The 72,089-nt window shown below is 44.8% G+C and overlaps 3 protein-coding genes across 5 annotated transcripts; all 3 read left to right on the forward strand.

Moving 5' to 3' along the window:
• Positions 1–16,450: 16,450 nt before the first annotated feature.
• On the forward strand, positions 16,451–17,618 carry LOC123167735 (uncharacterized). The gene is made up of 2 exons (XM_044585597.1): positions 16,451–16,942; positions 17,060–17,618. The coding sequence occupies exons 1-2, from the start codon at positions 16,690–16,692 to the stop codon at positions 17,251–17,253; spliced, it is 447 nt and encodes a 148-aa protein (XP_044441532.1). The 5' UTR covers positions 16,451–16,689; the 3' UTR covers positions 17,254–17,618.
• Positions 17,619–38,312: 20,694 nt separating this feature from the next.
• LOC123181133 (nijmegen breakage syndrome 1 protein) lies at positions 38,313–42,588 on the forward strand. The gene is made up of 13 exons (XM_044593361.1): positions 38,313–38,565; positions 38,665–38,718; positions 39,177–39,432; positions 39,652–39,740; positions 39,851–39,981; positions 40,212–40,258; positions 40,371–40,479; positions 40,549–40,635; positions 40,909–41,080; positions 41,212–41,726; positions 41,812–41,873; positions 41,963–42,065; positions 42,150–42,588. Exons 1-13 carry the CDS (start codon positions 38,529–38,531, stop codon positions 42,210–42,212), a joined length of 1,725 nt encoding a protein of 574 aa, XP_044449296.1. The 5' UTR covers positions 38,313–38,528; the 3' UTR covers positions 42,213–42,588.
• Positions 42,589–46,903: 4,315 nt separating this feature from the next.
• On the forward strand, positions 46,904–53,791 carry LOC123181134 (pseudouridine kinase). Of its 3 annotated transcripts, none has more exons than XM_044593363.1 (9): positions 46,904–47,127; positions 47,229–47,345; positions 48,092–48,194; positions 48,317–48,364; positions 50,816–50,913; positions 51,017–51,131; positions 51,910–51,992; positions 52,516–53,077; positions 53,494–53,791. In XM_044593363.1, exons 1-9 carry the CDS (start codon positions 47,038–47,040, stop codon positions 53,541–53,543), a joined length of 1,266 nt encoding a protein of 421 aa, XP_044449298.1. In that variant the 5' UTR covers positions 46,904–47,037; the 3' UTR covers positions 53,544–53,791. The 3 variants fall into 3 exon arrangements, with proteins under 3 accessions (XP_044449298.1, XP_044449299.1, XP_044449297.1); XM_044593364.1 differs by having other exon boundaries at positions 51,913–51,992; XM_044593362.1 differs by lacking the exon at positions 53,494–53,791 and having other exon boundaries at positions 52,516–53,145.
• The last annotated feature ends 18,298 nt before the right edge of the window (positions 53,792–72,089 follow it).

The raw sequence follows: 72,089 nt of genomic DNA on the forward strand, positions 1-72,089 counted from the left end.
AAAACTAGAAGAACACGCTTTCACAAAGCAATCCTTTTTAGCACGCATCCTAGCGGTTCTTTCTTTGCACTCATCAATGGAAATTATCATGGCTTTGTGAGACTCATTGATACCATGCTTAGGTGGAATAGATCTAAGTTCAAAGAATCAACATCAAGAGAAATTCTATCCACGTTCCTAGCCAACTCATCAATCTTAAGCAATTTTTCTTCAAGCAAAGCATTGAAATTCTTTTGCGAATTCATAAATTCTTTAACACTAGTCTCAAAATAAGAGGGCATCTTATTAAAATTTCCATAAGATTTGTTGTAGGAATTACCATAATTATTAGAGGAATTATTAGGGAATGGCCTAGAATTAAAGTTTCCTCTATACGAGTTGTTACCAAAATTGTTCCTACCAACAAAATTCACATCCAGAGATTCATTATTATTCTCAATCAAAGTGGACAAAGGCATATCATTAGGATCATAAGAAACACTCTTACTATCAAACAATTTAATAATTTCATCCATCTTTCCACTCAAAACATTAATCTCTTCAATTGCATGAACCTTTTTACTAGTAGATCTTTCTGTGTGCCATTGAGAATAATTAACCATAATATTATCTAGGAGTTTAGTAGCTTCTCCTAAAGTGATTTCCATAAAAGTGCCCCCCGCGGCCGAATCCAAAAGATTTCTAGAAGCAAAATTCAATCCGGCATAAAAATTTTGTATAATCATCCATAAATTCAAACCATGTGTAGGGCAATTACGTATCATTGATTTCATCCTCTCCCAAGCTTGTGCAACATGCTCATGATCAAGTTGCTTAAAATTCATAATATCGTTTCTAAGAGAGATGATCTTAGCGGGAGGAAAATACTTAGAGATAAAAGCATCTTTGCACTTATTCCATGAATCAATACTATTTTTAGGCAAAGAAGAGAACCAAGTTTTAGCACGATCTCTAAGCGAAAACGGAAATAGCTTCAATTTAACAATATCATTATCCACATCTTTCTTCTTTTGCATATCACACAAATCAACGAAGTTGTTTAGATGGCTAGCGGCATCTTCACTAGGAAGGCCAGAAAATTGATCTTTCATGACAAGATTCAACAAAGCAGCATTAATTTCACAAGATTCAGCATCGGTAATAGGAGCAATTGGAGTGCTAATAAAATCATTGTTGTTGGTATTGGAAAAGTCACACGATTTAGTATTGTCTTGGGCCATCGTGACAAACAATCCAACACACAAGCACACAAGAAGCAAGCAAAAAGAGACGAACGGAAAAAGGGCGAAAAAATGGCAAAGGTGAAGTGGGGGAGAGGAAAACGAGGGGCAAATGACAAATAATGTAATGCGAGGGATAAGAGTTTGTGATGAGTACTTGGTATGTCTTGACTTGTGCGTAGATCTCCCCGGCAACGACGCCAGAAATGGCTCGTTGACGGGAGATCAAATCTAGACTTGACTTGGTGCAAATCTCCCCGGCAACGGCGCCAGAAATCCTTCTTGCTACCTCTTGAGCATGCGTTTATTTTCCCTTGAAGAGGAAAGGGTGATGCAGCAAAGTAGCGTAAGTATTTCCCTCAGTTTTTTAGAACCAAGGTATCAATCCAGTAGGAGACTACACGCAAATCCCAAGTACCTGCACAAACAATTAAGAACCTTGCAACCAACGCGATAAAGGGGTTGTCAATCCCTTCACGGCCACTTGCAAAAGTAAGATCTGATAGAGATAATAAGATAATTTTTTTTAGTATTTTTGTTGTATAGATTGAAAAGAAAAGATTGCAAAATAAACGGCGACAGAAATAGCTAGTTGACGGGAAAATAATATGATGGAAAATGTTGGGGAACGTAGTAATTTCAAAAAAAATCCTACGCCCACGCAAGATCATTGTGATGCATAGCAACGAGAGGGGAGAGTGTCGTCCACGTACCCTCGTAGACCGTAAGCGGAAGCATTATGAGAACGCGGTTGATGTAGTCGTACGTCTTCACGATCCGACCGATCCAAGTACCGAACGCATGGCGCCTCCGAGTTCAGCACACGTTTAACTCGATGACGTCCCACGAACTTCGATCCTGCAGAGCTTCGCGGGAGAGTTCCGTCAGCACGACGGCGTGATGACGGTGATGATGTTGCTACCGATGCAGGGCTTTGCCTAAGCACCGCTACGATATGATCGAGGTGGATTATGGTGGAGGAGGGCACCGCACAGGGCTTGGAACAATCAACTTGTGTGTCTTGGGGTGCCCCCCTGCCCCCGTATATAAAGGAGCAAGGGGGGAGGCCGGCCGGCCCTTGCAGGGCACGCTAGGAGGAGGAGTCCTCCTCCTAGTGGGAGTAGGACTCCCCTTTCCTAGTCCCACTAGGAGGGGGAAGGAAGGAGTGGGAGAGGGGAAAGGCAAGGGGGGCGCCGCCCCCCCTTTCCTTGTCCTATTTGGACTCAAGGGGAGGGGGCACATGGCCTGCCCTGGCCGGCCCCTCTCTTTCCACTAGGGCCCAACAAGGCCCATTAACCCCTGGGGGGTTCCGGTAACCCCCCGGCACTTGGGTAAAATCCCGATTTCACCCGAAACTATTCCGATGTCCAAATATAGGCTTCCAATATATCAATCTTTATATCTCGACCATTTCGAGACTCCTCGTCATGTCCGTGATCATATACGGGACTCCGAACTACCTTCGGTACATCAAAACACATAAACTCATATTACCGACCGTCTCCGAACTTTAAGCGTGCGGACCCTACGGGTTCAAGAACTATATAGACATGACCGAGACTCATTTCCGGTCAATAACCAATAGCGGAACTTGGATGCTCATATTGGCTCCTACATATTCTACGAAGATCTTTATCGGTCAAACCGCATAATAACATACGTTGTTCCCTTTGTCATCGGTATGTTACTTGCCCGAGATTCGATCATCGGTATCTCAATACCTAGTTCAATCTCCTTACCGGCAAGTCTCTTTACTCGTTCCATAATACATCATCCTACAACTAACTCATTAGTTTCATTGCTTGCAAGGCTTAAAGTGATGTGCATTACCGAGAGGGCCCAGAGATACCTCTCCGACAATCGGAGTGACAAATCCTAATCTCGATCTATGCCAACCCAACAAGTACCTTCGGAGACACCTGTAGAGCACCTTTATAATCACCCAGTTACGTTGTGACGTTTGGTAGCACACAAAGTGTTCCTCCGGTATTCGGGAGTTGCATAATCTCATAGTCATAGGAACATGTATAAGTCATGAAGAAAGCAATAGCAATATACTGAACGATCAAATGCTAAGCTAACGGAATGGGTCAAGTCAATCACATCATTCTTTAATGATGTGATCCCGTTAATCAAATGACAACTCATGTCTATGGTTAGGAAACTTAACCATCTTTGATTTAACGAGCTAGTCAAGTAGAGGCATACTAGTGACACTCTGTTTGTCTATGTATTCACACATGTACTAAGTTTTCGGTTAATACAATTCTAGCATGAATAATAAAGATTTATCATGATATAAGGAAATATAAATAACAACTTTATTATTGCCTATAGGGCATATTTCCTTCAGTCTCCCACTTGCACTAGAGTCAATAATCTAGTTCACATCGCCATGTGATTTAACACCAATGGTTCACATCACCATGTGATTAACAGCCATAGTTCACATAGCCATGTGGCCAATGCTCAAAGGGTTTACTAGAGTCAGTAATCTAGTTCACATCGCCATGTGATTAACACCCAAAGAGTATTAAGGTGTGATCATGTTTGCTTGTGAGAGAAGTTTAGTCAACGGGTCTGCCAAATTCAGATCCGTATGTATTTCGCAAATTTCTATGTCTACAATGCTCTGTACGGAGCTACTTTAGCTAATTGCTCCCACTTTCAATATGTATCCAGATTGAGACTTAGAGTCATATGGATCAGTGTCAAAACTTGCATCGACCTAACCCTTTACGATGAACCTTTTGTCACCTCCATAATCGAGAAACATATCCTTATTCCACGAAGGATAATTTTGACCGATGTCGAGTGATCTGCTCCTAGATCACTATTGTACTCCCTTGCCAAACTCAGTGTAGAGTATACAATAGATCTGGTACACAGCATGGCATACTTTATAGAACCTATGGCTGAGGCATAGGGAATGACTTTCATTCTCTTACTATCTTCTGCCATGGTCGGGCTTTGAGTCTTACTCAACTTCACACCTTGTAACACAGGCAAGAACTCTTTCTTTGACTGTTCCATTTTGAACTACTTCAAAATCTTGTCAAGGTATGTACTCATTGAAAAAACTTATCAAGCGTCTTGATCTATAGATCTTGATGCTCAATATGTAAGCAGCTTCACCGAGGTCTTTCTTTGAAAAACTCCTTTCAAAAACTCCTTTATGCTCTCCAGAAAATTCTACATTATTTCCAATCAACAATATGTCAATCACATATATTTATCAGAAATGTTGTAGTGCTCCCACTCACTTTCTTGTAAATACAGGCTTCACCGCAAGTCTGTATAAAACTATATGCTTTGATCAACTCATCAAAGCTTATATTCCAACTCCGAGATGCTTGCACCAGTCCATAGATGGATCGCTGGAGCTTGCACATTCTGTTAGCACCTTTAGGATCGACAAAACCTTCTGGTTGCATCATATACAACTCTTCTTTAAGAAATCCATTAAGGAATGTAGTTTTGACATCCATTTGCCAGATTTCTTAAAATGTGGCAATTTGCTAACATGATTCGGACAGACTTAAGCATCGCTACGAGTGAGAAAATCTCATCATAGTCAACACCTTGAACTTTGTCAAAACCTTTTTCGACAAGTCTAGCTTTGTAGATAGTAACACTACTATCAGCGTCCGTCTTCCTCTTGAAGATCCATTTATTTTCTATGGCTTGCCGATCATCGGGCAAGTCAACCAAAGTCCACACTTTGTTCTCATACATGGATTCCATCTCAGATTTCATGGCCTCAAGCCATTTCGCGGAATCTGGGCTCATCATCGCTTCCTCATAGTTCGTAGGTTCGTCATGGTCAAGTAACATGACCTCCAGAACAGGATTACCGTACCACTCTGGTGCGGATCTCACTCTGGTTGACCTACGAGGTTCGGTAGTAACTTGATCTGAAGTTACATGATCATCATCATTAGCTTCCTCACTAATTGGTGTAGGAGTCACAGGAACAGATTTCTGTCATGAACTACTTTCCAATAAGGGAGCAGGTACAGTTACCTCATCAAGTTCTACTTTCCTCCCACTCACTTCTTTCGAGAGAAACTCCTTCTCTAGAAAGTATCCATTCTTAGCAATGAATGTCTTGCCCTCGGATCTGTGATAGAAGGTGTACCCAACTGTCTCCTTTGGGTATCCTATGAAGACACATTTCTCCGATTTGGGTTTGAGCTTATCAGGATGAAACTTTTTCACATAAGCATCGCAACCCCAAACTTTAAGAAACGACAACTTTGGTTTCTTGCCAAACCACAATTCATAAGGTGTCGTCTCAATGGATTTAAATGGTGCCCTATTTAACGTGAATGCAGCCGTCTCTAATGCATAACCCCAAAACGATAGTGGTAAATCGGTAAGAGACATCATAGATTGCACCATATCTAATAAAGTACAGTTACGATGTTCGGACACACCATACGCTGTGGTGTTCCAGGTGGCGTGAGTTGCGAAACTATTCCACATTTTCCAAATGAAGACCAAACTCGTAACTAAAATATTCTCCTCCACGATCAGATCGTAGAAACTTTATTTTCTTGTTACGGTGATTTTCCACTTCACTCTGAAATTATATGAACATTTTCAAATGTTTCAGACTTATGTTTCATCAAGTAGATATACCCATATTTGCTCAAATCATCTGTGAAGATCAGAAAACAACGATACCCTCCGCGAACCTCAACACTCATTGGATCGCATACATCAGTATGTATTATTTCTAATAAGTCAGTTGCTCGCTCCATTGTTCCGGAGAACGGAGTCTTAGTCATCTTGCCCATAAGGCATGGTTTGCAAGCATCAAGTGATTCATAATCGAGTGATTCCAAAATCCCATCAGCATGGAGTTTCTTCATGCGCTTTACACCAATATGATCTAAACGGCAGTGCCACAAATAAGTTGCACTATCATTATTAACTTTGCATCTTTTGGCTTCAATATTATGAATATGTGTATCACTATGATCGAGATCCAACAAACCATTTTCATTGGATGTATGACTATAGAAGGTTTTTTTTTCATGTAAACAGAATATCAATTATTCTCTAACTTAAATGAATAATCGGATTGCAATAAACATGATCAAATCATATTCATGCTCAACGCAAACACCAAATAACACTTATTTAGGTTCAACACTAATCCCGAAAGTATAGGGAGTGTGCGATGATGATCATATCAATCTTGGAACTACTTCCAACACACATCGCCATCTCGCCCTTAACTAGTTTCTGTTTATTCTGCAACTCCCGTTACGAGTTACTACTCTTAGCAACTGAACCAGTATCAAATGCCGAGGGGTTGCTATAGACACTAGTAAAGTACACATCAATAACATGCATATCCAATATACCTTTGTTCACTTTGCCATCCTTCTTATCCGCCAAGTATCTAGGGCAGTTCCACTTCCAGTGACCATTTCCTTTGTAGTAGAAGCACTCAGTTTCAGGCTTGGGTTTAGCTTTGGGCTTCTTCACGGGAGCAGCAACTTGCTTGCCGTTCTTTTTGAAGTTCCCCTTCTTCCCTTTGCCCTTTTCTTGAAACTAGTGGTCTTGTCAACCATCAACACTTGATGCTTTTCTTGATTTCTACCTTCATCGATTTCAGCATCACGAAGAGCTTGGGAATCGTTTCCGTTATCCCTTGCATATTATAGTTCATCATGAAGTTCTAGTAACTTGGTGATAGTGACTAGAGAACTCTGTCAATCACTATCTTATCTGGAAGATTAACTCCCACTTGATTCAAGTGATTGTAGTACTCAGACATTCTGAGCACATGCTCACTAGCTGAGCTATTCTCCTCCATCTTGTAGGCAAAGTACTTGTCAAAGGTCTCATACCTTTCGACATGGGCATGAGTCTGAAATACTAATTTCAACTCTTGGAACATCTCATATGCTCCGTGGCGTTTCAAAAACGTCTTTGAAGCCCTGATTCTAAGCCGTAAAGCATGGTGCACTAAACTATCAAGTAGTCATCATATCGAGCTTGCCAAACGTTCATAATGTCTGCATTTGCTCCTGCAATCGGTCTGTCACCTAGCGGTGCATCAAGGACATAATTCTTCTGTGCAGCAATGAGGATAATCCTCAGATCACGGATCCAATCCGCATCATTTCTACTAACATCTTTCAACTTAGTTTTCTCTAGGAACATATCAAAAATAAAACAGGGGACCTAAACGCGAGCTATTGATCTACAACATAGATATGCTAATACTACCAGGACTAAGTTCATGATAAATTAAAGTTCAACTAATCATATTATTTAAGAACTCCCACTTAGATAGACATCCCTCTAATCATCTAAGTGATCACGTGATCCATATAAACTAAACCATGTCCGATCATCACGTGAGATGGAGTAGTTTTCAATGGTGAACATCACTATGTTGATCATATCTTCTATATGATTCACGCTCGACCTTTCACTCTCCAGTGTTCCGAGGCCATATCTGCATATGCTATGCTCGTCAAGTTTAACCTGAGTATTCTGCGTGTACAAAACTGGCTTGCACCCGTTGTATGTGAACGTAGAGCTTATCACACCCGATCATCACGTGGTGTCTCGGCACGACGAACTTTCGCAACGGTGCATACTCAGGGAGAACACTTATACCTTGAAATTTAGTGAGAGATCATCTTATAATGCTACCGTCGAACTAAGCAAAATAAGATGCATAAAAGATAAACATCCCATGCAATCAATATAAGTGATATGATATGGCCATCATCATCTTGTGCCTTTGATCTCCATCTCCAAAGCACCATCATGATCACCATTGTCACCGGCGCGACACCTTGATCTCCATCGCAGCATCATTGTCATCTCGCCAACTATTTCTTCTACGACTATCGCTACCGCTTAGTGATAAAGTAAAGCAATTACATGGTGATTGCATTTCATACAATAAAGCGACAACCATATGGCTCCTGCCAGTTGCCGATAACTTGGTTACAAAACATGATCATCTCATACAATAAAATTTAGCATCACGTATTGACCATATCACATCACAGCATGCCCTGCAAAAACATGTTAGACGTCCTCTACTTTGTTGTTGCAAGTTTTACGTGGCTGCTACTGGCTGAGCAAGAGCCGTTCTTACCTACGCATCAAAACCACAACGATATTTCGTCAAGTATGTGATGTTTTAACCTTCACAAGGACCGGGCGTAGCCACACTCGATTCAACTAAAGTTGGAGAAACTGACACCCGCCAGCCACCTGTGTGCGAAGCACGTCGGTAGAACCAGTCTCGCGTAAGCGTACGCGTAATGTCGATTCGGGCCGCTTCATCCAACAATACCACCGAATCAAAGTATGGCATGCTGGTAAGCAGTATGACTTGTATCGCCCACAACTCACGTGTGTTCTACCCGTGCATATAATATTACGCATAAACCTGGCTCTGATGCCACTGTTGGGGAACGTAGTAATTTCAAAAAAAATCCTACGCACATGCAAGAAGAGGGGAGAGTGTCGTCCACGTACACGCAAGTTGTCATTTGATGCATAGCAACGACAGGGGAGAGTGTCGTCCACGTACCCCCGTAGACCGTAAGCGGAAGCGTTATGAGAACGCGGTTGATTTAGTCATACGTCTTCGCGATCTGACCGATCCAAGTACCGAACGCACGGCACCTGCGAGTTCAGCACACGTTCAGCTCAATGACGTCCCACGAACTCCGATCCAGCAGAGCTTCGCGGGAGATTTCCGTCAGCACGACGGCGTGATGACGGTGATGATGTTGCTACCGACGCAGGGCTTCGCCTAAGCACCGCTACGATATGATCGAGGTGGATTATTGTGACGCCCCCGATTTGATCGTACACTAATCATGCACGCAAATGTGTACGACCAAGATCAGGGACTCACGGGAAGATATCACAACACAACTCTAAAACATAAATAAGTCATACAAGCATCATAATACAAGCCAGGGGCCTCGAGGGCTCGAATACAAGTGCTCGATCACAGACGAGTCAGCGGAAGCAACAATATCTGAGTACAGACATAAGTTAAACAAGTTTGCCTTAAGAAGGCTAGCACAAACTGGGATACAGATCGAACGAGGCACAGGCCTCCTGCCTGGGATCCTCCTAACTACTCCTGATCGTCGTCAGCGGGCTGCACGTAGTAGTAGGCACCTCCAGTGTCGTAAGTGTCATCGTCGACGGTGGCGTCTGACTCCTGGACTCCAACATCTGGTTGTGACAACCAGATAGAAAAGAAAAGGGGGGGAAAGAGGGAAAGAAGCAACCGTGAGTACTCATCCAAAGTACTCGCAAGCAAGGAGCTACACTACATATGCATGGGTATATGTGTAAAGGGGCATATCAGTGGACTGAACTGCAGAATGCCAGAATAAAAAGGGGGATAGCTAGTCCTGTCGAAGACTACGCTTCTGGTCATCTCCATCTTGCAGCAGGTAGAAGAGAGTAGATTGAAGTCCTCCAAGTAGCATCGCATAGCATAATCCTACCCGGCGATCCCCTCCTCGTCGCCCTGTTAGAGAGCGATCACCGGGTTGTATCTGGCACTTGGAAGGGTGTATTTTATTCAGTATCCAGTTCTAGTTGTCATAAGGTCAAGGTACAACTCCGGGTCGTCCTTTTACCGAGGGACACGGCTATTCGAATAGATAAACTTCCCTGCAGGGGTGCACCACATAACCCAACACGCTCGATCCCATTTGGCCGGACACACTTTTCTGGGTCATGCCCGGCCTCGTAAGATCAACACATCGCAGCCCCACCTAAGCACAACAGAGAGGTCAGCACGCCGGTCTAACCCTATGCGCGCAGGGGTCTGGGCCCATCGCCCTATGCACACCTGCACGTTGCGTACGCGGCCGGAAGCAGACCTAGCCTAGTGGCGTTCCAGTCCAATCCGGCGCGCGCCACTCAGTCGCTGACGTCAAGAAGGCTTCGGCTGATACCACGACGCCGGGATACCCATAACTACTCCCGCGTAGATGGCTAGTGCGTATAGACCAAATGGCCAGACTCAGATCAAATACCAAAATCTCGTTAAGCGTGTTAAGTATCCGCGAACGCCGACCAGGGCCAGGCCCACCTCTCACCTAGGCGGTCTCAACCTGCCCTGTCGCTCCGCCACAAAGATCCACTTGCGGGTACTCCTACGAGCCGACCCGACTTTAGTCATCACATGTCATGTATGTAGTATATAAGTATATACCCGTGATCACCGCCCAGGTGATCACGGCCCGATAGTATAGCACAGCAGACGGACAAGAATGTAGGGCCACTGATGGAAAACTAGCATCCTATACTAAGCATGTAGGATTGCAGGTAAAGGTATCAACAGTAGTAGCAAGGGTAGGCTATGCATCAGGATAGGATATCGAAAAGCAGTAACATGCTACACTACTCTAATGCAAGCAGTATAGAGAAGAATAGGCGATATCTGGTGATCAAGGGGGGGGGGCTTGCCTGGTTGCTCTGGCAAGTAGGAGGGGTCGTCAACTCCGTAGTCGAACTGGGCAGCAGCAGTGTCGGTCTCGTAGTCTACCGGAGAGAAGAGGGGGGAAGAAACAGTAAATACAATGCAAACATAAGCATGACGATGCGTGACATGACAATGAGCGGTGCTAGGTGTGCCCTAACGCGACAGTAGGTGGTACCGACGAAGGGGGGGGGGGACATCCGGGAGGTATTCCCGATGTTTCGCGTTTTCGGACAGACGGACCGGAGGGGGAAAGTTGCTAGTTCGATAGGTTAGGGAGGTGTGGTGGACGAACGGACTGCGTATTTGGATTCGTCTCGTCGTTCTGAGCAACTTTCATATAGAAAACATTTTCATCCGAGTTACGGTTTAAAAGATATGAATTTTCAAAGATTATTTGAATTTCTGGAATTATTTAATTAACAGAAAAAGGGATATGACGTCAGCATGACGTATGAGTGACGTCAGCGGTCAACTGGTCAAAACTGACACGGGGGACCCACCTGTCATAGACAGTGGGTTAAACAGAAGATTAAACTAATTAATTTTTAGTTAATTAACTACTGGGCTCACCTGTGAGTGAGTGATTAAGTTAATTAATTATTTTTGTTTATAAAACATTTTCTTTTCTCTTTTTTTTTTAATTTTGCGGCGGGGCCCGCATGTCAGTGACTGGGCCTGCCCAGTCAGCAGTTGACTGGGTCAACCCAGTCAACTGGGGCCCGTGGGGGCCACTGACAGGGGTTCTGGGGTGGCCCCAGGCCAGCCACGTCGGCGGCCGGCGCCGGAGCAACGCCGGCGACCAAACGCACGGCGGCGCGGCTCGGGAGGGGTACGGGTTTCATGTACAGGGGGTCTTCGGGGGCGTGGCTGGGCGCGTTCGACGCGGCTCGGCGTCGCGCGTCCAACGGCGGTGGCCGGAGGGGCTGGAACGGCCGGGGGCGAGCGCTACGAGCTCGCCGGCGGCGAGGTGCTACGGGTGCCCGACGGAAACGCAGCTACGGCGGCCTATCGAGCAAGCGGAGGGGCTGGGGGGCATCTATGGACGGTGGGGAGTGCAACGGGCTTGAGCCCGTGACCAAAAGGTCACCGGAGACCCGCCGGCGGCGAGCTCCGCGGCGCGGCGTTCGGGCGCGCGTGGGGGAGCAGCTATGGAGCGCGGGCGAGCTAACGGAGAGGGGGAGGAGAAGGAGAGGCTCACTGCGAGGCTGTAGGGGGACGGCAGCGTGCTCGGGGAGGCTCGAGGCGGCGAAACGGGGCGGCGATCGTCAGCGGCCGAAGGTTGAAGACGAGCTCGTTGCGGCCGGTGCAGTGGCTCCAAGCTCCAACGGAGAGGCGGAGGTGACGTAGTCGAGGGTGGCGACGGCGTACGACACGGCGAGGTGGCGATTGGGGCACGGTGGCCGCGAGTTCGACGGTGAACGGCGGCGAGCGCGCTCGGGCAGAGGGGAACGAAGGGGAGAGGGAGGTGGATCTGGCGGGGGAGGAAGGCCTAGTTTGGGCCACGGGTCCAGTGGGGGGGGGAGGGCCTTTTCCTTTTCCTTTTTTTTCTTTTTCTCTGACTGTGTTCTGTTTTCTGTTTTCTTTTTATTTGTTTATTTTCTTTTCTGTTTTATTTCATTTAAAAGTATTTAGGTATTTTATAAAAATGTGTTTTCTCCACCATAATTACCAGTGTATTATTTAGCACCCACCGAACATTTTTGTTAGACTTTTTGAAAACTTTTATTTTCCACTTTTAAATTTAATTGAAGTTTGAACTAGGAGTTTGAAAAGGGTGTGATTCAAATGTGATCAAGCCCTGTTTAGCAACATGATTAGCTTAACCACAGGGAGTTACTGTAACATGATTCTCAGGGTGTTACAATTATGGTGGAGGGGGGCATCGCACACGGCTTGGAACAATCAACTTGTGTGTCTTGGGGTGCCCCCCTGCCCCCGTATATAAAGGAGCAAGGGGGAGGCCGGCCGGCCCTTGCAGGGCACGCCAGGAGGAGGAGTCCTCCTCCTAGTGGGAGTAGGACTCCCCTTTCCTAGTCCCACTAGGAGGGGGAAGGAAGGAGTGGGAGAGGGGAAAGGCAAGGGGGGCGCCGCCCCCCTTTCCTTGTCCTATTCGAACTCAAGGGGAGGCGTGCGCGGCCTGCTCTGGCCGGGCCCTCTCTCTCTCCACTAGGGCCCAACAAGGCCCATTAACCCCCGGGGGGTTCCGGTAACCCCCCTGGCACTCCGGTAAAATCCCGATTTCACCCGAAACTATTCCGATGTCCAAATATAGGCTTCCAATATATCAATCTTTATGTCTCGACCATTTCGAGACTCCTCGTAATGTCCGTGATCACATCCGGGACTCCAAACAACCTTCGGTACATCAAAACACATAAACTCATAATACCGATTGTCATCAAACGTTAAGCATGCGGACCCTACGGGTTCGAGAACTATGTAGACATGACCGGGACTCGTCTCCGGTCAATAACCAATAGCGGAAGCTGGATGCTCATGTTGGCTCCCACATATTCTACGAATATCTTTATCGGTCAAACCGCATAACAACATACGTTGTTCCCTTTGTCATCGGTATGTTACTTGCCCGAGATTCGATCGTCGGTATCTCAATACCTAGTTCAATCTCGGTACCGGCAAGTCTCTATTTACTCATTCCGTAATGTATCATCCCACAACTAACTCATTAGTCACAATTCTTGCAAGGCTTATAGTGATGTGCATTACCGAGAGGGCCCAGAGATACCTCTCCGACAATCGGAGTGACAAATCCTAATCTTGATCTATGCCAACTCAACAAACACCATCGGAGACACCCGTAGAACATCTTTATAATCACCCAGTTACGTTGTGACGTTTGATAGCACACTAAGTGTTCCTCCGGTATTGAGGAGTTGCACAATCTCATAGTCATAGGAACGTGTATAAGTCATGAAGAAAGCAATAGCAACAATATAAACGATCATCGTGCAAAGCTAACGGATGGGTCTTGTCAATCACATCATTCTCTAATGATGTGATCCCGTTAATCAAATGACAACTCATGTCTATGGCTAGGAAACTTAACCATCTTTGATTAACAAGCTGGTCAAGTAGAGGCATACTAGTGACACTCTGTTTGTCTATGTATTCACACATGTACTAAGTTTCCGGTTAATACAATTCTAGCATGAATAATAAACATTTATCATGATATAAGGAAATATAAATAACAACTTTATTATTGCCTCTAGGGCATATTTCCTTCAGCCCCACCCCCCTGAAATGCAGGGGGCGATATAGTTGTTTAGGAAGCTTACGTAAAAGGTTTCGTAAAGCTTCGTAGATGTAGGATTATCGAAATACCAGAGGGGAGTTCGCACGAGGTTTTCTCCCAGGTTCGGGTTGTCATGGTCGATATAATACTCTACTCCTCCTTTGTTTTGGATTAATGTGGGAGCACCTCATGCGAGGGGGTTATGAGTTGAGGATGACGAATGCTACGGTTTGTGTATTGGCATGGATGTCTCGAACTACCCCTAGCCTCACCTGATAAATGGGCCATGAGGGCTAGAGTTTACAGAAATCCTATTCGACCTCACCACGAGGACTTCTTGGCTTGCATGCCAAGAACATACTTCATCTTCAAGCAACGCCCTTGGACCGATCACTGGGATAAGGCTGCCGCTATGCCTCCGAGGCCCGCCTAGTATTGGGCATCCCAGTCGATGGGCCGCCCTCGATATAATGTATCGTCGGTTTCCCCTGAGCATGTCCGGAGTTTTGGAGTCTTGCTCCCTTGAAAACAAAATCCAAGCAGGCTCTTTTTGTGCCAAATGGCGTGTGCAGTCCAACTTCTTGTGACCCGACTTAAAAAATCTTTGTGGTCAAACGGTTCCTGATGATATGTATTTGCAACTTCATAGCATTTGAATTCGTGGCGTGACAACCCCACAACTGCGCAGCCTCTAGTGTTGCATCTTCGCGGCTTTGGATCGTTTACCGCTAGTCACAGCAACCGAGGCGCCATTGCCACTTGCCTCGTCATGTCCCATCATCACTAGAGTAAAGATAGGGAGATGGCCATTCGGTTCCACTTTTACCACGGTGTCATGATGATAATGCCTGGATCTACGCGCCCATATATCATGTAGTGGGAAACATCAGAGGGAAGAGGACACATTTCGACTTGCCAATGCCATTGCTTGGGTTTCACTGTGGAATATAAAGAGATGGAACAAAAAGCATTTCCCCCACTCTCCATGTTCCTCTCACAGATTGCACATGTGCTTCTCCCTCCTCCTTCGGACCGCCATTGCCGCAAGCTCGTGCTTGTCGAGTTTTGCTTTCTTTATCTCTTTCTCCACCCCAGCGATTCATCAATGGCGTGAGGTGAGGGAGATCGCGGTCGAGGCCGTGGCCGGAGTGGGTGGTGCACTAGCAGTCCTTCTACTGAGGCTTGGCCTTCCCATTGCACAGCTTCATGCACGAGCTTCTATTCTTCTACGGGTGTCAGTTGTGTCATATGACACCCAACGTCATTCTCCACATCGCAAACTTCATCCCTCTTTGCGAGTGGATTATCGGGATGACCAGAACTTCAAGCTATTTCACTATAACCTCCGGGTCAAGGTCTAGAAGAATTGTGACGATGTCTGCGATCGACCTTGGAGGTGCCAACCTCCAGCTCTGTCTTGTATCAGATTACATTAAGATTGCCCTACTACAGTTAGTGCGCGACTAGCATAACAACTGGTTCTATTTCCCCGACCTCGTGGGGGGCCTGCCTCCCTTTGTAAACTAGCCGCCCAAGCATCTGAGGTCGTGGAAGAAGATGAAGAAGCCATTATACAGGGCTCAGAAGCTGATCGACGCGGTTGTCAGTTTGATGGGCCGCAGGCTGAAGGGCAAGCATGTCTTGCAGACGTGGCTCGAGCGACGAATCCACCCGCTGGCCGCCTAAGATCGATATACTGAACCATCGTGGGAGGACCAAATGTGCCCTGGATGTCATGAACCCATTAGTGAAGATGCAAACCCTTACGAATTGTGGGGGCCTTCCAATGACGGGGCGAAACGAGGGCAAGAACTAAGGGAGCAACTTCGAGATGGCTTTCCCGACGATCGATGATCATTACGGAATACCAAGAGTTGTCGTTGCAAGTAGTCCAAAATAGGAAATAGTCAAAAGTTTAAGCAACTCACTGTGCAGCACTGAATTACTCCGTAGATATTGTTGGTCTCTTTTTCCTAGCAATGGCGTTAGATTTAGAAAAATCAATGTTTTTCCTTTCTAAAGCAAGGAATGCAATGCAAGCAAAGATAAATCAATTTATGACGGGACTCGCAAAATTACGTAGTTGGATGTAAACGCATGTTATATTTTTCAGCAATATTCCTCAGCAATAGAGAAAAACATATTATTTCCAATCCTAGAAACGAATTCAATTTTCTTTTCTAGAAATTGAATCCTTAGAATTCTGTTAAATTACTTTGAACCGAACATGTACCTTTATACAATTAGCAATATTACAATGAAAGGTCCATTAACGCTCTTCAAGTCTTTATTTATAGCATTGGTGCGTTTTTTTTGCCACCCATCCCGGACCGCAACGGGGTCAGCGAGACGTGCAGACGTGCTACCTCTGCCCTCATGGGCCCATTGAAGTCCGCGGGTAGAGCAGCTACAGTAGCGGGCGGTCTCCGTTTCCCAGAACTCGCGCAGGTACAAAACACGAAGCCAGGAAAGAACCAACGGGCAGGACCAGGACTCGAAAAGCCGCTGGAACCGAGGAGACAGAGCAGGGCAGGGCAGGGATTGCTGTGCCGTGTTAACTTGCAGCGGCGCGCCTGCAGCGCGCGCGCGCGTCCGCGCCAATCAAACCTCGGTCAAATTCGCCTCCCCGCCCCTAGCCGCGCGTCGCGTCGCGTCCAGTCTCTGCCTCTCGTCCGCTGCCGCGCTTTGTATTCGCTTTGAGAGCTTGGACGCGGCCGGCGATGGCGTCGGCGCCGGGGCAGTGGGCGTGGATGGCCGCGGTTGCGGCGGAGGAGCTGGCGAAGCTGGAGGCCGCACACCCGGGCCGCCTCGGCCCGCTCAAGGACGAGCTCAGGCGCCTCGTCGCCGAGCCCGGCTGGGACGACGACGACGCGTTCGCGCTCGCCTGCCTGGACGGCGGCGCCCCCGCCGGCTGCTCCTCCCCCTCCTCCTCCTCTCCGCCTTCTGCGCCGGCGGACCTTATGTTCACGCAAGGTACGTATACCGTGCGTCTGCGCGTTCTCTGCGTGCCATCCTCCCCTGATAATAATCCTGCGCGAGCGTCCGCGGTCACCATTAATGGCGGTCCTGCATTGCATGCGCCACCTGCAGAGTCCTCGACCAACAAGAGGAAGTGGTGCGGCGGCGGCGGCGGCGCGGTCGGCCGCGAGCAGGGGAAGCGCCGGAGGAAGAATGCGGCTTCCGGGGTGAAGGACCGGGCGGACATGGCCATCGACCGCGCCAAGAAGTGCCTGAAGAAGATACGCGCCATCAAGCGGAGCTTACTTGCCTGTGTCACGGATTGAAACCAAGGAGGGAAAATCGTGCTAGCGGCTACAAGGAAGGAGAAATGGATATGGAAGTACCGGAGATGATGGGTGGAAAACCAGGAAATGGAATTGGCCTTTATCGATTGCCTTTTGGCTTGTACTATATTGTTTGCCTTTTTGCGATTGGAAAGTGGCACCATTTCGTTGATGCGGTAGTTTAGCTTTCCCAAAAGGAAACAAAATGCTAAGTACTTTGAATTATTGCAGGAAATCATCTAACGCAATGTTTAGAGCACTGGATTTTATTTCTCTCATGAAGTCGGGAACTGAACTCCTAACAGTAGCCGGTCTCATCAAAAGCAGCCAAACATCGGGGTTTCTCCAGCAACACAGCATATATACTCCCTCAGTCCACGAATAAGTATGTACATATAGAAATTATAAAACAGACTATGAAGTGAAGTAGAAAATACATTAGGAAGGTACAAGTCACCATCTCTCTTCTTTTTAATTCCCCACTCCCAATAAGCTACTACCTCCGACTTGATTTATTAGTCTCCATTGTAGTTTGAGTCAGAGTTTGACCACATATTTGATTAGCAAAATGTGAATACAAATGTCACAAAAATTATATTGTTGGATTCATACTTGAATGTAATTTTCAGTGATAATATTTTTGCTACATATATCTTATATTTTATTAGTTAAAATCATGATCAAAATATGACCCAAAATACGAAGGGGCTAATAAATCAGGACGGAGGTAGTAAGTGCATATGGAAAGTGAAGAGACCATGGGTTGAACATTACTATTCGCAAAAAAAATGTGTTGAACGTTATTGGTCTTGATTACCGTGTGATGAGAGAGAAGAATTTTAGTTCTAGTTTAAAATGCATTAGGAAGATAGAAGTACACTATTTTATGGACAAAATTTAAGTGTCAAACATACACTTACTCGTGAACGGAGAGAGTATATAGGGAGGCCTTGATGCGCTCGGGCAACATAGCCATGACGGGTCGGCTCATTATGACCCATATCGTCTCTACCCATGTCCTCATAAATACCCTAGTCGGATGATCGAACCCTAGCCAGATCGCACTCTCTCGACCTCTTCGCTCCACATCATAACGGCTAACTGAACCTTTCCCTCGAAAATTCTTGAACATTAGGCCATCTCCAACGACAACCTCCAAAACAACATTGTATTTGCGTGGACCGGTCCGAACTCGTCTATGAACAATGATATGTGAGCCAGTCATCCAAGAATGTCTCCTAAATGTCCGCCTATGGTTTTTTAGTTTGTGACGAGTTCAAAACAATAAGATACCAAATCTTTGATGAGTGAAAATATTCAAATGCGACAGCGGTTCTAATTAAAATATTACAATCCAAGTAAGTTTTGAAATATAGTTCAAACTTGAATTCAACTCGCACATATATTCTAGTTGTCTCTTTTAACTGCCCACGAATACTCAACCAGATCTTTCTTGAGCTGCTCATGAGTTGCTCGATGTTGAATTTGTTGATTTCTTTGGACAAATTCATCAAGCGTGGCCGGGATTCTGATGTAGAATTTGGATAGGTTCACTCATGTTCTCAAATTCCATACCACCATGTTGTTGGGAAAGTGGCATCCTTTCGTTGATGCGGTAGTTTATCTTTCCCACCGAAAAAAGTGAAGCGCTTTTAATTTGCATGAATAATCTAACGCAATGTTTAGGACTCTGAATTAAATTTCTCTCAAGGGAAGTCTGGCAACTGAACTGTTCCCCAAAAATTTCTCGAATATTGCATTCCCTAGGTGTAATATGTTTTAGCTTAGGTGTGTGCATTCTCCTCTTGGGTGCAATGGTTGAAATTACGCGGATATAAGTTTATAAAGTAGCTCAAATTTAAAAAAAAACATCCACGGCATCTAAAGACGCATCTCTTGTAACGCCCACGATGCGGCTATATCTCCCACGTGTCGAGGCACGACTTAGAGGCATAACCGCATAGTGGTTTTGTCGCAAGAAGGGTCATCTTCACACAATCCCATGTAATGAACAAGAATGGGATAAAGAGTTGGCTTACAATCGCCACTTCACACAATACATAATAAATATCATCATTCATCATTCAAAATACAATCATATAGACCGACTACGGTCAAAAACCAGATGAAAATAAGACAACCCCAAATGCTAGATCCCCGATCGTCCCAACTGGGCTCCACTACTGATCATCAGGAAAAGACACATAGTATCGACCACGTTCCTCGTCGAACTCCCACTTGAGATCGACGCCATCGACTGCACCGGCATCGTCGGCACCTGCAACTGTTTGGAAGTATCTGTGAGTCACGAGGACTCAGCAATCTCACGCCCGCGAGATCAAGACTATTTAAGCTTGTAGGACAAAGAGGTGCAAAGAGGTGGAGCTGCAGCGGCAAAAGCATGTATGGTGGCTAACTTACGCAAATGAGAGCGAGAAGAGAAGCAATGGAACGGACGTCATCTAGCAATGACCAAGAAGAGGTCCTGAACACCTACTTACGTCATACATAACACAGACCGTGTTCACTTCCCGGACTCCGCCGAGAAGAGACCATCACGGCTACACACGCACTTGGTGTATTTTAATTGGGTCAAGTGACAAGTTATCTACAACCGGACACTAACAAATTCCCATCTGCCTCATAACCGCGGGCACGGCTTTCGAAAGATATTACCCTGCAGGGGTGTCCCAACTTAGCCCATCATAAGCTCTCACGGTCAACGAAGGATAAACCTTCTCCCGGAAAGACCCGATCAGTCTCGGAATCCCGGTTTACAAGACATCTCGACAATGGTAAAATAAGACCAGCAAAGCCACCCGAATGTGCCGACAAATCCCGATAGGAGCTGCACATATCTCGTTCTCAGGGCACACCGGATGAGACATCCTACGAGTAAAACCAGACCTCGAGTTTCCAGGAGGTGGCCCCGCAGTCTGCTCAGTTTGGACCAACACTCGAAGGAGCACTGGCCCGGGGGGGTTAAAATAAGATGACCCTCGGGCTCGCGAAAACCCGGGGGAAAAGGCTTAGGTAGCAACTGGTAAAACCAAGGTTGGGCCATGCTGGAGGAGTTTTATTCAAGGCGAACTGTCAAGGGGGTCCCATAAATCACCCGACCGTGTAAGGAACGCAAACTCAAGGAACATAATCCCGGTATAACAGTAACTAGGGCGGGAAGAGTGGAACAAAACACCAGGCATAAGGCCGAGCCTTCCACCCTTTACCAAAATATATAGATGCATTAATTAAATAAGAGATATTGTGATATCCCAACATATCCATGTTCCGACATGGAACAAACTTCAACTTCACCTGCAACTAGCAACGCTATAAGAGGGGCTGAGCAAAAGCGGTAACTTAGCCACACAACGGTTTGCTAGGAAAGGATGGTTAGGGCTGACATGGCTAAAATGGGAGACATGATATAGCAAGTGATAGGTAGCGAGCATGGCAATAGAGCGAACAACTAGCATAACAAAGATAGAAGTGATTTCGAGGGGTGGTCATCTTGCCTGCAAGGTTCTCAGAGTTGTCGAAAACTTGATCCTCGTAAGCGTACTCGACAGGTTCCTCGTTCACGAACTCGTCTCCCGGCTCTACCCAAGACAAGAACACAAACAAACGGTACCACAATCAACAACGAGAAATGCGCAAGCAATATGATGCAAAACATGTATGATATGCAAGATATGATATGCGATGCGTATGCGTGCTCCAGAAGGAGAATGATGAATATGGTAGTAACTTGGCAAACCAAGCATGCCACTGGAAAGATGATATGATTTCGGTCGAAATCGATATAAAGATCACCGGAATCGGATGCACGGTTTGCAAATGGCAAGCAAAACAAGAATGACACTAATCTGCGATAAACAGCAAGATAACACTTAAAATGCAACAAGTAGCAATGCTACAGCACCCCAACATAGCAACAAAGCACTTGGCAGTAATCTACAGGATATGCTTGACAAAAGATGAACACTGAGCTACGGCTAGTTCACAACATATCAAGCTCAAACAAGCATGGCAAAAGTGCAAAAGATTACAGGTTCACAGACTTAGTGAAAAACTGGACATGGCAGAAATCAGCATCAGGTAGCAATGTTCAGAGCATGAAATCAATATGCTACAGAAACTTAACATAGCAGAACAAGGCATCTTAGTGTTCTACTAAATGCACATGACAAAAGTCCCTTACTGACCATAAGCCAAAAAGGACCAGAAGATATGATGGCAAGCATGTAAACATAGCAAGTTTCGTTATCAGGTTTCAGACTTAGCAGAAAAACAGAGCATGGCAGAAATGTTAATATGTAAGCCTCTTTGTGAGCTTGATGCACTCACTACAGAGCAATGCATGACAAACCAAGCATACCTACAGCAATATGGCATGTTTATGAAGCTATCCATGGCAAAAACAATTGCATAGCATGTATGGATGAACTACAATAAGCTTGGCAAGATTGCAAATCATGTTAAGAATCTGCCAGAAATATTTTATAGCAAAAGTAGAGCAAGATTGAGTCATTCTATGGTACTCGAAAATTGCAAACAATTGCAGGAATGGATCAATTACAACTATAACTACAAAACATCCTTACTGAACATCTCCAAAATATGCATGTATCTCTCTCTAGTATCATGTTTACATGGCAACAAAATTACAGCAGACAAAGACTTAGAGAAATCACTGTCCCTGAAATCAGAAATATTACGGGGCCTATTTTGCATGCTTGTGCTAGTCACCACAAAGACCACAAAAATACATGGACTATACCACTGGAAAGATGGCATGGCATACTTCAAAACACATGTAGAGCTCGTGTTCAAAAGATGCACAGAATAAATGATACAAAAATGACAAATCTCCAAGTTCTGATAAGAACCAGAGATTAACAGCAACTAGCCCTCTTCCAACGAGGATTTGGGCATCAAGATGACCTCTAATAAAAATGATGCAATTGTACAAAATGAAGAGCATCACGAGACGAACAATTTGACATATTACACGCACGAATCAGAGCTACATGCACGAAGTTATCGCATCTCGAACAGGAGCACTTGCTGATAAAAATCTGGGACTTAGGAAAAAACGGTCGCGAGGGAGAGGTCAACGCAGGTACAGTGTTTGAGCGGATCCGGATCGGGCCGAAGCCGGTGGAGCTCGCCAGAGCTGCGGGGAAGGCGCGGCGGCCGGGGAAGAAGAGGAAGGAGGCGGCGCCTCGGGCCGGAGGAGGAGAGGCGCGGGCGCGGCGACGGTCGGCGGCGCCGGCGGCGGCGACCTGCGGGCGGCGGCGGCCGGGGCGCGCGGCGGCGAGGCGCCGGCGACGGGCGGCGGGGAGGCGGAGCGGCGGCGGGCGCGCGGCGCGCGGGCGGCGGACGGCGCGGGCCTGGAGGGCCGGCGACGGGCCTGCGGGCCGGCGGCGGGGCGAGACGGAGGCGGGCCACGTGGCGCTCGCCGGTTGGCCGGGCGGCGCGGCGGACGTGTACGGCGCGGGCGGACGCGTCCGGCGCGGCGCGGAGGGAGATTGTTAGGGTTTCGTCTGAGATTTCGTTTTTCGGGATGCCCACTCATTTATAGGTAGAGGGAGCTAGGAGACTCCAAATGAGGTGCGGTTTTCGCCCACACGATCGTGATCGAACGACCTAGAGCATGGAAGAGAGTTTGGTGGGCTTTGGGCTGGTTTTGAAGGGGGTTTTTGCTGGATACTCAAATGGACATTGCGGAGGCCCGGTTAACCGATGGAGTACCAAACGACCTCCGAATGGAACGAAACTTGACCGGTAGGCTCCGGGTGGTATAATAAAGCCACTTGACAAGTCTCGGTCCATTCCGAGAAAGTATGACACACGCACACGAAAGAAAACTAGAGGGGTGCACCGAAGGAGATAGGAGCGCCGGATTGCAAAACGGACAACGGGGAAAATGCTCGGATGCATGAGACGAACACGTATGCGAATGCAATGCACATGATGACATGATATGAAAATGCATGACATGACAAAATACAAAACGAAAAGCAAAACCCGACAACGGAGGGAAAAACATATCACATAGCCGGAAATGGCAAGAGTCGGAGTTACAAATATGGCAAGTTACATGCGGGGTGTTACATCTCTATAGCATAAACTTCACGTCAAAAGGAAAAGATCAATACATGCGCAAATACTTGTTGATTTTTTTCCTGATAAATGACCCTTTTTATTGACTCATAGTGTCGCACCAAGAGGTTACAAATACAACGAGTACATGTTTGTCTTCCGCATGATAATATACACATAACCATTGCCCAGCTTCGAGGCTTCTCTCACGTCACCATGGAGGTGGAATCCGTACAGGTTGTTAACCTTTGGACCTTGTGCAGCAATTTCCGTTCGATTGTAGTGCCTATCTTGAAGGAAATAGGGGAAATGGCTCTTGGTTTTGCCTCCCTTTTGATTCATCATATTAGGAGAAGTGCAAAATAACTCAATGAATCAACGTGCTAACCTCGCTTACACGCATGACTTGTTTGAGAGCTGGATCGAGAAGAGTCATGAGTTACTAGAGAACTGCGTGCGGGCTGATTGTAACTATATGATTCTTGATCAGTAAAGCATCCGTTTCAATGCAAAAAAGACCCATAAAAGGTCTAAGCGAGGCAGACGACCCACTGCAGCAAATCATCAACTACCACTTCATTTTACAACACCCGAACTACGAGAATGTCCAACAATGTCCAACAAGTAACACCACCGTCAAACAAAGAGGACAATGCATGAACCCCGTCGTGGCCGGGTCAACCACAAAGGCGAGATTGTGGGTTTTCACCCACGAGAGAAAGTCAGGCAAAGTCTAGATAGTGTCGTAAACAAGTGGGTGCAAAACCGCCACTGTCATGAACAACCAATGAATGTCAGACCTAGGGTTCACATTGAAACTCGAGACCTGGTACTCAAATAGCATCACCAAACACAAATATCCATGTGTTGTCGCCACTAACTTCGCAGAGAAAAAGTCTTGCTGCAATGCCCCAATCAACACTGAAATCACAGATCGAGATGAACTTCACACATCAGACATTTGTTAAGATGCCATGATCTGCCATCATAGATACTGTGCACAACCCGACCATTACCCAGAAGAAGTTACGGGGCATGAGTTCAGCCTACCACACGAAGCCTAACAACCAAGTCGCGTGCACGGCCAACGAGCAATCACCATCGTCGGCCCCATCGGTCGCTCCATCGCCTGCACATGCCATCAGATGATCACCAACAGGAGGTTGTGCAAAGCCCAAGTGGCCATTTGCACACCCTCCTCCCAAGTCACACCGACAAGGAACCTTAATGGGAACGCCGCAGAGGTTCTGAGTTAACAACCTTTCATAATAAAATACATGTGAGATAGCATCGCTTGTTAGGCACGTCATGTTCTTGATTGTACTTTGTACCTAATATTAGGTTAATGTAACTTTTTTTATTAAGGAATCCATTCAGGTGAAGTTTTACTGTCCTAAAAATACTAAAATATATTGCAAAAACATTCCATCAACAATGTGTCAGGACATCTAGTTGACAAGGGTGAAGAAGCAGAGAGCTCTGTGGCTTATTCGGCTACCTGCTATAGAGGGTGTTTGGTTGGACTTTTCCTTGGCTTTTGCACCTTGGCTTATAAGCTAAAAAAACTCCTAGGGGATTTCGGCTTTGCTTTTGGCATTTATCCCTAAATAGGCCAAAAGCCACAACCGAAGCCAAAACCCCATAAATAGGAGCTTTTTTGCTTATAAGCCAAAATGCAAAAGCAAAGTAAAAGTCCAACCAAACACCCGATATAGTCTAAGCATTCCTCTGTTTCCTTCCGTAGATCATACCTTATTTTTTTTCAAGAATTACTATTTCATAACATCTAGCGATGTGATTGCTTGCACCTCAATTTGCAGCATAACTTGTGTGAGGTAAAGTATCGGGGTAGGGCTGAAATCAACTCCTTATTTAGCAGAAAGGACTAAAATCAACTTAATGTCTAAAATTTCGCTAAATAAGTAGTGCATTCAAATGACACCACACAAGTTTTTTGTAACCACAATTTTAAAAGGTTATATTACCAACTTTAAAGTGGCTTTGAGTACTTTTCCGGCTGAAATCACTATTTTGACTTTGTTAGGAAACTTTAGCAGGACCTGACCGTTTTGTTCAGCGCCAAGGCTTGTGTCGTTTCTGTCCCACCTAGACACGCCAAACTTGTCGCCGTTTCTGGCCTAGCACGACCTCGTCAAGTAGCCGTGGGCCTCCTACATGGCAGGGCAGAAACGCCACTTTGGGGCGCGTTACTGGAAACGCTAAAGGCCCTAGCGTTTCTGCCCCGAGAAGAAACGACAGGGTGTGTGGTGTTTCTAGTAACGTGTGCCCCGTGACCACTTATCTATTCAGGGTTAAATTGAAGGGAATATGCCCTAGAGGCAATAATAAATTTGTTATTTATATTTCCTTATATCATGATAAATGTTTATTATTCATGCTAGAATTGTATTAACCGGAAACTTAGTACATGTGTGAATATATAGACAAACTAAGTGTCACTAGTATGCCTATACTTGACTAACTCGTTGAATCAAAGATGGTTAAGTTTCCTAGCCATAGACATGAGTTGTCATTTGATTAACGGGATCACATCATTAGATAATGATGTGATTGACTTGACCCATTCCGTTAGCTTAGCATTTGATCGTTTAGTATATTGCTATTGTTTTCTTCATGACTTATACATGTTCCTATGACTATGAGATTATGCAACTCTCGAATACCGGAGGAACACTTTGTGTGCTACCAAACGTCACAACGTAACTGGGTGATTATAAAGGTGCTCTACAGGTGTCTCCGAAGGTACTTGTTGGGTTGGCATAGATCGAGATTAGGATTTGTCACTCCGATTGTCGGAGAGGTATCTCTGGGCCCTCTCGGTAATACACATTACTATAAGCCTTGCAAGCAATGCAACTAATGAGTTAGTTGTGGGATGATGTATTACGGAACGAGTAAAGAGACTTGTCGGTAACGAGATTGAACTAGGTATTGAGATACCGACGATCGAATCTCGGGCAAGTAACATACCGATGACAAAGGGAACAACGTATGTTGTTATGCGGTTTGTCCGATAAAGATCTTCGTAGAATATGTAGGAGCCAATATGAACATCCAGGTTCCACTATTGGTTATTGACCGAAGACGTGTCTCGGTCATGTCTACATAGTTCTCGAACCCGTAGGGTCCGCACGCTTAACGTTCGGTGACGATCGGTATTATGAGTTTTTGTGTTTTGATGTACTGAAGGTAGTTTGGAGTCCCGGATATGATCACGGACATGACGAGGAGTCTCGAAATGGTCGAGACGTAAAGATCGATATATTGGACGACTATGTTCGGACACCGGAAGTGTTTCGGGAGGTTTCGGACATATAGCGGAGTACCGGGGGGTTACCGGAACCCCCCGGGGAGTATATTGGGCCTAATGGGCCTTAGTGGGAGAAGAGGAGAGGCGGCCAGGACAGCCGCGCGCCATCTCCCCCTCTAGTCTGAATTGGACAAGGAGGGGGGCGCCCCCCTTTCCTTCTCTCCTTCTCTCCCTTCCTTCCCCTCTCCTACTCCTACTTGGAAGGGGGGAGTCATACTCCCGGTGGGAGTAGGACTCCTCATTGGGCGCGCCATAGGAGGCCGGCCCCCTCCCCCTCCTCCACTCCTTTATATACGGGGAGGGGGGGCACCCCTTGGAGACACAACAATTGATCATTGATCTTTTAGCCGTGTGCGGTGCCCCCCTCCACCATAATCCACCTCGGTCATATCGTAGCGGTGCTTAGGCGAAGCCCTGCGTCGGTAGCATCATCATCACCATCATCACGCCGTCGTGCTGACGGAACTCTCCCTCGAAGCTCTGCTGGATCGGAGTTCGTGGGACGTCACCGAGCTAAACGTGTGCTGAACTCGGAGGTGCCGTGCGTTCGGTACTTGGATCGGTCGGATCGTGAAGACGTACGACTACATCAACCGCGTTCTCATAACGCTTCCGCTTACGGTCTACGAGGGTACGTGGACGACACTCTCCCCTCTCGTTGCTATGCATCACCATGATCTTGCGTGTGCGTAGGTAAATTTTTTGAAATTACTAAGTTCCCCAACAGTGGCATCTGAGCCAGGTTTATGCGTAGATGTTATATGCACGAGTAGAACACAAGTGAGTTGTGGGCGATACAAGTCATACTGCTTACCAGCATGTCACACTTTGATTCGGCGATATTGTTGGATGAAGCGGCCCGGACCGTCATTACGCGTACGCTTACACGAGACTGGTTCTACCGACGTGCTTTGCACACAGGTGGCTGGCGGGTGTCAGTTTCTCCAACTTTAGTTGAATCGAGTGTGGCTACGCCCGGTCCTTGTGAAGGTTAAAATAACACATACTTGACAAAATATCGTTGTGGTTTTGATGCGTAGGTAAGAACGGTTCTTGCTCAGCCCGTAGCAGCCACGTAAAACTTGCAACAACAAAGTAGAGGACGTCTAACTTGTTTTTGCAGGGCATGATGTGATGTGATATGGTCAAGACATGATGCTAAATTTTATTTTATGAGATGATCATGTTTTGTAACCGAGTTATCGACAACGGGCAGGAGCCATATGGTTGTCGCTTTATTGTATGAAATGCAATCGCCATGTAATTGCTTTACTTTATCACTAAGCGGTAGCGATAGTCGTAGAAGCAATAGTTGGCGAGACGACAACGATGCTCCGATGGAGATCAAGGTGTCGCGCCGGTGACGATGGTGATCATGACGGTGCTTTGGAGATGGAGATCAAAGGCACAAGATGATGATGGACATATCATATCACTTATATTGATTGCATGTGATGTTTATCTTTTGTGCATCTTATTTTGCTTAGAAGGACGGTAGCATTATAAGATGATTTCTCACTAAATTTCAAGGTATAAGTGTTCTCCCTGAGTATGCACCGTTGCGAAATGTCGTCGTGCCGAGACACCACGTGATGATCGGGTGTGATAAGCTCTACGTTCACATACAACGGGTGCAAGCCAGTTTTGCACACGCAGAATACTCGGGTTAAACTTGACGAGCCTAGCATATGCAGATATGGCCTCGGAACACTAAGACCGAAAGGTCGAGCGTGAATCATATAGTAGATATGATCAACATAGTTATGTTCACCATTGACAACTACTCCATCTCACATGATGATCGGACATGGTTTAGTTGATATGGATCACGTGATTACTTAGATGATTAGAGGGATGTCTATCTAAGTGGGAGTTCTTAAGTAATTTGATTAAATTGAACTTTAATTTATCATGAACTTAGTACCTGATAGTATTTTGCATGTCTATGTTGTTGTAGATAGATGGCCCGTGTTGTTGTTCCGTTGAATTTTAATGCGTTCCTTGAGAAAGCAAAGTTGAAAGATGATGGTAGCAATTACACGGACTGGGTCCGTAACTTCAGGATTATCCTCATTGCTGCACAGAAGAATTACATCCTGGAAGCACCGCTAGGTGCCAAACCCGCTGCAGGAGCAACGCCAGATGTTATGAACGTCTGGCAGAGCAAAGCTGATGACTACTCGATAGTTCAGTGTGCCATGCTTTACGGCTTAGAACCGGGACTTCAACGATGTTTTGAACGTCATGGAGCATATGAGATGTTCCAGGAGTTGAAGTTAATATTTCAAGCAAATGCCCGGATTGAGAGATATGAAGTCTCCAATAAGTTCTATAGCTGCAAGATGGAGGAGAATAGTTCTGTCAGTGAGCATATACTCAAAATGTCTGGGTATAACAATCACTTGATTCAACTGGGAGTTAATCTTCCGGATGATAGTGTCATTGACAGAATTCTTCAATCACTGCCACCAAGCTACAAGAGCGTCGTGATGAACTATAATATGCAAGGGATGGATAAGACAATTCCCGAGCTCTTCGTGATGCTAAAGTCTGTTGAGGTAGAAATCAAGAAGGAGGATCAAGTGTTGATGGTCAACAAGACCACCAGTTTCAAGAAAAAAAGGTAAAGAGAAGAAGGGGAACTTCAAGAAGAACGACAAGCAAGTTGCTGCTCAAGTGAAGAAGCCCAAGTCTGGACCTAAGCCTGACACTGAGTGCTTCTACTGCAAAGGGACTGGTCACTGGAAGCGGAATTGCCCCAAGTATTTGGCGGATAAGAAGGATGGCAAGGTGAACAAAGGTATATGTGATATACATGTTATTGATGTGTACCTTACTAATGCTCGCAGTAGCACCTGGGTATTTGATACTGATTCTGTTGCTAATATTTGCAACTCAAAACAGGGACTACGGATTAAGCGAAGATTGGCTAACGACGAGGTGACGATGCGCGTGAGAAATGGTTCCAAAGTCGATGTGACCGCGGTCGGCACGCTACCTCTACATCTACCTTCGGGATTAGTTTTAGACCTGAATAATTGTTATTTGGTGCCAGCATTGAGCATGAACATTATATCTGGATCTTGTTTGATGCGAGACGGTTATTCATTTAAATCTAAGAATAATGGTTGTTCTATTTATATGAGTAATATCTTTTATGGTCATGCACCCTTGAAGAGTGGTCTGTTTTTGATGAATCTCGATAGTAGTGATACACATATTCATAATATTGAAGCTAAAAGATGCAGAGTTGATAATGATAGTGCAACTTATTTGTGGCATTGCCGTTTAGGTCATATTGGTGTAAAGCGCATGAAGAAACTTCATTCTGATGGACTTTTTGGAATCACTTGATTATGAATCACTTGGTACTTGCGAACCATGCCTCATGGGCAAGATGACTAAAACGCCGTTCTCCGGAACTATGGAGCGAGCGACATATTTGTTGGAAATCATACATACTGATGTATGTGGTCCGATGAATATTGGGGCTCGCGGCGGGTATCGTTATTTTCTCACCTTCACAGATGATTTGAGCAGATATGGGTATATCTACTTGATGAAACATAAGTCTGAAACATTTGAAAAGTTCAAAGAATTTCAGAGTGACGTGGAAAATCATCGTAACAAGAAAATAAAGTTTCTATGATCTGATCGTGGAGGAGAATATTTGAGTTACAAGTTTGGTCTTTATTTAAAACAATGCGGAATAGTTTCACAACTCACGCCACCCAGAACACCACAACATAATGGTGTGTCCCAACGTCGTAATCGTACTTTACTAGATATGGTGCGATCTATGATGTCTCTTACTGATTTAGCGCTATCATTTTGGGGTTATGCTTTAGAGACGGCTGCATTCACGTTAAATAGGGCACCATCTAAATCCGTTGAGACGACGCCTTATGAACTATGGTTTGGCAAGAAACCAAAGTTGTAGTTTCTTAAAGTTTGGGGCTGCGATGCTTATGTGAAAAATCTTCAACCTGATAAGCTCGAACCCAAATCGGAGAAATGTGTCTTCATAGGATACCCAAAGGAGACTGTTGGGTACACTTTCTATCACAGATCCGAAGGCCAGACATTCATTGCTAAGAATGGATCCTTTCTAGAGAAGGAGTTTCTCTCGAAAGAAGTGAGTGGGAGGAAAGTAGAACTTGATGAGGTAACTGTACCTGCTCCCTTATTGGAAAGTAGTTCATCACATAAATCTGTTCCTGTGACTTCTACACCAATTAGTGAGGAAGCTAATGATGATGATCATGTAACTTCAGATCAAGTTACTACTAAACCTCGTAGGTCAACCAGAGTAAGATCCGCACTATAGTGGTACGGTAATCCTGTTCTGGAGGTCATGTTACTAGACCATGATGAACCTACGAACTATGCGGAAGCGATGATGAGCCCAGATTCTGCAATATGGCTTGAGGCCATGAAATCTGAGATGGGATCCATGTACGAGAACAAAGTGTGGACTTTGGTTGACTTGCCCGATGATCGACAAGTCATCGAGAATAAATGGATCTTCAAGAAGAAGACTGACGCTGACAGTAATGTCACTATCTACAAAGCTCGACTTCTTGCGAAAGGTTTTCGACAAGTTCAAGGAGTTGACTACGATGAGACTTTCTCACCCGTAGCGATGCTTAAGTCCGTCCGAATCATGTTAGCAATTGCCGCTTTTTATGATCATGAAATTTGGCAAATGGATGTAAAGACTGCATTCCTGAATGGATTTCTGGAAGAAGAGTTGTATATGATGCAACCTGAAGGTTTTATCGATCGAAAGGATGCTAACAAAGTGTGCAAGCTCCAGCGATCCATCTATGGACTGGTGCAAGCATCTTGGAGTTGGAATAAACATTTTGATAGTGTTATCAAAGCATATGGTTTTATACAGACTTTTGGAGAAGCCTGTATTTACAAGAAAGTGAGTGGGAACTTTGTAGCATTTCTAATATTATATGTGGATGACATATTGTTGATTGGAAATGATATAGAATCTGTGGATAGCATAAAAGGATACTTGAATAAGAGTTTTTCAATGAAAGACCTCGGTGAAGTTGCTTATATATTAGGCATCAAGATCTATAGAGATAGATCAAGACGCCTAATTGGACTTTCACAAAGCACATTCCTTGATAAAGTTTTGAAGAAGTTCAAAATGGATCAAGCAAAGAAAGGGTTCTTGCCTGTGTTACAAGGTGTGAAGTTGAGTCAGACTCAATGCCCGACCACTGCAGAAGATAGAGAGAAAATGAAAGATGTTCCCTATGCTTCAGCCATAGGCTCTATCATGTATGCAATGCTGTGTACCAGACCTGATGTGTACCTTGCTATTAGCTTAGCAGGGAGGTACCAAAGTAATCCAAGAGTGGATCACTGGACAGCGGTCAAGAACATCCTGAAATACCTGAAAAGGACTAAGGATATATTTCTCGTTTATGGAGGTGACAAAGAGCTCGTCGTAAATGGTTACGTCGATGCAAGCTTTGACACTGATCCGGATAACTCTAAGTCACAAACCGGATACGTATTTATATTGAACGGTAGAGCTGTCAGTTGGTGCAGTTCTAATCAAAGCGTCGTGGCGGGATCTACGTGTGAAGCAGAGTACATAGCTGCTTCGGAAGCAGCAAATGAAGGAGTCTGGATGAAGGAGTTCATATCCGATCTAGGTGTCATACCTAGTGCATCGGGTCCAATGAAAATCTTTTGTGACAATACTGGTGCAATTGCCTTGGCAAAGGAATCCAGATTTCACAAGAGAACCAAGCACATCAAGAGACGCTTCAATTCCATCCGCGACCAAGTCAAGGAGGGAGACATAGAGATTTGCAAGATACATACGGATCTGAATGTTGCAGACCCGTTGACTAAGCCTCTCTCACGAGCAAAACATGATCAACACCAAGACTCCATGGGTGTTAGAATCATTACTATGTAATCTAGATTATTGACTCTAGTGCAAGTGGGAGACTGAAGGAAATATGCGCTAGAGGCAATAATAAAGTTGTTATTTATATTTCCTTATATCATGATAAATGTTTATTATTCGTACTAGAATTGTATTAACCAGAAACTTAGTACATGTGTGAATATATAGACAAACTAAGTGTCACTAGTATGCCTCTACTTGACTAGCTCGTTGAATCAAAGATGGTTAAGTTTCCTAGCCATAGACATGAGTTGTCATTTGATTAACGGGATCACATCATTAGAGAATGATGTGATTGACTTGACCCACTCCGTTAGCTTAGCATTTGATCGTTTAGTATATTGCCATTGCTTTCTTCATGACTTATACATGTTACTAGGACTATGAGATTATGCAACTCCCGAATACCGGAGGAACACTTTGTATGCTACCAAACGTCACAACGTAACTGGGTGATTATAAAGGTGCTCTACAGGTGTCTCCGAAGGTACTTGTTGGGTTGTCATAGATCGAGATTAGGATTTGTCACTCCGATTGTCGGAGAGGTATCTCTGGGCCCTCTCGGTAATACACATCACTATAAGCCTTGCAAGCAATGCAACTAATGAGTTAGTTGCGGGATGATGTATTACAAAACGAGTAAAGAGACTTGCCGGTAACGAGATTGAACTAGGTATTGAGATACCGACGATCGAATCTCGGGCAAGTAACATACCGATGACAAAGGGAACAACGTATGTTGTTATGCGATTTGACCGATAAAGATCTTCATAGAATATGTAGGAGCCAATATGAACATCCAGGTTCCGCTATTGGTTATTGACCGGAGACGTGTCTCGGTCATGTCTACATAGTTCTTGAACCTGTAGGGTCCGCACGCTTAACGTTCGGTGACGATCGGTATTATGAGTTTTTGTGTTTTGATATACCGAAGGTAGTTAGGAGTCCCGGATATGATCACGGACATGACGAGGAGTGTCGAAATGGTCGAGACGTAAAGATCGATATATTGGACGACTATGTTCGGACACCGGAAGTGTTTCGGGAGGTTTCGGACATATACCGGAGTACCGGGGGGTTGCCGGAACCCCCCGGGGAGTATATTGGGCCTAATGGTCCTTAGTGGGAGAAGAGGAGGGGCGGCCAGGGCAGCCGCGCGCCCCCTCCCCCTCTAGTCCGAATTGGACAAGGAGGGGGGCGCGCCCACCTTTCCTTCTCTCCTTCTCTCCCTTCCTTCCCCTCTCCTACTCCTACTTGGAAGGGGGGAGTCCTACTCCCGGTGGGAGTAGGACTCCTCATGGGGCACGCCATAGGAGGCCGGCCCCCTCCCCCTCCTCCACTCCTTTATATACGGGGAGGGGGCACCCCTTGGAGACACAACAATTGATCATTGATCTTTTAGCCATGTGCGGTGCCCCCCTCCACCATAATCCACCTCGGTCATATCGTAGCGGTGCTTAGGCGAAGCCCTGCGTCGTTAGCATCATCATCACTGTCATCACGCCGTCGTGCTGACGGAACTCTCCCTCGAAGCTCTGCTGGATCGAAGTTCGTGGGACGTCACCAAGCTGAACGTGTGCTGAACTCGGAGGTGCCATGCGTTCGGTACTTGGATCGGTCGGATCGTGAAGAAGTACGACTACATCAACCGCGTTCTCATAACGCTTCTGCTTACGGTCTATGAGGGTATGTGGGCGACACTCTCCCCTCTCGTTGCTATGCATCACCATGATCTTGCGTGTGCATAGATAATTTTTTTGAAATTACTACGTTCCCCAACATAAATCATCGGCAAGTTTAACGTGTCTAAATGGAGGAGAAATGCCACAAGCCTTGGCGTTACCAAAAAGGTCGGATCATGCTAAAAAAATCTAAAAGGGTGCAGATTGTGCTAAAGTTTCCTGAAAAGGTCAAAACAATGATTTTGGCTTGCTTTTCCGTCACTCGTAAATCAGTGAGCAATTTAAAGTTATAGGTACACCTTGAGAATCTTCCCCATCTCTGTGACTTAAGAAGCATTTTCTAAATTCCATGGCCTTTGATGGTTCTTGGGATACATCCAACTTTCCATACATTTTTCAAAAATGACTCTTTCCATACATTTTGTTATAAAGGTTCAATAGAAGTACAAAGAATCCCTAACATGATAAAAATTACATCGAGGTCCCTGAACCACTAAACGACCACTACCACTGCCAGAAAAACACGCCGTTATGGTCGCTCCCATGCTGGTGCCGGTCTAACCTTGTCGACGAAAGCCGAGAAAGTCTTCGTGCATGTGTCCCTAAGGACCGGCGCCTTAGAGACACAGTCACCGCAGTGAAACTCTTGAATCAATCTGAATAACCTGACATGAAATCTTGGCACCGCATATGCACAAAGAGAAACCCTAACCTCGGTGCCCCGAGGAGATGGCAGAAATCTACGTCGAAGCTCTATCTATTCCATCCTGACGGACGAACTTGAAGGAGGCTGGAGTGAAAGACTGACTCAAAGAATAAGCGTCACCATCAGTCAAAACGCCGCCCCTACAAGGACTACAAGCCTAACCTATCTACTAGCTGGAGCCAATGCACACCATGGGAAGACAATTTCACAGGCTCGCCGGGAGAGAACAAGGGAAGGAAATTTTTGCCCTTGTCGCCTTGCGAAAGGTGAAATAAGTCCGAGCAACTTTCCAGCCATTTGTTGATAGGACAGCAGGAAATGCTACCAGCTTTCATGTGGCTATGGAACGCCTGTTGTCATAAAAAAGTTTACTTTTAACATCTTTTCCACAACAGACTCAATACAAGGTATATGCTACAAAAAGGAATTTTCTTTGTGCTAGACTACAAGAACTATGTACATGTGGAAGACCTATTAGAGTGCATGCATCACTTGTTCTTTTTCTCTGTGCATACTCAATGCCCATGATTTGGAAAAAACAATACAACGATTCCTAATGACTATTGTTCATCCTGGGAAATGGAAACATAATGTAGGATTTTTTTTCAACGTAGAGTTTTGTTTTTAGAGCTTTTTAGGCTAACCACATACTTTATTTATTGCTCAAGAATATTTTGAGGAATACAATGGACATCCGGAGGTTAAAGGAGCCACACATGACGTCCAAGAGAGAGACTAAGCCCGTACTTAGCGTTAGCGAGACTATGTGCCTTGATGTTTGAAGCCCTACCTTCAAAAACAAAGGAAACATGCTGGAAATCTAAAGACATGAGCTTAATTTCCGGATAATGTGACCATACTTGCCACATTGCCTTGAGATATATTTGAGACCACCTCCTTGAAATCAGATCCTACTATAATATGCGTTTGTAATAGATCAACAACCAATGCCATCGCTTCTGGACAAGCCAGTGCCTTGAGAGATGTTGGACCAGATATCCCATCAATCACCATCGTGAGGCACCCATGTAAGCCCCTTCATTGCTTTTGCAAATTGTTCCCACTGCACCCCGCCTATACGACCTGGACAACGCTCCATCCACTTCGATTTTGCTATAGCCCATTGGAGGTGGCACCCACCTCGGCATAGCAACACGATGAGCCTAGTTACATGGTGGAGCAGGTGTAGGTTTGGTGGCTACTAAATCGGATGTGAAACGATCAATGAATGCAACACTGGGACTTAGGAAGTCATTTTCGTGGATCGCCTTCCTCCTTGAGTGGCACCAACACCCGGATCAAGTCTTTGTGCGGGAGTGTCTCCATGGTAGAAAAAATCCATCGTCTTGTGTCAAGTTCAGTTGTATTGCTGATGATACCCACAAAATCTTCGTCTTCAAGGGCCCAAACGCATCTAGACATAGTGCATTCCACCAATGAATTTCACCATGCGTCCTCGCTTCCATGTAGAGTGCAATTACTTGTGGTTGTCATGTTACGGGAATGGAGCAGGTTCGCTGACGGGATAGATTACCATGCTAGTGTCCAAAGAAAAATTATGATTTTTAGGGCACTTAATCCTTCCACATATTACACCAAGATTTTTTTTGCTCCGTTTCAGCATTGGACGAATCTCCTTGGCCCTCTAGCCACGTCTCACGCCGGATCTTCATTCTGACCAGCATATGATAAGCTGATCTAACGGAAAAAACACCTTTAGGGTCGTGACTCCATGTCCAAAAGTCGTCAACCGGTCTGGTGCATAATGGTATAACAAGAATTGCCTCGGCGTTGAAGGCTATGAATGTGTTCCTGACTACTCCATGATTCAAGTTTGCCTCATTATGTAATATTAGCTCGCTCGCCATTTGAGACGGGCTGCCTGTTAGGTTTGTGATGGGTCTCATGTTGAAATCCCGAGGCAACCAGCTTTCACGCCATATGTGTTTCGTTTGGCCATTGCCAACTCTACGAGTTAACCCATGAGTAAGAATGCCCCTGTCTTCAAAAGTTATATGCCAAACCTGTGACGGTGAGCTGCCCAATTTAGATTGCAGGAACTCTATATTTGAGAAATGCTTTAACTTTAGAATTCTAGCACTCAGAGAGTTTGGTTCCTGGAGTATATGCCAGTCCTGTCTCGCTAATAGAGCTAGGTTAGAAAGTTTGATGTCTCTGAAACCTTGGCCTCCCATGTACTAGGGCCTTGTTATTACTTCCAAGGAAACCCAGCTGGCTTTTCTTTTTTCTTCCTTGCTCCCCATCAGAACTTCCTGATCAGTGAGTTAATATGATGACATAGTCCTCTAGAGAGTTTGAAATATGAAATGAAATAAACAGGGACAACCTAAGCAAAATGACTTTATTAGAACGTCTTTTTCACCACCACGAGCAGATAATAGTTTCTCCATCCATCCCTTGACCTTATTCCAAACTCTATCATGTAAGTACTTGAAAGTGTCATTTTTTGAGTTGCCAACATCACTTGCATCCCTTTTTTTCAAAAAGAGTTTTAGTTTTTCTGAGAATAAAAAGAGTTTCTTTTGGTACTTCAAGTTTTTTTAAAGAAACCCGAGCTTTATTCATTAGAAACAACAATTACGTCATTTATGAGAATTGGTACGACTTCACTATTTGGCTCCTCGAACCATTCAGAAATGAACGAAAATCTAGCCAATTTGGCAAGTTCTGAGCAACTTTGTTTTCTTCTCCATTACTATGCTCGAATTTAGAAATAGAAAAATCACAAGCAAATTAAAACAATCATCAAAAATTGCCGCCGCTGCCCCCGACGATCGTTCTCCTTCCTTCATGGTGTCGATCACCTACATATTATAATGTGGTTGCTTCCTGTCCCTTGCGCCAGCGATAGACCGAATTTTTTTAGGTCAGAGTTTTAGCCATCAGTACATCCGCGCACCAGTTAATCTCACCATTTCCCGAGCGATGGATCTACCTTTGTCGTCTCTTAAAACCGCCCCATCGTATCCCTAAGTAAATCATGATCAAAAGAAGCATCAAGTTAAGTTTAACAAACCCCGCCGGGAGGCAAGACCATCCTCCTCTGGAAACCTTTGGCGAGGAAGCAATAACAAAATCGGCTGTACGAGCACGTACTTCAAGTTTTGTTTTTAGAGCTGATGAAAAAAAAAGAGTTTTCCTTTTCCCGACGACGAGCTGCATTTTTTTTTTGAGACAAACGAGCTGCAATGAATTTACACCGTCGTGATCGGCCGAGCGCCCAAGCCCAGTTACTCAGCTAGGCTATCGGTCCATCCGGCCCAGATCGAACACAAACAGAAACTCCCGAATACGTATTCTCTCAGCAGAGACGTACTCACAACACTACGACTCGCTCCCACCACCGCGCGTGCCGTGTCAGGCGGCCATCGCGCTACGCCGGCAGCCGCCACGGAACATCTGGACCAAACCCCCGCCGGCCACCACCCAGCGCGGCTGCAAAGGCCCCCGGGACTCTATCCTAGACGAGAGTGAAGAGGTCTTGAGAGAGAGATGGTCTGGGCGCTGACCCCCGTCGGCACAGAGCGCGGTGTGCCACCCCCTTCCCCCCCTCCGATTCCGCAGACCTCGTAGTGCACAGATTTTTCCTTTCAGTTTGGTGATGAATGGTTTCCATGGGGTCTTGCAGGGGCGCAGAAGTACTACATCTCCGCCGCCGGGACGTACACGGTCGGCCGCAAAGGTCTGTTGTTTAAGGCTTGTTGGTTCATTAAGGTTTTGTTTCTGCGTGCAATTACTGGTCAGTACATAGGTTGGTGATACGATAGCTGTGTTAGCGGTTCAATCGTTGAGTTCCTGTACACAACCTCTCGGCAGGATGGAAAAAAGGAGATGACGTTTTGGGATTCAGATATGCTGATTGATTCCTACGATTTTAATTTGTGTCCTGTCTCTTCATTTGTCTGAAATAAATGCAGTCTATAGTCAAGGATTTTATCTTTGTTACTGTATTTACTAGACCATCAAGGACAAGAGCCACACTCTTCTTTTCAGTAAAGTTGATATGGTCTCCATTTGTGCAAGCCCCTAAAACTGATAGATTATCAATATAGTAGCATGTGATTTGGAATTCATAGACTATCAGTATACATTGAACATCATGTATGAGACTGTAGATTGACACCGGCATTTCTGCTACAGATTGCGATATCGTTCAAACAGAAACGTCGATATCCCGAGTGCATGCGGAGATAGCAGTTGAAAAGATGGTTGCCTGGGAGCCACGTTCTGGTGCTCCAGCAAGCCCTTCATGTGTCAGTGTAGTTGATCGTTCAAAATATGGCACATTTGTCAACAAGGTACAGGGGACCCAGGGCAGTCGTCTACGTAAAGATGAAGTTGTGGTGCTTTCCGATGGCGATACCGTGACTTTCGGAAATGGCAACATGACCTTTAGGTTAGTATAAAAGAAAAATGGGGCAACGGTATGCTTGTGCCTTCTTCCCTGCTCACACATCTTTTTTTAATTAGCATGCGCAACTATCTGTAAGAAATGATTGTCAATGCATGCAATCATTTTTAATGTTTTTTTTTGCTTATTTCATATATGTACTGGTGCTTTGGTTGAAAAGGTGGATGTATAAGTTGCACTTAGTTCTGTTGATATTCCTGACAGGTTCTCGTTTATCCCCATAGTGGTCTTTTTTCATGGCAAAAAGTCAGCACGAATTGATCGATCATTGCAGGCAGTCATGACATCTATTGGTTAGTGGTAACTACACTTGTATGATGTACTTGCTGTCGGTTCATTAGTAAGCATAGGTTTTGCCATGCTTGTTGCTACTTAATTTTGATGTCGGTATTATCCTTCTAAGGTGCATATGTTACTCGTAAGTGGATTGATACATGTACACATGTTCTTGTGGATGAATCATCTCCATTGACACCTGAGCTCCTTGATGCAATCATCACAAAAAAGCCAATCATCTTGGGAAACTGGTTCAAGGTACTTTCCTTTGTCCCTCCTGCAGCATTGCTTGGATGCTCGTATGGTATTTTTTAGCCAGAGAACCTGAATTATGCGAATAAAATTAATGCATATAGATGGACAGAGGAGGTCCTCTGGTGTGATTCTGTAAATTATATAGCAATGATCAACTATTTCACTTGTGTCATTTACACTTTCTTATTCATATGTATATTTCAGGTTTGAGTTCTTGTTTTGATCTGTTTCAGGCGATGGCTGAAAAGAACATACACACAGAGATCCCTTCTTGTACACAGTAAGCTGTGGGCAACCTTCAGCACCTGAGTTGTAGTTTCTGTTGATTCTTGCATCAACTTGTGGTTCTCCCGTAACAACAGATGGTGATATATTCATGGTACTTGATCCAGATATATTCCAAACTTGACTCTTGATGGGATGGATATAAAGATGGTTGAGAACAAGCTCATGGAGAATTGCCTAGCAGGCCATACTTTTATCCTGGGGTCGTCAGAAAAGGTGGTGTATGTTAAAGTTGAAAGGATATCATCAGGCGTTTTGCTGTTGACTAACGTTATTCAATTGCAGTATAAATTTGGAGAGAAAATACAAGAGTTACTGGAATCAACTGGAGCAAAATATCTCAGTATCGAGGAGTTTTGTGCTAACAGCCAGGTAAGTGTTCTAATATGTTATATTTTTTTTTCTTTTTCTTTTGAGGATACCTTTGAGGAATAATGCATTTTCTCTTTAAAAACATAAGGCACCCAAATTCTAGATGAAGAGGGCTTGAGCTGATAATAATGTCAGTTACTTATTCCGGTGCTGCCTTATGTGATTGCTTCATTGCCTCTATTTGCATGATGATTTATCTTGTTATTGGTGGGTGTGTACTCTTTGTTTACGGGAGGTGCAAACAGATGAATGACTTAAGCATGAAATTAACAGGACTCTGGAGCTGGAGACAATGACCAACAAATTCTTCTTGTTCCTGCAAAATCTCCTTTGGAGTTCAGTAAGATGCGTCCTCTATTTCCTTTGTCCAAGACCACTGACGTGAAGCTATTTGCTGCTATATTGTCTGGTCGCTTGGAAGCAGCTGCTATTGAACCACCTGCTTGTAAGTATTAAAAGTTCCATGCATATGCATTTTTGGAGAACGTGCAAGAAATTGGACATCTGAACATTAAGCAGTAGCATATATATACCACCAGCCTTATTGAACCTACAAATGTAAATTTTTTTTGCCAGACATGATTGCATCCTCCAATACAACGGATGAAACTATTGTGGCGGATTCTGATGTTGAAACTGATACTGCAATATCTGATCATACTGTTGCTGCTAGCAAGTCTCAGCACCATATTCTGCATATGTCTGACGATAAAGCAGAAAGTAAAGTTACAAGCAGTGTGAGTGCTGTAAATTTAGAAGAAACAAACGTCAGCATCAATATTCAGAACGACCTGGAGAAAGAAGAAATTTCGGAACCCATGGAGGAGGATGTTCAGGTCATAGAGAAAACAACAATTTCTGGGTTCAAAGCTGGAGGTGAGCATGTTCGGGTTATCAACAAGGTGGTGCAGGATGAGGCTTGTGATGCTGTTTTCGTGAACAAGGCGCCTAAGGATGAGAACTTGGACAGTAGCAGGGAAGAGACTTGTCATGTTATTTTCAGTCAAGATCTGATTGTCAAAAGGGTCCTTCGGCCAGCTCCTACCGTGTCAACAGAAACTGGAGGCGTTAACTTCAAACGATTCAAAAAGGTATGTTCTGTATGCTCATGTCGTCTTTTTTGGCACAAAGAGTTGAATGCTAACACAGCGGAATCGTTGACCTTCGACTTTTCAGAGGCAAACCGTGTCTGGAAACAGCTTCAAGGCCCTTATTCCATGTGCACAAGAACCATACAGGTAAGATCATGATGACTTCTGTTGGAATTTGACATTCATCAGTAGGTTTGGCACTAAAAGGCTTACCTTATTCTGTTTCCTTTCCGCAGAGAATCTGATTATGAAAAGGGTACCTTGAATCATTTCATGAGAGAGGAGAAGCGGCGAAAACAAATGGAGTCCATCGCAGAGGACCTCTTCAACAACCAGAAGGTACCTGTGGGCTTGCCCAGCACTGCCACTCCCATAACCTGTGATGTGTGTATGTATTTTAACCCTGTGATGGTGGGTTTTCAGCCGCAGAAGAAGAAGGCGGCTGCGGGCAGTTCAATCCAGACCCTGCTCACCGGTTGCCGATGAAGTCCAGCATAAAAGCGACTCTTCGTCGGAAGCAACCGGATGGTGGCTCTCTTTTTGGGTACCTTTGTTTCCCAAGCTGTACCGAAGGGCTCTTGTCACCACGAGAGAAGCCAGTGGTGGAAACTACTACTACTACTACTACATAGGAGGGGTGCGTGTAGGAGATGAATTGTCAGATATCATGCTCAGGTTTTGGCAAGACGTTTGCATCACTGCACACACGTCGGAGGCGGCTGTTAGCCTGCACTGTTTTTTTTATGTCTTTGGCTCAACTTGGACAGGCTGAGGTAATGCAGGTAGAAAACCATGTTCGGCACATAGTTTGGTAGCTTACATATGGCCAATCTGCATGAAAGCACCAATCCCTTCTTCCTCACGCGTTTGGTTGCCTGCATATGGCTCTTCTGATGCACTATGCTACATGTTTGGTTTCACACATTTGGCTGTGTATACTGTTAGCATCTACCACCCTAACAAGTGCTCATTGCATTTTATATATGATCACAATTATCACGCCAATAAAACGACACTACAATCAGAACGAATTGAATGATGACGTTGTCTTCATCTCACACAGCCCAAACTGACCAGGAGAGCATAAAGTCGGACTAGGCATCCTCTGCCTTTCGCTTGGTCATAAAACTTTTGAAGCAGTTGCCTTTGTAATAGGTCACTTGTTCATGACTCATGAACGGTAAACTCTTGGAACCCTCCCTATGTACACCACGCACCACTTCACCTAGCATGATAAAAAAAGGAAATCGTTTATTTTCATCCGGCTGATAACAGCGACGCGTAAGTCGCCTCGTCCTAGCGACGCGTGTCCTGCGTGGCGTGGACCTGGCAACCTTATCCTCTCCGCGTGCCCCTCGGCTTCCTCATCTCCTACCTTTGCAGAAGCAAATCCCCATCTCTTTCTCCGGACGCAGGATAAGCAAGCCGACATCGGCCACTGGCCCGTCGTCGCGGCAGCCATCGCTGCATGAGCCAACCCAACCTGCTGCTGCAGGCACCGCCAGCTGCCACCACTGCTCCACCTGCTTCTTCTCTTTTTTCTGGCGCGACCAGTCCAACCACAGCAGCGCTGCGACCCCACGATCTCGCCGTCGACCAGTGACGTTGCAACGCGAATCGGTGGGGAGCTGCAGTGCAGCAAGCGACATGTGACCCGTGGAGCCGGAGCCGTCGGCGCTGCCTTGGACCACGCCGGGCTGCAATGGAGCTTCGCCGGAGCCGTCGGCGCTGCAGTGGAGCTCCGGCAGGGCTGCAATGGAGCTCGACCGGAGTTGCAATGGAGCTTCGCCGGAGCCGTTGGCGCTGCCTTGGACCATGCCGGGCTGCAATGGAGCTCCGCCGGAGTTGCAATGGAGCTTTGCCGGAGCCGTCGGCGCTGCCTTGGACCACGCGCGGGCTGTAATGGAGCTCCGCCGGAGTTGCAATAGAGTTTCGCCGGAGCCGTCAGCGCTGCGGCGGAGCTCAGGCAGGGTTGCAATGGAGCTTCACCGGAGCCGTCAGAGCTGCGTTGGAGCTCCGCCGGGGCTGCATTGGAGCTTGGCCGGAGTTGCAATGGAGCTTCGCCGGCGCGTCGGTGCTGCGTCGGAGCGCCGCTGGGGCCGCAATGGAGCTCGCCGGAAGCCATTCGTGGTGCTGCGTTGGAGCTGCGCTAGGACTGCAAGTTTGCAATGGTGCTGCGTTGACTCGCTGCTACCGTGGCGTCATTGTAATTCAACGGCCACCAGTGCACCGATCGAACGGCTAAACAGGCGGATGATTTCTCTAAGAAATCATCCAGCTTATTTGTAGCAGCCCCCATTATACAAAGTTGAGACGCGCTATCCACCACACCACAGAACCACCCACGGCGGAGGACAGGCGAGAATTCTTTTATATCGTAACTCTGGGCCGGGCGGCTGGGCCCAGCGAGGCCTGCAGCTGCGGGAGTGCTGAGGCGTGCCCTGGTTTCTTTTCTTTTCATTTCTCTTATGCTTTATTTTTGTTTCCGGTTTTGGCTTATTTTTCGATTTTTCTTTTTTCTTCATATTTTCTAATTCACTGGGTTGGTTTTACTCTTAGATTTTTAACAAACTTACTGAATATTTTTAATATAGGTTTCACTATATGATGAACATGGTTTCAAATACACATGAATTTTTTTTAATGTACGCTGAGCACTTTTTCTGCGTATAGTGAACAGTTTTTAATGCACGATGAAACTTTCTTTACAAACGGTGAACTTTTTTTAATATAACGGACTTTTGGTAATATACGTTGACCATATTTTAAATGCAAATTGACTGTTTTTGTAATATATCTTGAGCAATTTTCTTAAGATATGATGAACATTTTAAATAATGCGTGGTGAACATTTTCTTGATACACGATGAATTCTTGTGGCAATGTGTATTTCAAAAAATGCCATGATAAGTATGTATTAAAAACTAACTGTGTAAAATCATTCTTGCATTGCAAGAAACACGTCGATTTTTCTTAATAAAAGTTGAACAGTTTTATTGCATTTATAAAATTTATTATGATTACACAATTATTTTTAATACATGCTGTCAACTTTTTAAGTAACTGTGCATTTAAAAAATACAATCAATATACGGGTAACTAAAAAAAAACTATGTGTCAAGCGTATTTTTTAATAGTTTTGTATTTGAATAATATAACGAGGATACACAATAATTGTGCATGCCAGTAGTCCTGAGTGAAGACACATAAAATGTTGACCGTGCGTGTGTTCTAGTCTGGTGCTTGACACTTAATAATACTAATATTGTCTCAACTGTTTTTAATAATACTAATAAGTAATCACAAAAATAAAATGTATTAATACCATGATAATAGAAAAATAGTAAGTTAGCACGCGTAGTGTCACTGGGCCCAACGGCCGGCCCAGCGTGTTGGTAGACTATACAAATGCCTCTTGCCTGCATTTTAACGTAAGCGTCCCTTGGTCGAGTTGGCCAGCGCGCGACTCTAGCCTGCGGCAGGTCTCTTGTTCGAATCTTGTCGGCGCAAATTTTGTTTATTTTATTTATTTGTCGATTTCGACGAAAACTTGCAATGGAGTCCGATTTGGTGGTTGAAATTGCTAAACGAAAAAAAGTCTGTCACATGAGACTTTTTCCGCAAAATAAAAGGGCATTTACGTGATTACGTATAAAGTAAGGGGGTTTTCTGCAAAAAAGATGCCATGTGGGCACCTGCCGGATGGGTCCCGCCAGTCAGATACCGCGTCAATACATGGTTTAGACCTTTTTGTAATAGCTCGTTACAGACTTGGTACTGACACATAAAAATTACCAAAAGTGGTATCAATCTGCCACTACCGCCCCAAATGTGGTACTATCGTGTAATTTTCTCCAACATATGAAACAGAAACAATATAGGCATGCATAATCTTATACCCCAAAAGGCAGAACAAGTTCGTCCTAACTACTATGATGTTATCCTACCACCACATTTAATAGATGGTGTAATCCTATCAATCACCATCAGCACTATGGGTTCGTATATACCACCTCATCAAAATATATAGGCCAACAACAATTTTTAAAGCCCTATGTACAATAAGATGTACATCGTCATCGTCGGCGTCGTGTGTCATCATCATGCACGTCATCACCCCCACCATAAGCAACACTAGTAGTAGTGCTAGCCAGCAATGTCCTAAGATATAGCACCTTATGAACCCCCCCCCCCATGCCAACGAACCCAAGCCCCCGTGCCATGATGTTTAGTAGGTGGCTAAGAGCCGCCATCAGAGCCTCCTGACCGAAGCCACCCATCTCCATGACGGAACTGTAGAGGGAAGGGTGAGCGTCGGCGGTCTTGCTCTCCCTGATGGCAGTTGCCACTTCCTTGACAGCCTCAGTCATGCTGCTAAAGACGCTCGGCTCCTCATCCATCAAGCCGCCCCTCTTCCTCTTCCTCTCAACAACAGGAACATGGTCAACAACCTTCTCATGACCATCAAGGATGTTGGTCTCGGACTCGTGGGTATCTGGATACTCAGGCGTAGGCATAGGCGAACTGAGATGCTCGCTAGAGCCCATGGCATGCTTGCCGGTAGCCAACCGAGAATATCTACTGCATCTTCGAGTAGTTCTGGATGAAAGTGTTGAGGAACTTAGCGTCCTTGGGGTGGACCTAACGAAGAAACACAATGTTGTTAGTTGTGTTTGGCATGTTAGAGAAACTAAACAAGTTTAACCAGTGATATGTGAGCTAACTGTAGTGTGGCCTTGGTAGTGCTCTGTCTCCAACTGAAACATTAGGGTGTCGGAGAAGAGCAGGAAGACAAATCGTCGTCGCCTTCTACAACCGACCAGAGAAGATACTCTACTTACCTTCTCGTCGGTGAAGAATCCGAATTGGACAGAGAATTCGAAGGGGAGAGGGGGTTGGTGGCGGGGTTTTTGGCGATGAGCCGAAGGGGTAAATAAGATGACCGATTCGGCGGGAGGTGACCCAATTCCTCCTGCTGTGTTTTCGGGAACACGCGAGAGTTCGCATTGCTTGACGCCTTGTTCCTCCCGTGCATGCCGCGAGCTTGGTTAAGAGAAATTGGCTAATTCAGTCGTTATTAACGCGCCTAACTGAGATGTGCTGTTGTAAGATTTGTGTTATAGACCAAACAGTAAACGCACATTCAAACGAGCCAAATTTGCATTCGGTGGACGTGGTCGAGGCCTGAGGGGAATGGAGGCTACCAAACGCCCCACAGACGTACCTTTGCAATTTCATCGTCCAGCTATTCCCAATTCCCCGTTCACTCCCCACGGCCCGAAATTTCATCTCCACGCCTTCGGCCGTCACCATGACCGACGCCGCCGCCTCGTCTTCCCGCCGGAGGATGGAGGCCGTCCGCCGCCATCTCCTCCCTCGGCCGCCGCCCGTCCTTAGCCTGGTACGAGCTATCTCTTAGAGGCCCCAGCCTGCCATCCCACCAAGTCCCCTCCTAACTCACTCGTATCATGTCTTGCTTAATCGGTCCCATTTCGTGCTCAGAATCAGCTAAGCGCCCCGGAGGCAGGACAGATCCCGGTGATCATCGGCGGAATGGTGCTGGACATCCACGCGAAGCCGTCCGTGCCGCCACATCCTGGCACCACCGTTCCTGGGATGGTAAATCACCATCTTGCTTTAAAACACACTCCTCATTTCCACCAATTGATAGCTTGGATCACATGATATTTTGCTGGATTGAATGATGCGAGGTATAAGCGTGCGGTGCGACGTTTGGATCAGCCATGACCAGTAGCCTAATTCTGTCAAAGTGGGCTTTGCTAGGATATATCCCCTCACATATTCTTACTATGGGCTTGAGGATCCATCGCAAAAGTCTCTACTTTCACACTTTTAGTCTGGTCGTTGTGCCAACCGTAAACTTGGCAAACCTCAAGATTCCTCGTCTCACCAGGCAAAACAATTTTTGGTTTCGAAAAATATTTTGCCCCCACTGAAGACAATGCTTTTCCATTGATTTCTTAACCCGAGATTTTCAAATTAGAGTGATTTTATTAGCTAAAATTAACCCTTTTCTTGTGACCAACCGAACTGGTTGATTTCGTGATTTTTGGCCGAACTTCTGCCGATCATGAGAGGTATTGGCATCTGCAGATAATTTTACCCCAACTTAGTCCATAAAAACTACAAGTTCTGTCATATTTGATCTCTGATTAGTAAAATACTTCATCCTTGTTATTATGTATGTGTAATTATTTTGAACGCCTATCTATTTTGGTTGATATTATATGCATGTTATTCATCCTTAGGTCGAGGCATATAGCTTGCGAGCTTGCATTATTTCTGTCATATAAGAAGTAAAGTTTGAGTCGAATACCATTTGATGATGTATTTGAACTTCATAGGTTAAGTACATCGGTGGGGGAGTAGCTAGAAATATTGCTGAGTGCATGGCTAAGCTTGGGACTCAACCACTCATGATTAGTGTCATTGGAGATGATATGGCAGGTATAGCGTACTTATATTGACCTAGTTTTTCTAATAACTAAATGTACTCATGTCAGAGTACTCTTCCCTTTCCTGCCTTGAGTTAAAATTTGATCCAATACTTTTCGTTAATTCTGCTAAAGGGGATTTTCTATTGAAGTACTGGAGGTTAGCTGGACTATGTACAGATGGTAAGTGTGAAGTTATCTATCTTTCTGTACTGATCGTGATATCAACCATATATTTGTATGTTAAACCCAGTTGAAATATTTATTTTGTATGTTGCTAATATGTTGAATATTTTCCCTTTACAATTAGTTCCTGGTTCTCCACTGGCTTAATGTTGTTTGGCAATTTGCTCTGTGCTTATTTGTGATGCAATGGTACAGGCCTACAGTTTGGTACAACAAACCAAAATTAAAACTCTACCTGTAGTGGGACTAGAAAAGCACCCCCCCCCTCCCGCCCCACTGCGGTGATCAAATAGCTCACAACCACCCTATGCCAAATTCGGTGTTAGTCGTGTTGTAGGGTTGAGGTTATGGTCTAGAAGGGGGTGAATAGACCTTATAAAATCTACGTCCGATTTAAGCGATCAAGTTTAAAACTTCTCTACCAAGGTTGTCTTGGGGAGCCTACACAACAAGTCTACAACAAGATTAGAGTGTGGAAGCGAAAATTGCAAGTAACTAGGAGTAAGGGAAAAGATATTGCAAACACATCAAACACAACGATGGTTTCTTGAGGTTCAGATTGTTGATGCAATCCTTCTCCTCGTTGGTAAAGGTTCAAACACAAATTCCCAAGACACACAAAGGCCTTGGCAAGGTCGACCACTAAGGTCCCACGAAGCCTCTTGCCCACCTATGTTACCATCGCTTGATACTACGAAGGTCAAATCCTAACCGGGGTTGATCTTCACGGAGAAGGCAATCACTAGGCCTTCTACAAACTCTTGATTCCTTCACACCTTGAAGGCTATCAAGTGACTCCTAATCGTCTAGGAGGCGCACACCCTCCAAGAGTAACAAGCAAAGGACAGTCACTTGGATGAACTCAAAAGATCTTCAATCAACTCTGTCAAGAATCCATAGGGTCTCTCTCACTAAGAATCAAATGATGGAGCAAAGAGAGATGGAGCACTAAGGGGTCCAAGAGGTGGTGGAGTTCTGCCTTCAAACCCTCTGAAAAATCGCTCAAAAAATGCTTGCCCACTCAGTGGTGTGTGTGTGTGTGTGGGGGGGGGGGTCTATATCACTCCCTCCGGTTTTAACTACAAGGCCACTATCAAAAATGCAATTTGCATCTATACAATACCACTATCTCTTCCCGAGAAGAATTGATTAGATTTTTGCCTTGTATGATGGTGCTTACTAATGCAAACGTTGCATGCAGCCATTGAGAAAGAGGCACCACATGCACATGTTTAATTAGCCCAGAACACGAGAGGTTTTCCACACAGTTAGTCCTGCTATTTATTAGTTGGTTTTGTTTTCTGGTATCTGAAAAGTGAGATAATGGCCTTGTATACAAAAACGGAGGGAGTATAGGAAAAAGCAGAAATCTGACCGTTGCAATAGCTTACAACTTGCTCAGTAGTACCGAACAGAAAACCTGGCAGTACTGGACTCGTTCAAATTTGAACGGTCAGGCAGGAAAAATGACTTTACTTGGAGGTGCCTGGCACTCGGAAGTACTGGCTGTCGAGTAACCCTCTTGAAAATCCAAATACCCAGGGGTACCGAATGCAAAAGACACAGAGGTACTGGACAATGGAATAGTTCATTTCTGCATGAAGGATCAACTTGGTCAGAGGTAGGGAAGTGATAATTCTTGGAAGTGCCGGGGTCAATAGAGGAAGCCCTGGAATGGAATGGTGCAGAAACAGCCAAGTCTCAGCTTGGAGATGCCAGAAAGATTTGGCTTGGAAATACCGGACCTATACCGAAGCAAATGAGAGGTGCTCATAATTGCTAGACAAGGTTAAGTTCGGAGATACCAGAGCTAACAGAGACACACTTGGTAGGACAAAAGCTCAGTGGTACCGGAAAAAATTCTCGGTTGTCCTGGGAAACACTTAGAGAACTGGGTTTGCTCATCAGCATCACTCACAACTCACTAGCGGAGAAAGCTCCTTCGCGGCCACGCGTTGGAGCGCTCGATCGAGCATCACGCATTGGAAAGCTCCTTCCATGTACTGAGCATCCAAAATTATCCCCCCCCCCCCCCCCCCCCGCGAATTCTAGTGGGGCCCAGCGTGTCCTTCCATAAATCTATCCTCCTACTGAATTCAACGCGTGGTGCTGGTATCTTCTTCCATAGATCTCTCTCGGCCCCCTGAAATCAGCGGGTGGGGCCCGGTGCATCATTTAATTTTCTCTCACCCTGATTATGTGTAAAAGGAAACTTGACTTCTGAATTTAATTTTTAAGACAAGACCTTCAATTCTCTTGCAGCAACTTGAGGGCCTCAATTGTTCTTGTGATAATATGACATCTTCTTTATAGAAACATCTTTAATTTATTATTTCACTGTGAATGCTGTTCATGAATTGTCAAGGTTTTTTTTATTTTCCTTTTGCCCCTTTAAATGATCTTTAGTTACTTTTTATTAGTTAGCATTATCTCACAGCACTTAAGTAGGAATACTGCAGGTTCCTGATGTTACAACCCCAGTAGTATCAAATGTATTCGATGGGAATGGAGAATTATTTGCTGGTGTCGCGAGTGTGCAAGCAGTTGTAAGAATTATTCAACGAAATGTGTACTGTTTCCTTACATTGAACATTAGTGTTTGGCTGTTTGCTAATTACCACTATATTTGTCTCTGTTTTCTTGGGGCAGGAAACTTTTCTTACCCCTAGCTGGATATATCAGTTCTACCGCCGCATCTCCACTGCACCTCTACTAATGCTTGACGCCAATTTATCTCCTGAGTCACTTCAAGCCGCTTGCAAAAGTAAGTTGTTACATCTCTTTATTATCTTCTGGAGCCGATAACATTTAGTTTTTGTATGCATGTGTATGTTGGATACTGGATACAGTAAATTTTATTTACCATAACAAGTGCAGTTTTGAGACAAAGAATAATGGATACCAGTGGTAACCTAAGATTATCAGAAGTTTGCGGAGGATTTTTCAAACTAAATTTGCACTTATTCGATGTATTGAAGTTAACTGATATTTTCTTTCAAAATTCAAATTCGAAACCTAATTTGATAAATTCAGGGCCAAACGGGGTTGTCGGCAACTGAAATCTTGGTCTTTAGTACTTTCTCCATTTCAAATTACAGGCTGCATAGTTTCCAGCTGCATTTTTTTAAGCCACCAGAATGTTTTGGTTACTCATTCTGCCCTCTAATGCATTTCCCCCTCATGGTGTACCATGAAGTGACCCAACTTCCAATGAGCTTAAGTATCTCTCTCCATTGCATGCCTTCAAGTCTCTAAATGCCCGAGTTCTATTCCTGCATGCACTTTTACTTGAAAGGTGTCCTTTTTATCCTCCGGTCTAGTTACTTTAAATGCTTCTTAATCTGTGTGCTCAAACAAAATGCGCTCTGTAATCTAAAATGGAGGGAGTGTTTTCTTATATAAAGGCATTGTTGTTGCACTACATTACCTTTTAGTTTAACTTGAATGTCCCAATTATTACCGGTGTTATGTTTTTCTTATCATATTTTTTGGAGTAGGGTCAAAAGTTAGTGATAAACACTATATTGTGTTATTTGTTTCAGTAGCATATGAATCAGGGGTGCCTGTGTTATTTGAGCCTGTCTCGGTGGTAAAAAGTTCAAGAATCGCACCAATTGCGGAACATGTGAGTGCAAATGATTGAGTAAGCATTTTTTAGTATGTATATGGGAAGAATTACCCCCTTGGCTGATTCGAGAAAGCACCCCCTTGATTCCAAAACTGTTTACTTTGCACCCTCCAACCATTAGAACTAGTGCAGATCGGCATGACTGTTCAAATTTCATGGGTAAGAAATGTGTGTATAGATGAGTCTTCGAGGTAAACCACATATACCATTAGAGAGGAAGAGAGAGAGGGAGGGAGGGAGTATCGTTTTGAACCAGTAGGGGCACATGTAGAAAGCGGACGAAAAAAATCAGTGATGTGGCTGTCTACTCAGAAAAAAGTCAGTGATGTTGTTTCCAACGTGGCGACAGTCACTGATGTTTAACCAACCAAACCAAGTTTTGGTTTCGCACCAGTTTTGGTAGTTGGATGGTTTTGTAGTTGAAGTAGTTTTAGGGAGTCCGGGCAAGAGTTACGCGGTAAATGCACTTCTCTTCCCGTTATATTTGAAGTTTACTTATTGATTTTCTATGATGATTCAGATAACTTGCACTTCCCCGAATGAAATTGAGCTTATTGCCATGGCAAACGCACTGTCTACTCCAGGGAAGTACAACTTTGTCAAACTTGAGCAGTGCAACAACAAAGCGGAATCTGTAGATTATTTGTTTGAAATGCTCAGCCCAGCAATGTTTTTTCTTCTCGAAAAGGGCATCAAGCTTCTCCTGGTGACACTTGGCTCGAATGGTGTTTTCATATGTTGCAGAGAGCACGTCAACTTCATGAAGGATCAGAAAAGTTGTAAAGTGACACCTTTCTCAACTCGGCTACTTGAAAAATTGGAGGGATGTTCTCTATCCAGCATGCCTGTTAATTTGTCTAGAGAAGGTTCTTCCAGAACTCGTGTTTTCCATTTACCTGCAACATCTGCCTCAGTGGCCAGCCTCACAGGTGCGGGCGATTGTTTGGTTGGTGGGTTCCTTTCATCTCTATGTGGGGGATTGGATATTATGCAAAGTGTTGCAGTTGGGATTGCTGTAGCAAAGGCGTCCGTTGAATCTGAAGCTAATATACCTGCCAATTTTTCTGCTGCAAGCATCGCAGGTCTGTCACATGAATATTTATCAGCTTCACTGTTTTGTGGGATTAGTTATTGATTTGTTGATATTTCGTTGCATAAGTAACTACTCCCTCCGTTCCTAAATATAAGCATTTTTATAGATTCCAATACAGAGTACATATGGAGCAAAATGAGTGAATGTACATTCTAAAATACGTCTGTATACATCCGTATGTAGTCTATTGAAATCTTTAAAAAAGCTTATATTTAGAAACGGGGGGAGTAGGATATTTCTTGTGTCCAAACCCCCTGTAATGTCAAAAGTGTAAACATCCATTTAGAGCTTGAAATTCAACACCTGTCCTGTGTATTGCCTTTTTGGAGGATGCTTTATGCTCTCTGTTTTATCTTCTCTCCATTTTCGGTTGCAGCGAAACTAATTACCATTTCTTGTATGCAGATGAGGCAAGAAGGACGCTGCTATCAGCTAGACACATATGGTGCCAATAAATAAAGGACCACTGCAAACATTTTGGTGTTATTTTCATTCGAGTCTTTAGGAGAGAGAATTTGTCATGTCACAGTTCATTTTTCTTCTTCTGAATGGTTGGATGTGCCTTCGAGTGCATAGCAGCGCCATAAATGTGCCTGCCAAAATGATGTGTTGTAACTAATGATTATTTATTGAGCCTGTAGGTCAGGCGCCTGAAAATTGTTTCCAGTTTCTGTCAGTTTCTGTAACTAATGTATCTTTTCTCTTAGTTATTTCTCTGTTTGGAACGCCCCCCGCGTCGTCCGGACGGACGGCACGGGTGGCGCCCCCGATCTCCTCCACCGGCCGCCTCCTCTGTGCTTCTTCCCTTGCCGCCGCCGGATGACGCCGTCGGTCAAAGCCCACGGCCGATGGCGGCGGCGGGACATTGTCTTTCTTTTTCGAATCTTCCCTTCTAGCCCGACGGCGACGACTAACTGCCCAAGGCGCTCCTCACCGGCGACTGGTTGATTCGAGCAGTGTTCATGATGGTTAGCCACATCATCCCATGCCTTGTAAGATGGACTGCATCTCCTCCCGTCCGTGCGTGTGATTTGATTGCAGCGGAAAACGGATCTGAGGCGGACTGCATCGGCTCCATGTCCATGCGTGCTCCTGCTGGACGGCGAACCTTCCACCTCTTGCCACGGTGGCTCAATCATGGGCCTCTGGTGCTGAGGGTGCCTCCTTTACCTCGCTGGCTGGTGCACATTAGAGAGCATGTCCGCCATATGTGCTCACTACGGCGCACCGCTAGCCCAGTCAGCTCGGCAATGGGCATTGTCTTCACAGCGACGACGACGGTTGCCAAAAGGCTCGATCGTGGTTGTGACGCTTGGAGCGCGTGGGCGGTTGCTCTGTTGGCGGTTGCATGGATCCTGGATGGCATGTGGAGCTCGTGGACAAGATCAAGGCGCGATCCCGGCGTGGACAGCGGCGTCCGGTCACATTCTGGCGACGCGCGCGCCTCCAGCCGCGGTCGTCCATTGTGATGGAGGTGAGGGGCATGATGCCATCTGCGGATGCCTACAGATGTTCCTTGTCTGGTACCCTTGTGTGGCGTTTCCTGAGATCTTCGGCGCTGTGCACGGTTCACCGTGACGAGGTACAAGCGGCGGCGCCACCACATCGCACTATCCGCCTCGTCAGCAGGGATCTAACGGAGGTGGGGATGTCATTATGGAGCGAAGGCCAGAGGTTCTACGCACTCGCTCATATTGTGTGAAACTTCTTGGTAATGGCGGTGATGTATGAAGAAGACTGGATGGGCTAGATCGGAAGAAGTTTGCGTGTCGGACGATTGGAGCTTAGCAGCAGTAATCTCGGCGAGTGGGTGGCGACACTGACATACTTTATTCTTGGTGGTCTCAATTCCGGGGTGAAAGCCCTAGGTCTTGTACCTGGCAATGGCGGCCTCATAGTCGTTTCCTTGTTGAAGGCATTGTTTGGAGATTGGACCTTCTTCAGGGTGAAAACCCAGGATCTGACTAGGATGGTCGGACCGGACGATGATGGTGTTTGTGCACTATAACCTTCCTGAAGGCGTCGTTTTTGGAGAATCTTTTTCGGAGTCTAGGTGTTGCCACCATTGGTGGTGCTCTTGTTGTTGCGAGTCTCTCTTTGTTTTGACGAGGCTTTCGTTTTTTCCTTTTTTTCATTTTTTTGCTGTGTGCATCCATCATGTCTAGACTTGCTCTGTATATGATGTTGTTGCAGAGGCCAGGTGTAATTGATATCATCTTGATATTAATATATTCCCTTTATCAAAAAAAAACCATTGGATTGTTGTTCTTCTTCGTCCTCCCAATGCTGCACTGCTAGTCCCCCTCATGCTGCCCCCGTGCCTGAACTACTACCTCCGGTGGGTTTATAAGTCGGGCATAGTTTTTCAGGTCTTTGGTTTAGTGGGAAACATGTATTATATTTCATAAAAATATATCTTTAGATTCGTTGTCAAATGTAGTTTCTAACCACATAATGTCTTGTGGCATGTTATACATATTTCATTAATCAAATCAAAGACATAAAAACCCATGCCCGACTTATAAACCCAATAACCCAATCGGAGGGAGTAGTCAAGATTCTTCCTCCGGCAATCGGAGGGAGCAGTCAAGATTCTTCCTCCGGCTGCGAGCCACGTTGTCTTCGCCCTTGGGAGGTCCTGGCAATTTGTATGGTTTTAGAGTTTAGGAACGGACCGTATTTTATGATTGTTAATTTGAAATGTTACAACCTCCGTTAACAAATATATCATGTTTTGGATTTTTTTAGTATGAATTACATACGGACAGAAGTGAGTGAACAAACACACTAAAATGTCTCTATATGTATCCTATTAAAAAAAGTTAGAACATCTTATATTTGTGAGAGGAAGGAGTATGATGCAATGTTTGATCAGGATCTTCTGTGGGGTTCGATGGGCGCAGTTTTGAGAAACTTCCAAGGACGCATTTATAGGGAGTGGAAACTTGAAAATTGATATGTGCGTTGATGCTTCATGAGCACAAGCACAAGCACTAGCCATTAAATTTAGGCTCGAGTTTGTTGGAATTATATGTCCTGCAAATTCAAACCACTTGGAATTATTAATATTTGGAGTACCTCATTATGGAGTTAAATATGTATTTGCACATTGAATTACTTTATATGTTTAGCATGGAAGTAGTACTTGCTGGCGGTGGCGAATCTAGAAAAAATCGGAGGGGGGTTGGGCTACCCGGGTCACGCAAACATGTGTTGGGCTTGGCTAGCAAGTGAGTGGACTGGACCTTGAAACTAGTAGTAAAAACTAAATTTGTAGGGCTGGAGGGGGGGGGGGGGGCTCGAGCCTGTTAAAGCCCCCCTGCAGATTCACCACTGCTTGTTGGAACGTAAGTATAATGTGCCTAAGGAAGTTGGTTCATTATCCATGGGATACAATATACTGTGTACCGTATATTGGAAAGATTACATTTGACGGAGCTAGATCATATAGTTAGACTACATCCCTAATGTTGATCCACATAATTAGAGAAATTTGCACTCTGGCGCATTGCTCACAAGTGCCTGCTCTAGGGACTCGGCAGACAGAATCCGTTAACAGACAAATTGTAACAGGGTTGGTAGTTTGATGTGGACTCTATCCAAAAAAAGGTTTAAAAGACTACGAATCTTATCTATATAAGAGGTGGACTCTTTAGAAAGACGGTATAAGAAGGCCGAGAGATGCGAATTGTGAGCGTACCACACAAAAGCATATAGGAATAGGGGGTAGACCATAAACCGTAATTTTTTAACCATAAACCGTAATCTCGGAGATGCGAATTGTGATCCACGGGCATAGACATTTTGCTTGAAAGTCATGGATCTTCATATGAGATAGGCCATTTTGTGAAGTTTTTTTAGTTTGTCATATTGCAAGGTTATATATTTTTTCCAACAAACTAGTGCATATATAAGGGCTCCATGCAAAAGGATTTCAATTTTTGAGGTATTTTTTATTTTCTTTAATTTTCCAAATTATGGTCAAACTTGCAAGGATGACCATTCATACCAAGAGGTTGGTAATATTCACCTTTTTTGTGGCTATTACATACAATCCTAATGTGCAAGCTTGAAATTAGTTTCCCCAATATTTATGACCAAAATAGAGCACACTTGTAGTTCAAATTTGAATTACTTGATGTAAATCTCTAGCAATTCATTAAATAAATGAAATATAGCAAAAATACTCTAAAAGTATTGAAATTTTGGTAGTTGGAATCCCATGTGATCTACTTTGGGAGAAAATGGAAAGGGCACAATTTACAATCTTATTTCTGCTACTTCTTTCACAAAGAAATCACTTTAGGCACTTTGAAAATGGAAAAAAATTAGCCAAAGCTTGAAACTTCCTTTGGAATTACTGTTTAGAATGTTAAGACCCTTATTTGTGCCAAATATGGTCACGTTATCATGGACTATGCGATGATAATGCCCATGGGCATGGTCATTTTGCTTGAAAGCCATGGATCTTCGTATGAGATAGGTCAATTTGTGAAGTTCTTTTTAGTTTGTGATATCGCAATTTTATGATTTTCCCACAAAATAGTGCACATATAAGGGCTCCATGCAAAAGGATTTCAATTATTTAGTATTTTTCCATTTTCCTTAATTGTTGCCAAACTTACAAGGATGACCATTCATACATGGAGGTTGGGAATTTCACCTTTGTTTGTGGTCACTGCCTACAATCCTAATGTGCAAGTTTGAAATTATTTTTCCTAATTTATGACCAACTAGAGCACACTTATAGTTCAAATTTGAATTACATGATGTAAATCTGTAGAAATTCACTAAATCAATGAAATACAGAAAAACACTCTAAAACAGACTAGTGGGCATATAGGGGCTCCATGCAAAATGATTTCAAATTTTGAGGTTCTCTTTTCATTTTCTTTATTTTTTTTCCAAATTGTGGTCAAACTTGCAAGGATGACCATTCATACCAAGAGGTTGGGAATTTCACCTTTGTTTGTGGCCACTACCTACAATCCTAATGTGCAAGCTTGAAATTATTTCCCCCAATTTTTATGACCAAACTAGAGCACACTTGTAGTTCAAATTTGAATTACTTGATGTAAATCTCTACAAATTCTCAACTCAACGAAATATAGCAGAAACACTCTGAAAGTCTTGAAATTTTGGCAGCTGGAATACCATATGGTCTACTTTTGGTGAAAATTGAAAGAGCACAACTTACAATCTTATTTCTGCTACTTTTTCACAAAAAGGTCATTTTGGGCATTTGGAAAATGGGAAAAAAATTTGAGGACCCACTTGTTAGTTTGTGAAATATACACATCTAAATGCGCGTGAGCAGGACCGAACCTGGGTCCCCCAGGTGAATCTCGTTGGGATGGATCAGCTGGGTCGTACAGTGTGCTCGTGAGAGCGTGTGGATCTATTGGGACTCCCACTATCCTAGGCTTTCGGTGTATTATATAAACCAAGGCCAGTCTAGACGATAAACCATCAGATTCATTCACATACATTCTCACGGTAGATCACATGTACTTTGTACCCCATCCACAATCAATACAAGCAAAGTAGGACGTAGGGTGTTACCTCTTCGAGAGGGCCTGAATCTTGGTAAACACCGGTGTCCCTTGTGTCTTTCTTACCATCTAGCCAAGACTACTGATAACCCACAAGTATAGGGGATCAATTGTAGCTTTCTCGATAAGTAAGAGTGTCGAACCCAACGAGGAGCTATAGGTAGAACAAATATTCCCTCAAGTTCTATCGACCACCGATACAACTCTACGCACGCTTAACGCTCGCTTTACCTAGAACAAGTATGAAACTAGAAGCACTTTGTAGTTGTGGTAAGATAGGTTTGCAAGATAATAAAGAGGACATAAATAAAAATTGGGGGCTGTTTAGATAAAGAAACAATTACGTTAGTTTAACGAGTGTGGAAAAGTGGTGGTAGGAGTTGCGGAATTGCCCCTAAGCAATTGACTACGTTACTAGACCGATATCAAGTTTTATCTGGGAGAGGCCACTGCTAGCATGTCATCCCTTACTTGGAATTCTATGCACTTATGATTGGAACTATTAGCAAGCATTCGCAACTACTAACGTTCATTAAGGTAAAACCCAACCATAGCATTAAGATATATTGATCCCCCTTCAATCCCGTATGCATCAATTTCTATGCTAGGCTGAAGCCGCTATCACCCTTGCCCTCCAATACATAGTCATATCAACATACAACTAACCCTATGGTGTGATCCACACGCGCGCTCATATGATGGGCACCAAAGGATAGCACCATAACCACAAGCAAATTAAACCAATCATAGCAATTCACCAATTACCGATGGGACAACAAAAATCTACTCAGACATCATAGGATGACAACACATCATTGGATAATAATATGAAGCATAAAGCACTATGTTCAAGTAGAGGGTACAACGGGTTGCGGGAGAGTGGACCGCTGAATATAGATGGGGGAAGGTGATGGAGGTGTTCGTGAAGATGACGGAGTTGTTGGAGTAGATCGCCGTCAGACGATGATTGCCCCGACGACATTCCGACGCCACCGGGAGAGAGGGGGAGAGAGCCCCCCTCCTCCTGCTCCTCCTCCTTCTTCTTCTTCCTTGACCCCCCCTAGATGGGAGGAGGGTTTCCCCTCTGGTCCATGGCCTCCATGGCGGCGGAGGGGCGGGAGCCCCTCCGAGGTTGGATATCTCTCTCTCTCTCTCTCTCTCTCTCTCTCTCTCTCTCTCTCTCTCTCTCTCTCTCTATTTCCTTTTCTTTCTGCGTTCCCAGGTTCTGTCCTTTAACCGTTTCTTAAATTCCCGGAGATCCGTAACTCCGATTGGGCTGAAATTTTAACACGATTTTTATCTGGATATTAGCTTTCTTGCGGCCGAAGAAGGGGACCAACCACCTTACGGGGTGGCCACAAGCCTCCCAGGCGCGCCCAGGGTAGGGGGGCGCCCCCTAGGGCTTGTGGGCCCCTCATGCATCATCTCGCGTTGATTCTTTTCCCCAAAAATCACATATATTCCAAAAAAATCTCCGTAAGTTTTTATCATGTTTGGACTCCGTTTGATATGGATATTCTGTGCAAAAAACATGCAACAAGCAGGAACTGCACTCGACACTGGATCAATATGTTAGTCCCAAAATAATATAAAAAGTTGCCAAAAGTATATGAAAGTTGTAGAATATTGGCATGAAACAATCAAAAAATATAGATACGACGGAGACGTATCAACTACCAGATGAGGACCACCTACACGTGATCCATTGGATTTAGCTCCGATGTTGGTGGCCCATGCATGTCTCGATATGTAGTCGCCACAATTGGATGGGAATCTAGATCGGTTCCAGACGCGATCTACGCGCTGGAAGGGATCTTCATCTTCGGTGCTTACACCTTAGTCGCCTACTTGATTGGTCACTGATACGTCTCCAACGTATCTATAATTTATGAAGTATTCATGCCATCTTTACAACAATGTTATATGGTTTCGGTATGATTTGATTAGAACTAACCTGGACTAATGTTGTTTTCAGGAGAACTACCGTGGTGTCATTTTTTGAGCAGAAATAAAAGTTCTCGGAATGGGCTGAAAATTTACGGTGATTTATTATGGACCAAAAGAGACCCCCGAAGCACCGGAGTTGGGCCAGGAAGTGGACGAGGGAGCCACAAGCCTAGGGGGCGCACCCCCTGAGCTTGTGGGCCCCTGGCATGAGACTGACGCCAAAAATTCCTATAAATACCCCAAACATAAAAAAGAACAATAGACGAGAAGTTCCACTGCCGCAAGCCTCTGTATCCATGAAAACTCAATCGGGACCCCGTTCCGGCACCATGCCGGAGGGGGAAATCATCACCGGAGGCCATCTTCATCCTCCCGGTGGCCACCATGATGAGGAGGGAGTAGTTCGCCCTCGGGACTGAGGGTATGTACCAGTAGCTATGTGTTCTTGATTTGGCATGATCTTGATGTACCGCGAGCTTTGTTCATATATTTGGATCTTATGGTGTTCTTCCCTCTCTACCTTCTTTGATGAATTGAATCTTTTCCTTTGAGCTTTTGTTATGTCAGATTGAATCTTTTGGATGTGAGAGCACTTGATGTATGTCTTGCGATGGGATATTCGTGGTGAAATGGGATGTTCTACTGATTCACTTGATTTATGTTTAGGTTATCAAATTGCGGACTCCCGTGGTGACATTGGGGTAATCTATGCATAGGGGTTGATACGCGTTTTCATATTACTTTCTCCGATAGAAATCTTGGGGTACTCTTTGAAGTTCTTTGTGTTGGATTGAATATTATGAATTTGAAATTGTGTGATGCACATCGTATAATTAACCCACGAATACTTGTGGTGACATTGGAGTATCTAGGTGACATTAGGGTTGATTGATGCGTGTCATATGGTGTTATTTTATTATGAACTCTAGGGCTGTTTGTGACACTTATAGGAATAGCTCAAAAGATTGATCAGAAAAAATAACTTTGAGGTGGTTTCGTACCCTACAAACAATTTCATCTTGTGTTCTGCGGTAGGAACTTTGGAGTGATTCTTTGTTGCACGTTGAGGGATTGTTATATGATCCAATTATGTTATCGTTGTTGAGAGATTTTGCACTAGTGAAAGTATGAACCCTAGGCCTTGTTTTCAAGCATTGCAACACCGTTTGTGCTCACTTTTATCACTTGCTACCTCACTGTTTTTATATTTTCAGATTACAAAAACTTATATCTACTATCCATACTACACTAGTATCACCATCTCTTCGCCGAACTAGTGCACCTATACAATTTGCCATTGTATTGGGTGTGTTGTTGACACAAGAGATTTCTTCTATTTGGTTGCAGGGTTGTTTGAGAGAGACCATCTTCATCATACGCCTCCCACGGATTGATAAACCTTAGGTCATCCACTTCAGGGAAAATCGCTACTGTCCTACAAAACTCTGCGCTTGGAGGCCCAACACGAGTCTATAAGAAGAAAGGTTGCGTAGTAGACATCACTCGCCTCGGCTAGGTAGAGGACTACGCTCCATGTTGGATCTATCATGGGTCGATGGGCATATTCATCAACATCTACTTCGATCCCAACCAAGATCAAAGAAAGTTTGGTCCATGGAGCTCGGGGGCTCAATGTCAACATTGCCTCATGCGATCATGCAAAATTTCTTGACAACAGACCCATTTTCATTCTCACCACCTCCTTGAGCGTCGTTTCAATGATTCCTTCAGTGGAATTGTGAAGAATTGAGTCTACAATGACCCCGTAATATTTCACCACGACTCAATGTCGGAATCTCTGGGAATCACCGATATACTGAGGCACTGTTGGATCAGAGCAGAAGTTGCGCGAGTTCAGGCCGATGAGTCCAACACTCATCTCAGACATCTTTTGGAAGATCCAACTGTACATCTGCTCTGGAATTCTCATATCAACAACCCTTCAAAATTTGATCTCGATCCGACGGTGCTAACTCTAGGGGGGCCTAAGGAGTGCATCTATCTTGAGTCTGTTTTCTGCGAGAGAATAAATCTGCCCCGAGGGCCTATTGGACCACCCACATGTTGGGCCACGATCTACCTCCATGAGGGCACCCCTATCCCATATCCACAACAGTCGTGGTTTTCTCACGGCCAATGTCCTCATGAAAGGACTAAGTCTTGAGGCCATCGCAACTAGGTGGTTGCTTGGACAGGGTTGATTGGAACCGAGAGTCACAGATTTACCCAGGTTCAGCCCCTCATGGTGGAGGTAAAAGCCTACATCCAGCTTGATTATTATTGATTGTGGTGGTCTCGATTACAAGGGCGATATTTCACTACCTCTGTCTCGAGAGCTATCAAAACATCTATCTCAAGACTTATCAAAACATTTGTCTCGAGACCTATCAAAACATCTGTCTCGAGACTTGTCTGTCTAAAAACTCTCCCTTCTGATGACCCAGAGACTCCCTTTATATAATAGCTCAGTCCCTGGGGTTACAAGAGATTCCGAGTTATACCAGCAGTTGAAGTCCTACTCTAAGTCCTCTAAGTATTTTGTGCCTTCCAAGTTGGGGGTCTCCCTCTTGTATTTGGACTCCTTATGGACGGAACTTCACACTAGGTCTAGATCCTGTAGCAGGCCGGGTCCTAAGCAGGTCGGGTCATGACTGTAGCATGCGGGGTCATGACCTTAGAGCCAACTTGTCTCGAGAGACTTATCTTCAGGCCGACTTAACTCCAAAGCTGACTTAACTCCAGAGCTGACTTATCTCTAGAGCTGACTTAACTCCAGAGATGACTTAACTCCAGAAATGACTTATCCTCAGAGCCAGGTCTAGCCACAGGTAACTCTCCAGACACAACTAGAGGTAGCTGCAACTGAATTATTACAACGTTTTTAAACTGAAACCGGCAACAATCGGATAGGCAATCAAACAGGAGGGAAGAAAGAGATAACACATAAAGTAGTGCACAAAGCTAGCCACTAGAAGAGCTGCCTATCATATAACCAATCCAAGCTATCATAAGGAGCTCCCCTTGGTGATGATCTAATAGTGAGAGACACTTAAGTAGGAGTGAAGCTTGACATTGCCGCAAAGCACCTTCCATTGACGCACAAAAGAGCCTATCATTTTGAAACATCTCCAACGTATCTTCTTTTCCAAACACTTTTGCTCTTGTTTTGGACTCTAATTTCCATGATTTGAATGAAACTAACCCGGACTGACGCTGTTTTCAGTAGAACTACCTTGGAGTTATTTGTGTGCAGAAATAGAAGTTCTCATAATTGGACGAAACTTTATGAAGTTTTTTACGAAGTTTTTTATGGAATATATGAAAAATACTAGTGCAAATATCTACCAGAGGGGGACCACCAGCAGCCCACAAGGCAGGGGGCGCGCCCACCCCCTAGGGCATGCCATGCTGCCTTGTGGGTCCCACGAGCGGCCATCTCACCTAATTCCAAGACCACATATACCATCTTACTGAGAAAATAATTAAGAGAGAAAGAATCATTGCGTTTTACGATACAGAGCCGCCGCCACCTCCTGGTCTTCATCGAGAGGCCTGGTCTGGAGTCCATTCGGGGCTCCGGGGAGAGGGATTCATCATCGTCGTCATCACCAACCCTTCTCTATCAAAAATCTCATGATGCTCACCATCATAGTGAGTAATTCCTTTGTAGGCATCTTGGAGGTAGATGGAGATGGATGAAATTTCTTATGTAATTGAGTCAATTTGTTAGGGCTTGATCCCTAGTATTCACTATGTTCTAAGATTGATGTTGCTATGACTTTGCTATGCTTAATGCTGGTCACTAGGAATCGAGTGCCATGATTTCAGATCTGAACCTATTATGTCTTCATGAATATATTTGAGTTCTTGATCCTATCTGCAAGTTATATGCACCTGTTATTGTTCTGAACCGTAGATCCAAAGGTGACAATAATCGGGACACTCTTTGGGAATGACTGTAATTTGAGGAGTTCATGTATTCACTATGTGATAATGCTTTGTTCCTGTTCTCTATTAAAAGGAGTGCCTTAATTACCCTTAGTTGCGATTAGGACCCCGCTGCCATGGGAGGGTTGGACAAAAGATGTGATGCAAGTTCTTACTGCAAGTATGGATGACTATATACAGAAAACGTGCCTACATATGATTGATGAATTGGAGCTATTGTGCATCGCTCTAGGTTGTGGTTGTTACATACTAAATTTGATCCAAATATCCATCATCACTCCATGCCTATGCTTTTGTAATATTGTCTTTGCTCAAGTTGCTACTAATGGTGCTATTCCAATTGGTACAAACTGCTATTACTACCACTGTTACCATTAGTACTATTACTACCGCTATCATTGCTATCATATTACTATACTGCTAATAAATTGCTACAAGGAAGTGACTTATCGGGTGTGGTTGAATTGACAACTCAAATGCTAAGGCTTATAAGTATTCTTTGGCTCCCCTTGTGTCCAATCAATAAATTTGGGTGAAATACTACCCTCGAAGGCTGTTGGGATCCCCTATACTTGTGGGTCATCACATGCATAGATAACACTTCAGACTTCTACAAGACTAGACCTGAAAGCAAATTCATTTCGCATCAACCATAAGCTCCACAAAGTAGCAGATGTAATCAAGTTGATAACAACAACATTCTTCCTCCTCTTACAAAAAATAACAAGGTCATCAAATCAATTAGAAATATGTATATCCAGGATTCCCACAATAGTCTCCCAGGTTTTGATAGCTACAATATATTCAAAAAACAAATGTTGAATGCATTCCAATTCACTACATAATACATATGTAGGATTAACCACATGGCATCTCTTAGCTAAGTTGGCTCTAGTCATACTTGCATTGTTATATATAAGCCACAAAAAGACATGAATATTTGGAGGAGTTTCAAGATTTCAAATGCAGTCTCGAAGATCATGATTGATTCCCCAAAATTGATCATCTTATAAAATGATTTAACTGAATAAATACTAGATGACTAAAGTAACCAAATAGGAGCATCATCCTTAGATGTAAAAGCAACTCTCTTAATGCAATCAGTCAGGTCAAACCATCTGGAAATTAATTGCGCATCCACACATCTTCTAAAGGTAAGTTTCAGCTCAGCCCCATCCCAAACATGGCTAACAGTATCATCATGTTGTTGGCAAATCGAAAGTAGGTCCCCAAAAAATAGTTTTAACCGAACAATCACGATACCAAATGTCATTCCAAAAGGCAATCTTATGACCATTCCCAAGATTCCAACAACAGAAAACTTTGGCAGTAGACAATGCTCAAGTCACACCTTTCCAAAGAGGAGAACAAACCCCAGTTTTAGACCAAAGCAGGTTTGGATTTGTATTATTATATTTAAAATCGACCTGGGTTTTCTTGTCATTAGGGCGACATCAAAATATCTTTTTCCCTAGGAAGCAAGCATAGCCATATTAAAATCCCATTGATTAGGAACCGCAAGCCCACCGAAATCCTTCTTCCTCGACACAAGCCCCCAATTAGCAAAATGATATTAGTGATCATCACCTAAATTACCCCAGAAAAATTGTGCCATTTGAGAAGTAATTTATTTAATCGCCCATTTAGCGAATTTAATCATAGACATGAGGTGAGTAGGGATGTCGGCAATGCATGTAGTAAGCAATATGAGTTTACCCCTATAAGAAAGGTTTTTACCAAGCCAACCAGAAATATTTTTTATGATCCTATGAATAATATGTTGGGCATATTTCCTCTTTAACTTTTTGTATTGCATAGCAACACCTAAATATTTACAGGGCAAAGCCTCAATCTGATAACAGAAGATTTGTGCATAATCATTGGCAACATCATCTTCCAGGATATGGAGATCACTTTTACGAAAATTAATTTTCATACCGGAAATATTTTAAAACAAGACAAAATCTTTTTTTATTTCTGGCCTACTCAATAGAGGCTTGGAGGAATAGGATAGTGTCATCAACATATTGCAAACTAATCACACTCCCAGGTATGAGGTGTCGGAGTAGACTAGTAATTAAATCATGATTAGCAGCTTTGATCATCATAGTACAAAATGTATCAGCAACCAAACTGAAAAGCGGAGGAGAAAGAGGATCCCCTTGTTTGAAACCTTTACCTCCAACAAAATAAGGTCCATTAATATCATTAATTGTCACACAAAAATAACTTTGAAAGAGGGTAATACAAATCCACCCAATCCATTTACTCCCAAAACCTCTATATGTGAGCATTTCCACAAGGAAATCCTAGCTCACTCTTTCATAGGCTTCTAATGATCAAGTTTTAAGATCAAAAAACTATAGCCAGTCCTATGGACTCATGAATGAACTCATGGGACCCCACACTCTCAAGAATAAATTTGCCTTGAATAAAAGTAGTGTCATATGGAGATATAAGCCTACCATAGATACTAGAAGCCCTGTAGTCATGGCTTTAGTAAAAAAATCTAAACAACACAATTACTAAGACTAAGAGCATCTCTAGCAGACCCCGTATAAAGCTGCGATCCGCAAAATAACCGCCAAAATACGGGTCGACGCGGAAAATGTTGCCTGAGCAGACCCCGCAAACCCGTCCGACTCGTAAATATTTTTGAGGGGTGCGGCAAAATCCCATCCTGAACCCGCGAATACGCAGGTTTCCGCCTCGCCCCTACGGTGCCCCGTATCCCAGGAAAGCGGTTGGCGGGAGGGACATTTCAGCCCGCGCCCTTTCTCCACCTCCTTGCATCGCAACCCGCCATTGGTTCCGCCCGTCCGCCCCGGCAATTCCGGCCAAATCTGTGGGCGGAATCATGCCACGGGGGCGCTCCACTACTGCAAGATGCTGCTAACGCGACACTACGATTAGAGACCCTTTGACGAAACTATGTGCGATGCATTAATCGCAAACGGTGATGTAAAAAACCCGTCAAAAAAGATGCAAAATGTTTGCGATGATCGAGCCATCAAACACGGTTCCTATTTTAGTTGCGTGTGCGATGCAGGGCACACGGTTGATCCATCCGAAATGTTTGCGATGAGATAGAACAACAGAAACAGGCAGCCATATCAAGGTGTGTGCGATATACGCCATACAGTTCACTCAGATGAACTGTTTGCTACGGTTACTACAGTTAATTCGTGTGCGATTCTGTGTGTACAAAAAAATTTGAAAATTGCAAACTAGTTGCTTGAGGTGGCTAGGAGTATCGCACACGATGTGTCTATGATTACTCGTGTGCGATGATTAGTAAGTTACCGTTTCCTTATGTTAAGACGTGTGTGAATTTGCAATATGGACATTTAATATGCAAATGCCTTCTGGACATCGAGCACACACTTAAACTCAATGAACTGTGTACGATACTAATACTTTCCATGAAAATTTAAGAACTTGGCTAACAACATTTGAGTAACATATATATAGTGGTTACACTATTCGACAAAAGGAGGATCTTCGTAACACGGTTTTGACAACCATATGGTCCATATCTACACACTTAACATAGTAACAACTATCACATTTTAAAAGGCTGAGGGCCAACAACCATTTGGTCCATATCTACATACTTAACATAGTATCAGCTAGCACATTTTAAGAGGCTGAGGGCCAACAACTACAACAATCCGCTGGAAGCAGCTTGATCACGGCGACTCGACATCTCGTCAATGAAAAGGAAGAGCCCTCCTGTGCCTTGGAAGAGCATGAGTAGAACAGTGTCTCCAATTTGCCAATATGGATGCATTGCCACGACAAGCCAAAACTTGTTAATTTGAATGGTTCCATTTCCGCGGGAAATGCAATACCTTGCACTACTGCAGGATGGTCCAAATGCGACTGTTGAATCAGAGACCCTTCGACGAAACTATGTGCGATGCAATAATTGCAAACGGTGGTGTAAAAAAACCATCAAAAAAGGTGCAAAACATTTGCGATGGCGGTGACATCAAACACGGTTCATATTAGATTTGCGTGTGCGATGAGTGGAAAACGGTTAGTCTAGAAGAACTATTTGCGATGATGCAGAACAACAGAAACGGGCAGCCAGATGAGGGTGTGTGCGATATACGGCATACAGTTCACTAGGATGAACTGTGTGTGATTAGGCAACACAATGGAAACGGTTCAACTGAACAAGATGTGTGTGATACGCGGCAAACATGTCCGTAATCAGAAATGTGTGCGAAGACCAATAATAACACAGACGATTGCTGCTAATAAGCCGTGTGATTTGCTCTGTCTACAGAAGAATAACATGTATATATATATATAACTAAAATAAACATCTAATTACATAAGTGACTATACAGATTATTCGCACACACCTCAATATATTGCGTGCATTCTAAAGTAGGAGAAACGATCGTCTAGTCATCTACTTCTTGTGACGCTCCCGCCACTGCTCTGTGGCTCAATCCCTCATCTGGGGCAGGAACAAGACACTTCCTCATGTCAACGATCCGCCTGTACATCTCTTAGCTTGTGTACGCGTCCTTGGCCGCGTACTTGGCGTGTTGTTCATCCAGTCTTGCATGCCAAACACTGTGCCAGGCGATCTTGTCCTTCTTGCTATCATCCTTCATCTTCATGTAGTAGGGGTCGATGATGGCTGAGGCGAGGTCAACCAGGGAGTTTAGCTTGTTGTTGTCACTGCCCCATACCTTGTAGTGGTGCTGGATGTTGACAAGATTCGGGCATTTCAAGCCCGAAACCTTGAGCGCTTTTAGATCGTTGGTGGTGTCCACCGTAGCGAAACTATAGTCGGAGCTGTTGATAAACCTGGAGAAACGCTCGCAAGGCCTTGTGGTCAGGTGGTAGTGGTAGACGAGGACCTCATGTCGCACGCACAACTGGGCGACGACAACCTTCTGATCGTGCCCGACACGACCGATGGTGTACTCAAGGTCGAAGCCGACCACTTGGTACTTGTCCTCGGCAAGGAACTGCTCCATAGTTTGGATGGAGTTCTCCATCGAGTCCGGATCGTTCTTGTACACCGCCAGAGGGCCTTCCCCCTCACGTGGGTGTCTACTACGTGATGTGTGGTGAACTGCCCGCCGTTGTCGTCGTCGGCCGCTGGGAGCGCCAGTGGAGCCACGGTGAGCACTATTGGAACCGCTGGGTGTCCTCTATGTATGTGTCGTCGTGGGTGTTCTTATTGTGTTGTGTGACGCGAGAGGTGAAGGTAAATGGTCGCAGGAATAAAAGGGGGTCGGGCGGCCTGGATTCTCGGCGCGTCCGCATGGCAGTTTTTGCAGCGCGTAACTGCATCGTCATGCCGCGCCCGGCGCAACCGCATGCACACGAACATGCATGATCATGCCCCGGCCCCAAACACTGGCAACGCGCATGGAGGGACGATAGCAGAGCACCCAGAGGGCCACGATAACAGAGCGCGCGCGGCGGGACGCGAGCAGAGCTGGCCGTGGCCGCCTCAACCGCAAGCAACCACATGCATATAGCAGTTGAACATGCAGGAAATGGTCGCCTACAAGTCGGCCGACAGTTGTGTCGCTGCGCAGAGAGCGGTCGTGTGCTACTACCTCCGTCTTGGTCTATAGTCCCCTTTATATTCTGCGCCATACTTTTCCCTTAAATTTAACCAACCAAATGTTAATGCATGTTATAAAAATTATATAATTGGAAACTATGTTCAAATACGAATCCAACTATACAATCTTTGGCGACATGCATTCGTATTTTATTAGTTAAATTCTACTTATAAACCAGGACAGGGGTATAGTAGGTAATTAAACCGCAAATGTTTTTTTGTATTAACCGTATGTGTACGTGGCCTTTCATCCTCCTCTCGCACGTCTTGTCACCTTGCTGTCGCAGACGGCTTTCAGCGCAAGCTTGCGCAGCGCGCGGGGGCGTTCTTCTGGCCAAACGGTGGATCGAAGTGGTGCCAATGAATCGTCGGTTAGCCCGTTCCCGCGCAAGATTCCCACCGACTCGATGAAATCCCCCAAAATCCCAATGCTTACCGGCCTGCTATATAAACCCTCACGGCCGGTGAGTCCTACGTCGCATTTTCCCCTCCCTCCCTGTAGCTTATCTCGTCTGCTTCTCCCACAATCGCCAAAGGCACCGGTCCGTCGCCGTCGCTCAGCCACTCCACTGTGATCAGAGGACAGCTCCAGCTGGGAGGCTACACCACGGCGCGGTGCAGTCCCCGGCGTAGTGTAGTGCGCATGGTGTCCCTGTTGGGTGTGCATGGAACACCCACCACACGCTCCGCCGCCGCTGCCCGTCGGCATCTGTTGCCGGCTGCCATTGCCGCCACACCACCGTCGAAAGCCAGGAGCATCGCCCGCTCCGCTGCCGTGACCCGAAGGCAGGAGGTGGCAGTCGTGGCCGCCACCCCACTGCCGGCCATCACCCGCTCCGCCACCGCGGCCCGAAGGCGGGAGGTGGTGGTCGTGGCCGCCACCCCGTCGTCGGCCGCCGTGGCCGCTAGCCCACCTTCGAGTGCCGAGGTCATCATCCGCTCCGCCACCGCCACCCGAAGGCGGGAGACGGCGGTGGAGGCCCGCACGTGCGTCAGCGACCTTGCGCGCTACACCGAGTTCCTGCGGGAGGAGGAGGAGCGCATCGTCGAGCACGCAAAGAGCCTTACCGCCGCCGTGGCCATAGCATGCGCCGCCTCAGAGGTGAGGAATTAGGAGATCTACGAGGAGAACACCGCTTCAAGAGGGGTCATCTGGAGCGGCAAAGGGCGTTCGAGGTGAGCGTCCTGAAGCTGTAGCAGCGGCAGGCACCATATTGAAGTTGTCCATCTCATCGGTAGGCTCCTCCTCCTCTGCCTCTTACTAAGCGTGCTCGACAGAGGAGAGGCTGCCGAAAGTAATACAAAGCCCCTCCATAGTAGTAGTATATAGGGGCTATTTTGTTCAGTTCATCTGACTATAGATGTGGTGGAACTGTACAACGTACTTAAAATTAGCTAGTATATATAGTTGAAGTAGCTATTTCAGTACGTGGTTGGCAACAATTGGGGACAAGTTTGATCGGTTCAGCTATCCAGTTGAACTGTTTGTATAAAGAACGACTGCTTAATCCATGAATGAAATCTATACTGAATTACTGAATTTTAGTTGCAAAAATTAGATAGTGCTTGTGATTTGTAGCTGCATATTTTGACAAACTGCAGTGTTACAAGGTTGACAAATGGCAATGTTACTAGATCAACAAATGTCAATCTTTCCAGTTTGACAAATGGCAACATACCCAATATGACAGATGCAAATCTTACCAACTTGTTTGTACGTGGTTGCACATGGGTCATCCAAAACAACTGTTTGCGTTGAAGGGATGCACAAATCCTGCGCTGTGAATTTTCCCTTGACTTAAGGGGGAAGACCGTAGCTCTCACTTTGCATACGGGTGTTCTGTCGAAAACTTTTGCGAACAAGAGCTGCACAAATCCTGCTTGGAACATTTTCCCTTGGCTTCCTGGGGAAGCTGTCGGTTTGCATACGAGTGTTCTAACTAAAACGTTTGCAATAA

The sequence above is a fragment of the Triticum aestivum genome, chromosome 1D, assembly GCF_018294505.1.
Source record: "Triticum aestivum cultivar Chinese Spring chromosome 1D, IWGSC CS RefSeq v2.1, whole genome shotgun sequence".
Classification (NCBI taxonomy): Eukaryota; Viridiplantae; Streptophyta; class Magnoliopsida; order Poales; family Poaceae; genus Triticum; species Triticum aestivum.

Coding starts and splice junctions, on each gene's coding strand:
- LOC123167735 (XM_044585597.1), top strand. CDS start 16,690: ATGGCGTCGGCGCCGGGGCAGTGGGCGTGGATGGCCGCGGTTGCGGCG. Junction 16,943..17,059: donor GGACCTTATGTTCACGCAAG/GTACGTATACCG, acceptor CGCCACCTGCAG/AGTCCTCGACCAACAAGAGG.
- LOC123181133 (XM_044593361.1), top strand. CDS start 38,529: ATGGTCTGGGCGCTGACCCCCGTCGGCACAGAGCGCG. Junction 38,719..39,176: donor GTACACGGTCGGCCGCAAAG/GTCTGTTGTTTA, acceptor TTTCTGCTACAG/ATTGCGATATCGTTCAAACA. Junction 41,874..41,962: donor TGTGCACAAGAACCATACAG/GTAAGATCATGA, acceptor TCCTTTCCGCAG/AGAATCTGATTATGAAAAGG.
- LOC123181134 (XM_044593362.1), top strand. CDS start 47,038: ATGACCGACGCCGCCGCCTCGTCTTCCCGCCGGAGGATGGAGGCCGTC. Junction 50,914..51,016: donor TCGCGAGTGTGCAAGCAGTT/GTAAGAATTATT, acceptor TTCTTGGGGCAG/GAAACTTTTCTTACCCCTAG. Junction 51,993..52,515: donor TCGCACCAATTGCGGAACAT/GTGAGTGCAAAT, acceptor ATGATGATTCAG/ATAACTTGCACTTCCCCGAA.